This window comes from Hylobates moloch, unplaced genomic scaffold (assembly GCF_009828535.3).
Source record: "Hylobates moloch isolate HMO894 unplaced genomic scaffold, HMol_V3 SCAFFOLD_9, whole genome shotgun sequence".
NCBI lineage: Eukaryota > Metazoa > Chordata > Mammalia > Primates > Hylobatidae > Hylobates > Hylobates moloch.
In genome coordinates, this window is record NW_026652284.1 from 60,798,808 (window position 1) to 60,870,896 (window position 72,089).

The window sequence follows — 72,089 nt, forward strand, 5'->3', positions numbered from 1 at the left end:
CTAATTTTTTGAATTTTTAGTAGAGATGGGGTTGCACCCTGTTGGTCAGGCTGGTCTTGAACTCCAGACCTCATGGTCCGCCCGCCTCGGCCCCCAAAGTGCTGGGATTACAGGCATGAGCCACCGTGCCCAGCAAAATAAAAATTTTTAAGTCCACTTTCATTTCCCATCACCTTGATCCTAGATAAATAATTAGCTTCAGTAACTCTTCCCTCTTTTTATGGGGGTGGAGGCTGTGGTGATTAAAATATAATAAATGTATTTATTTTCAAAATGCCTAGAATGAAAAAAAAAATGCATTAAAAACAGAGCACAAGTATTATTATGGCATTCTTCCATATGTGGTACATATTATATACAGCCTCACTAGGCAGAGTTCTCTTATTTCTTAAGGGTACAAATTAGGTCAAGATCACAGACTCCACTGTCTTAAACTTCCCAGCAACTAAAACAAAGCAGGACAAAACAAACAAACAAACAAAAACACTCAACAACTATACCCACCTGAGGAACTATATCAGAATTTCAAGCTCTTGATCACTGGTGGCCAGGTGACAATATGTTTATTACTGGAAAAATAACTCAAAGCCAAAATCCTCTTGTGGCAGGGTGGTACTGTCATTCTTTATATTAAAATTACATGTAATCAGTAAGATAAAACCAATGTTTTTTGTTTGATATACAACACTGCTCATCAACACAGGTACTAAAAATTACAGTGAATCAAGTGAATGTTGCTTTGAATAAATCTATACAATTAATATGAGTCTGGATGTGGATTCATGTTAGTCCATTTAAAAAATATTAAGAAAAACAGTCTTTTATAATATGTTTGAGAAGACTTGTTTATTTAAATATTTATTTATTTTTAAAAGACTAGTCAAGTGGAAGTGGGGAAAGAGTGGCACAACGGGCAACCAACTGTGAATAACCAATTGAGACAATTCACTACCTTGGGACCAGCCAAAGCTTGCTTTTTAAAGTAACCTTGAAATACATACCATATTCCATATTATACAAAGCTTTACATATTGCTCTTAGTTTTGAAATAGAAAAAGAACTTTTGAAGAGAGTAAGAATCATAAAACTAGAGGATCTAAAAATCGTAACACCTGCTCTTCATAAAACATATATAACTTTATTTACATTAATATATTATTTAGGAGGTTCAAGCCTTTAACATAACCCTTCCCATTAATCTATAACTGTAAAGAGTTCATGTATATTTCTCATTTTCTGCACATATTAATGTAAAAAATTTGTCCTGCCATATTCTTTTTTTAGTCAACAATTATCTTGAGCATTTTATCAGTTCGTGATTCAACTTCTAATACATATGTTGCTTAAGAGTAAAAAGCCCCTCCATAACTTGAAAACAGCTTTTTTTTCTTAACCTGAAATAGGCTTAAATTCTCACGTTGTCAGATGAGTCTTAACACTTTAGTATTTGCTAAATTTAGCATATTAAAATTAAAAAAAAACTCTACTACGATCATAATTGTGGGATTTCATTTCCAGTTCATTCTGTCGGAATCAATCTAAAGTCCATGTAATGTAAACAGTTCGAAAAAAGTGTTAAAAATGAATTGTTGACTTTAAACACACAATCTTCGGAGCCGCTCACAACGTCTGTAGAAGCAGACTCCTCCCCGCTCCTGGGGAAAACCCTGCCTAATATTTATAACGTTATAACATACTGTAATACTCACAAGGTGGTTGTAGAAGTATAAACACGACTGGAGTTATCTGATTGGCTGCTGGTGATGTAACACCCATGTCAATACTTCCCAGTGAACGCACGTGTTCGACCTTTTATTTAAATTTCCATTTCATCACAGCAATAAGACACTCGGGGCGGTGCATTTTCTGTGAAATGATTATTGCCCTGGGCCCGAGGTGCTGCCTCGCACAATGCATCAAAGGAGGTTGTGTCCGTGGTCGTAACCTCTTCGCGTGAAAGGCACCGCCTGGTCCAGTCTTTGTGAAGGAACAAAATAAGTTCACTTCCTTGGGCACCGCCACCCACCCTCAGCAAATGACAAGGCTGGAGCGCAGCTCCCACCGCACAGTTATTTGCAAAGTCCCAGGTGAACTCGTGGCGAGAGAAGGAAAATGCGCGTCCCGGGCGCGGGTAGGTGCGCGTGGGCAGCGGGGAGGCGGCCAGACCCTGACACTCGCCAGCTGTTTGTCCTCCGCGTAGCCCGGCCCCGGCCGCACACGCCCGCACCCTCCCTGAGACCCCCAGCCCGCCGCCCGGCCTTTTGTCCCCCGCCCCTCGGCCGACTTCCTTCCCTGCGGCCGCACCCCCGCCCCCAGGCCAGAGGCGCGGCCCAGCCCCTTTCCCGGTCCCCTGGCGCCCCCACCCCACCCCAGCCCAGCCCCAAGCCCAGCCCCCCTCCCCCAGCCCGGCCCCCACCCTTTCCCCCTCCAGCGGTTACTGCTACCCCGGTGCATTGTGGGCGCACGGTCCGTTGTTCATTTGCCATTCGACCTCCGCCAGGGCCTGGTCGGACGGAAACGCTCCGCCGGCTTTATTGTCGCTTCGTTATGTGGCGGAGCCGAGCAGTTTAGCGTGCCTCTCACCCTCAGCGCCTGCGAAGCCGGCGGCGGCGTCGGGACTCCTCGGCGCGCGGAGGAAGGATATCTGTGTGGAGGGTCGGTGTGTGCGCGCGGCTTTAAAGAGGGGGCAGCGGAGGGTCTCCCCGCACTCCGCTGCTCAACTTCGAAGGCCTCTCTCGTCCCCGGCTCGCTCCTCACCTCTCCGCCGCCCGCCCCCTTCTCCGCGCGGGACGCTGCCCGGAGCGCGGCGGGGCGGGGGTGGAGGACGAGAGAGCGGCCGGAGGCGTCGGCCCGGCAGCGGCAGCGGACGCGTGCAGCAGCCCCGGGAGCGAGCGCAAGCCGGGCTGCCGGGCGAGAGGGCGAGGCCGAGCCCCGCGAGACCGGAACGCCGGGGGCGGGGGCGGGGGCGAGACAGAGGGGGAGCGCGCGGGACGCGGCCGGAGGCCGTGCGCGAGCCGGGGCACCGGGCGGCGGCGGCGGCGGCGGCGCGCGCCATGTCGTTCAGTGAAATGAACCGCAGGACGCTGGCGTTCCGAGGAGGCGGGTTGGTCACCGCTAGCGGCGGCGGCTCCACGAACAATAACGCTGGCGGGGAGGCCTCAGCTTGGCCTCCGCAGCCCCAGCCGAGACAGCCCCCGCCGCCAGCGCCGCCCGCGCTTCAGCCGCCTAATGGGCGGGGGGCCGACGAGGAAGTGGAATTGGAGGGCCTGGAGCCCCAAGACCTGGAGGCCTCCGCTGGGGCTGCCGCCGGCGCCACCGAGGAAACCAAGGAGTTGCTGCTCCCCCAAGACGCGGGCGGCCCCACCTCGCTTGGCGGCGGTGGCGCGGGGGGCCCCCTGTTAGCGGAAAGGAACCGTCGGACTCTGGCCTTCCGAGGCGGCGGCGGCGGGGGTCTCGGCAACAATGGCAGTAGCCGCGGCCGCCCCGAGACCTCGGCGTGGCCCTTGAGGCATTTCAATGGGCGAGGGCCGGCGACTATGGATCTGGAGCTGGACGCGCTGGAGGGGAAGGAGTTGATGCAGGACGGCGCGTCCCTGAGCGACAGCACCGAGGACGAGGAGGAGGGGGCGAGCCTGGGCGACGGCAGCGGGGCGGAAGGCGGCAGCTGCAGCAGCAGCAGGCGGTCGGGCGGCGATGGCGGGGACGAAGTGGAGGGCAGCGGTGTGGGAGCTGGCGAAGGAGAGACTGTCCAGCACTTCCCGCTCGCGCGGCCCAAGTCTCTAATGCAGAAGCTCCAATGCTCCTTCCAGACCTCCTGGCTCAAGGACTTTCCCTGGCTGCGCTATTCCAAGGATACTGGTCTTATGTCTTGCGGCTGGTGCCAAAAGACCCCTGCAGATGGGGGAAGCGTGGACCTTCCCCAAGTGGGGCATGATGAGCTTTCGCGAGGGACCCGCAACTACAAGAAAACCCTCCTCCTGAGACACCACGTCTCTACCGAGCACAAACTCCACGAAGCCAACGCCCAGGTACAGTATATCCTGCTCCTACTTTTTTGAGATCTTTTGGGGAAAGGTTTATCAGCACTCCCTTCACCCCCACCCCCCCCCAAAAAAAAACTCAAAACCATTTTCCTGGGTGAAGACATCGTTCCAGTTGAGAGGTGCGGGAAGCTTATGCGTGGGGGTTTAGAAAGCCTGGGAACAAGTTTTGAAAAGTTACGTATGTGTTGTGGGGGGAAGGGGATGGAATGACAATTGTCTTGTCGTAGCGCTGGATTTTTTTTTTTATGACTCAGATTTCTTATCAGTTTGAATCAAAAAGAAAGTGAGGTTGAAGGTTTTAACCTAAAAGGCTGACTTTGCGGTAAAAAAATTTTATTAGCTGTGATTTTAGAGAAGCTGGTCTATGTTCACAGACGTTTAGTGTGCTGGTCGAAGTCAAATCGGGCAACTCTTTGAATAATGGATTAAACAGTTTACCTTTAAGGCGACCCCTTTCAGGAAAACGTCCAGCCGAAAAAATTCTTTATAAAAAATCAAGATAAGGTGAAGTATGAGAGCAGTATGTAAATGTAGAGAATGCTATTTGGAACTCTCTGCTCTTGTGAATAATTTTACTAAATTAATCTCTGTTGAACTTTCTTACCACGGCCTGGTTTGGGTAAATTATTGTAGTTTTTACTTGTTTACTTTTACTCAGATTTTTGTGCTGAGATTTTTTTTGTACTGTTCCTTTTCAGAAGGATTTTTAAATGCAGTTTACAATTAAGTACTTTAAACTTAGCACTAGAAATGTTTAATGTGTAGCTATTTGTATCAAGTAGTGGATTTGGATTGATAGGGAATTTATTTACCAAACACCGTGAAAGTGCTTACAAAACAAGTAAGCTGTACTTTAGTTCTTAGTCCTTGTTTTAACATTTCCAGTCTAAAGATAGTAAGCTTTACTATTTTGATAATCTGTATTCAAGGCAAACAGATGTTGATCAGTCCTCCCTTTTTGACTTTAAGGCAATCTGTGGTGGTGGATGGAATTCATTCTTTCGTATTGGTCGTTGGTTTTATAAAGTTAGCTCTTAGATAGTAGTCTGTTTATTGGAATGATTTTGCCGTTCAGCACACTTACCTTGGGGTTAATTAGGCGCACCAGTAACCCCACAGACACAGCACCCATGTTTCTCAGAAGTTAGGGCTTTAACTTTAAAGCACAGGGTGATCCCCCGCCCCCGCCCCGGTGGACAGTGTAGTAGGGTTTTTGTTGTTGTTTTGCACACATTTTAGTTGCCTAAGCCCTAGAAGGAAGGTCATTTAAAGATACAAGGCCGAGAAAGGTTAAGTAAATTGTCCTAAGAGTCTGGGGAGACCCAACTGAGACTAGAGCCTGTAAGGAATGTCGTAATGGAAAAAGAATGGATTTGGAGTAAATCTGGGTTCAGATCTCAGCTTTCTGCAATTAACTAGCTTTGTGAGCTTGGGCAATACAGTGAAATGGAACTAACAGTTCCTTGTCTTCCGTGCATATTTATTCTGCAAAGTATTTAATTTTTGTTCCCATTTTACACAAGAGGAATCTAAAGCCTTAAAGGGTTAAGTAACATTCCTGAAGTTATGTAGTAAGATGATGGAGTTGCAGGGGACTTGTGAAAATGAAAGTTTAATTTTCCAAATAGGGCTAGGTTGGTTACTTAGAAAATTTTAAATGGGATGAATTTTCTTAATCTGCTGTGGACCAATTCCTCTATCAGCATAGTCTCTCCCTGTAGGCAAATCTGAATGGGAATGCAAATTATAATTAGCTCCTTTACTGAACCTGAAATCAGAAGAAGGGGCATTAATTGGATAACCTTAACGTAGCCTTAGCTTGGGTGTATTCTCCTCTGGGTTTGTATCTGCGTCTTGGAATTCCTAGGAAAAACCTTTCTAAACTTGAGCTGAAGTACGACTCTCTTCCTCTTCACTCCTTTGAATTCCCCCATCAATGCAATCTGCAGGCCATCTTCTTTCTTTGGGACATTCTATACAATATACATATATTAAGGGCTACAGTTTTAGTAAGTCTTGTGTGTCCTAAGGTTATATATTGGTCTCCTTGATTGGATTTTGGGTATTTTCAATTTGAATTGATCCTAATCGTTTCTTAGTTTCATTATAACTAATCTTGAGGGGATATCTTGTTATCAACCCCAGGTACCACCTATATAAATATCTGTTTGTCTTAACATGAGTGACAGGTTCCTGATCTGTTTTACTCTTTTGGGCAGACCGAATCATTTTTTTTTCTTTCTTCTGCAGTCTCCAGTTACCTGTAGGAGGCAGTATAACACAACGCGTAATGTAAGCGTCTACTTGGGCTTAAGGTCAGAGGACTTTGCTCCTAAATCTCTACTTTTTGGGCAGGCAAATTAGTTAACTTCTAGTTTCCTTATGTATGCAAAGTATATGTGCCAGCACAAAACCACTTAGTGCCGTTATTTATTATCATTATTACCTTTTTGTTTTGTTTTTTTTGAGACAGTGACTCTTGCCTAGGCTGGAGTGCAGTGGTGAGATCAAGGCTCACTGCAGCCTCCTGGGCTCAGGCATCCTCCCGAGTAGCTAGAACTACAGGTGTGTGCCACCATTCCTGGCTAATTTTTAAGTTTTTTGTTGAAACGGGAGTCTTACTATGTTGCCTAGGCCGGTCTCAACCTCGTGGACTCAAGCAATTCTCCCACCTTGACCTCCCCAAAATGCTGGGATTACAGGTGTGAGCCACTGAGCCAGGCCATTATTACTCATTTTGATCACCAATCAGTTCTCCTTTTTATACCTTCAGAGACTTTGTGGCCATCAGGTTCTTTGAACATACTGAGCCTATTTCTCATACATGCAATATTTCTCAGCTTCACAAAGACACTGTTAATGTCTTGTCTTAAAAACATGGAAATGAGAGTTTTAGAATTCTTCAGGCAAGAAATCAGTTTGAGTCTATGAGTACTAAACTCCTATTTTCCTAATTATTTCTCAAAGAGTCCCGTTTCTGAGAGAGATTTGGCCACATCTTAACACAGTCGTGTACTACATGATGTTCTCAAGGATGGACTGCATATATGATAATGGTCCCATAAGATTATAGTGGAGCTGAAAAATTACTATCACCTGGTGATACCGTAAAGTTGTAGTGCACTTTGTTTTGTAATCCCAGCACTTCAGGAGGCCGAGGTGGGTGGATCACTTGAGGTCAGGAGTTCGAGACCAGCCTGACCAACATGGTGAACCCCTGTCTGTACTTAGTGTAGCCTAAGTGTATGGTGCTCATAAAATCTACAGCGGTGTATAGTAATGTCCTAGGCCTTTCATTCAGTCACCACTCACTGACATACCCAGAGCAGCTTCCAGGCATGCCAGCTCTGTTCATGGTGAGTGCCCTATAAGGTGTGCCATATTTTTACTGTACCTTTTTCATGTTTAGATAGATTAGATACACAAATACTATCGTGTTACAATTGCCTAAAGTATTCCTTACAGTAACATAGTGTACAGGTTTGTAGTTTGGGAGCAATAGGCCCGGCCGTATAGCCTAGGTGTGTAGTAGGTTACTAGGTTTGTGTACGCTAAGGCACAGTGACAAAATCGATGCATCTCTCAGATCATATCCCTCTTGTTAAGTGATGCATAACCGTATGTCATGAAAGGTTACTTTCCTTTAAGTAAGAAAAGTATCTTTTTGTTAATCCCTTGGTAGTGACCAAAAAGTTAACCCTTCTGTTAATTGGACCTTGGTTATTGTGGACTGTTCATGGGAGAGTCTTTTAAAACATGCTTTCTGAGTCTGTGTTTTGAGCCTTCTGTTTCTGAGGTGTCCCCTGTATTTATAAGGATATGAGGGACAATTAATAGTTTAATTTTGAGTAACAATGTAACAATTGACTACATCGTCAGAGTCAGGTTTAATGATTAGCTCATTCAGTATCTGACCATTTGGCCCAGAAGACTTTAAAATTCCTTAATAACAGTGATTACCACTTATTCTTGGTTTAGACCACTTTCTACCTAATTGTGAAATTTTCATAGCCTAAATCACACATCCTGTCAACTCTTCCTAGGAGAAATATGCACCCAAATGTATTATTGTTGTAAATTTAGTTAACCTTTACAGAAACTAAGTAATGAATTCAGACCAGCGATCTGATTGAAATTTCCACTTGGAATATATTGATGTCAGTAGCTGAGCAAACAAAGAATGTAAGGCAGATCTATCAGCCTAATTTGTTTTTGGCAGAAATAAGGGCGGAAGGTTGGTTGGTTAGTTGGTTGGTTTTTAACACTTTAGGAAGAAAGTCTGAAAGACCTTTCACTGAGGAAAAATCGATTAGAGTTGAGCCTGTAGCCCATTAAATTCCATTGTTTCTTATTTATATATTTTACATTACTTATAATTTATTGTTTGTGTTTTATTCAGTAACAGCTAGTTCATAGCCCTTATGCTTTTCAAACTTGTTAGCAGTGTCTGACTGTATACCTTACTGTATTCCTAGGGTTAGCTTCCTTCTCCATCTTAAATTTAGCTGTATTAGGTTGATGCAAAGCACTGGAGATAAAAATCTATAAATAAAACAATCATTCTCTCTGCCCTCAAGGAACTTGTAGTTTAGTAAGGAGAGACAAACATGACTGAAAAAAGACGCAGATACCATGGTAGCAGTATATAATCAGGGTACATTGAATTTTTTTTTTTTTTTTTTTTTTTTTGAGACAGGGTCTCACTCTTGTCACCCAGGCTGGAGTGCAGTGGTGTGATCTCGGCTCACTGCAACCTCCGCCTCCTGGGTTCAAGCGTTTCTTCTGCCTCAACCTCCTGATTAGCTGGGACTGCAGGCACACGCCACCATGCTAGGCAGATTTTTGTATTTCTAGTAGAGACGGGGTTTCAGTATGTTGGCCAGGATAGTCTCTATCTCCTGACCTCGTGATCTGCCCACCTCAGCCTCCCAAAGTGCTGGGATTACAGGCGTGAGCCACATGCCTGGCCTGAAGATTCTTAAGGGAGTGATCAGTTCTACCTGCAAAGGTTGGAAGAAGCTTGTACAACTGACTCTTGAATTTTAATTGCATTTAATAGGTGTTGACCAGGGTGGGGAGGGCATTTAGGCAATGCTGTTAGAAACAGCCTGAGGAGGAGCCAGGCGCAGTGGTTCACGCCTGTAATCCCAGCACTTTGGGAGGCCGAGGCGGGTGGATCACTTGAGGTCAAGACTTCGAGACCAGCCTGACCAACATGGTGAAACCCTGTCTCTACTGAAAATACAAAAATAAGCCAGGCGTGGTGGCCAGTGCCGGTAATCCCAGCTACTTGGGAGGCTGAGGCAGGAGAATCGCTTGAACCTAGGAGGCACCCCACTGCACTCCAGCTGGGGCGACAAGCGAGACTGTGCCTCAGAAAACACACACACACACAGCCTGAGGAAAGTGAAGAATGGTATCTTAGAGAAGGGAGAGTTTGGTTGCTGTGCAGGATGAAAAATCAAGTTTGAATAGATAGACTCGAGGTCATGGAGGATCTCCTGTCATGCTGAAAACATTAACTTTTATTCTCTTAACAAATGGGCAACAATAGCAGTTTTAAGCAGGGGAGAATCATTATCAAATGTGTATGTGTTGCAATCTAGAGGCACCTGCATAGTGTGTAATGTGGGTTTAGAGTTTGAGGAGAGAACTGGTTGGCAGGATGTTATAACCTGAATAGGCTGGGCGCGGTGGGCGCGGTGGTTCACGCCTGTAATCCCAGCACTTTGGGAGGCCGAGGGGGGTGGATCACCTGAGGTCGGGAGTTCAAGACCAACCTGACCAACATGGAGAAACCCCGTCTCTAAAAAAAAATTAGCCGGGCGTGGTGGTGCATGCCTATAATCCCAGCTACTCGGGAGGCTGAGGCAGGAGAATCACTTGAACGCAGGAGGCAGAGGTTGCGGTGAGCCGAGATCGCACCCTTGCACTCCAGCTTGGGCAACAAGAGCGAAACGCCGTCTCAAAAATAAAAAATAAAAAGTAACCTGAATAACCATCGTCTGTCTGCTCCCTAACACTTACAGGATTCGAATTTCTGGGGATAGTACTTAAGCTACCAGAGAGGGATGCCATCACTCAAAGATATAGAGGTGATCAGAAAACTGCAAAAGAGACCTTCTTGTCTTTTTCTCTACCAACTATTATAATTTGTCATTGCCACTAGCATGTATTTGTTTGGCATCACACTTGCTATGGCCTTGTTTGTCTTCCTTCTATAAAATGAATTTGTTCTAAAATTTGGAAATAGAAATTGCTGTTTTTGTTCTTCCAGTATATTCCAGTGGGTTGCTGCAGAGTGATAAAGATTTTTATGTTTTCAATGCTTTTAGTTTACACTTAAATGTTTGTGTTGGAAATGTCTTTTCTGCTAATTCAGTTATTGGAAAAGGGCTGTAATTGAGTAAGGTAGTAAATACTAATTGCTTGTTTCTTTAACTGAATAACATTTTCCTATCATTAATGGATTGACTGCAGGTGTGCTGTTTGACTTTCTATTACTTGTAACTGAAGTTAGCTTCTCTTCCTCTACCCCCGCAAAAGTGTAGGAAACTGGGTGATGGTCTTGTATTCTCTACAAGTTGGCCGTGTTGTTTAGGCCCCAAGCTAGAATGCTGATGACCCTATCTATTCTCTTCCTCCACCTCTTACATCTGTTTTATCATGCAAGTTCTGATGATTTTTAGGCTATTTTTCTAGGGCTCTGCTTCACACCTCATTGACATCTATCTTCCCTAATTAAGGTCTTTTTTTCTTGCATGTATGTTGCCCTATTAACAGTAGCTTTCCAGAGGGTACGTGGCTCACACCTGTAAACTTAGCACTTTGGGAGGCCAAAGCAGGAGGATTGCTTGAGCCCAGGAGTTTGAGACCAGCCTGGGCAACACAGGGAGACTCTTATCTCTACAAAAGTTTTAAAAAATAAAATAACTGGGCATGGTGGCACACACCTTATAGTCCCAGCTACTTGGGAGGCTGAGACAGGAGGATCCCTTGAACCCAGGAGGTTGAGGGTACAGTGAGCCATGATCTAACCACTGCACTGCAGCCTGGGTGACAGAGTGACACTGTCTCAAAAAAAAAAAAAAAAAAAAAAAAAGGAAAAATAGCTTTCCAACTGGTCGCAGTATCTGCAGTCTTCATTCCTTGATAATAAATCTCTACCTTGCTGCCATAGTCATCTCTCCTCTTTGCTATTTCAATTATATCACTGCTTCTGAAAACTCTGTAAGGTGCCTATAGCAATGGTTCTAATATTTGGGAGGGGGAAGGGGGTTCAAATCTCTTTTTTTTTTTTTTTTTAAGAGATAGGGTTTTTGCTATGTTGACTGGGCTGGTCTTGAACTCCTGGCTACCAGCCATCCTGTCGCCTTCCAAAGTGCTGAGATTACATGGCCCTCTTTTTTAATCTGGTCAAAATGGATGGACATTTACGTCTGAAATGTGCCCAAGTGCATATTTGCATTCCATAGGGCTTTTTAGAAAATCACATTGAAGTTCTTTTACAAATCTTAACTTTTGAGGATGCTATAGACCATCTTATGTTTTTTTAAAATGCTGGGGTTTTTTTTTTTTTTTTTTAAATGCTGTCTCATTTACTTGAAGTGCTCATCCACCCATCCCACTCTTGGATCCTTTAAAGCTCTGCTCAGGTCTTGTTTCTTCCAAAAAGCATCCCTACACTTTAAAAACAAAAAACAAAACAAAACAAAAAACTGGATTAGATACACCTGCTTTCTGCTCTTATAACACCTTAAGAGTCTTACCCACTAACAGAAACTTCAAATTAGCAACTGAATGATTTTGGTTCTCAGTGTAGACCCTGGCCAAAGTAGGTATTCATTTAATGCTTATTAAATAAATATGTAAAGTTAGGACTTTTCAAGCGTTTTCCTTTGAGTAAAATATTTAATATTTTGTAGCCTATGTTCTGGAAATATTGAACATCTAGATAATAGGTTATAAGGATTTTAACTAACTGGACACTTATCTATGTTTTCTAAATTTTGGAAGACTTGATAATTGACGTCTCATCCGGACTAAAGTTTTACTAAAGGGCATCTTTACAAATAAAAAAATTCAAGGTTTCATATTTAGCTCTGAATGTCTGTTTCTTTAAAATCTCCTTGTTTAGCCAGTTTAGACTAATGTCTGAACTAATCGTTTTTTCCTGTTTGAGAGAGAGGTTAGAAAAGGTTACTACATTTGAAAAGACCAGTTGTGGAAATAGTAATTTTTTTTAACTTATCAGTGATATCTGATGTTATCGGTTTACTAAAAGTGGACATAGAACGTTGAAGGAACCAAAGAGGCAAAGATACCTGGAGTTATTAGGGACCTACTTTAAGATATTGTCTCTGGCACTAAGAATTTATTAATTTATTGAGTTTAGCAAATAATATTGGCAGTTTATTTTAGTGCTTTGTGCTTACTTAGCTCTTTTACCCAAATCCTCTAATAATAATCTCCTTAGAGAGTACACATACTCTTGGAAATAATTCATTTTTTTTGAAGGGCATATTTATGTGGTTTCTTTTTTTTTTTTTTTGAAGGGCATATTTAATAGCTGCTGCAGACATAGAATAGTGCCTTAATCAGTGGTGAACAAGAAATTGCTATTGTTGGTTATAAAAGCAAGGGACATTAATGTTCTTGTTCTTGTACCATAGTAATGAGAAAAAATAGTGGTTGAATAGTGTTTAATTTGTACAGTTTGTGTCAAAGTAGAATGGGCAGATATTTTGGTGGATAGGCTTTTGTCTTAGTTATACAAATTAGGACATTTGGTATGATAAAGGCAGAGAATCTTAACAATTGGCACTGGCCCAGAAAATTCAGGGTGCAGTGACCATAGCGTGTTATGACTGCTACAGTAGGCATAGCCACCTCCTGAAGTGTTTTCAGCTGCTTGATATACGGACTTTAGGCAGTTCTTGACTTGTACATGCTAATTCACTGCTTCCACAAACACTTCATAGATCTATGCTGCCAGATATTCAGTGCTGAAAACTTTTGCTTCTTCCAAATATTCATACAGTATTCATACTTTTACTATAATATGTGGTAGATAGAACATTGAACCAAATGAGCTTGGGTTCAGGTACAGCTTGTGTAACAAAGTTTAGTCTTGAGCCTGCATCAAAGCAAGATTCTTCCCCCTTATTTGTAATTTCTGTAGAGAGCATAGGCAAATTAATAAAATTTACTCAGTCTCAAAGGGGAAACCAAGTAAACAGAATGATGCTTTTGTAGAAGGTTACACTGTCCAAAGTAATTGTTATAGTTGTTTTTAGTATCATTCTTTACATTTTCACACAAGTCCTAAATTGTTCATTCCTCTTTGCTACATGATACGAAATTTCACAGCATACTGGTTTTTTTTTTCTTTTAACCAAATATTTGCAACAATCCAATACAACATACTGGTTTAGTACAAGAGCTTAGGTTAAATAAGTCTCATTATTACCTTACTTCCTTTCTCCAGTTCCCCAAAAACAAAAATAAGGGTATTACTCATGAATGGACTTGTTTTGATTCCTCTATCCATGACTTAACAGTTTTTGCAGAATTGGATGTTTTGGTAGGAGGAGAAAATAGCTAATTTAGAGCATGGAACATTATTATATGGTGGGGGGGCATAGGTGGGAATTTTTTGGTATAAGGGCATTACACACTTGGCACAAGAAGGGTACGGGAAGGTTGCCAAGGATCAGTCGAAAATGAGGAAATTTCTCTACTTTGTGTGCTTCATTCTGTAGTGATCATATACCCCAGATTCACAGAGTTTTTCATACTATTCCGTTTTCACAGTGAAACAGTTGAAGTGTGTCCTGGAATCTTTTTTTTTTTTTTTGAGACAGGGTCTCAGTCTGTTGCCCGGACTGGAGTGCAGTGGCGTGATCTTGGCTCACTGCAACCTCTGCCTCAGCCTCCCAAGTAGCTGAGATTACAGGCATGCCCCACTACTGCCCAGCTAATGTTTGTATTTTTAGTAGAGATGGGGTTTCACCATGTTGGCCAGGCTGGTCTTGAACTCCTGACCTCAAATGATCCACCCACCTCAGCCTCTCAAAGTGCTGGGATTACAGGCGTGAGCCACCACCCTGGCCATGTTCTGGAATATTAATATTTTGGTTCTTTCAGTTGACTTCTCATACCTGGGAGAAGCACTATAATTTTTAGATGGACTGGGTTAGTTTCAGAGAATTGAGATGACAGTGTGTGTGGCCTCCTGTGACATGGACTCAAGTAAAGCTAAAATTTTTATAATTTAGCCATGCACGTGATTGCATTAAGTCATGTTTCGTGATTGTTTAAGAATCCACCATTTAGGATATTGTTTGTGAGACTACTTTTGCAGTCTTGTCATCTCTACACCACTTCCTTTCTTCTAAGCATGTCAGTCCTTTGAGCCTGTTTACACTCTAGTATTTATTTCTCCATGTTTTTCTCCATGCTTGTAAAATCATAGATCCATGTAATGTGTATATATTTTATTATTTTATAGAAATGGTATATGTTTAACTTAATATTTTCTGCCAAAGAATTGACACTTGAATAAGGTCAGTATTTTCAGCTATCTTTTCTACTACAAATGGTCTAAGCAGTTTTTCTTTTGGGAAAGAGATGATTACTTCATTCGTTTAGCAAAGTGTGCCAGGCACTAATCAAAGTGCTGGAGGGATATTCAGCTCTGCCTTGAGGGAGCTTACCCACCTAGTCACTGTATGAGGAAAGTCATAAAGTTTTAATTAACATTTGTAATACTGACTTATAGTTTAAGGAAAAGGCTCAGGGATAGTGACTTTCCAAGGACACCCAGTTAATAGCTGATACAGACAGCATTCTGAATTCTACATCATACTCTTATTCTTATGATTATATCACACAATTTTAATTGTGATGCCAAGTAGAACTATAATGAATACCTGTATGATAAGAAGCAAAATTTATAAACATTTAGAATTTTGAATTCAGGAATTTTAATTTACCTTTCAGTTTATAGTATTTATGACCCAAGAGAGATAAAGCATTTTGAAAGTTGATAGGAAATTATATAACTAGATATTCCTATAGTTGAAGCAAATTTTCCCCTTAGGGTCTTACCTTTATCTCTAGTTAGATTTAATTAACTTCGTTGACCTAAACTGTTTGATTTTAATGTTTGCCAAGACTTAAAATTTACCTTTTTATTAATAGTAGATAGGGTGATATGCCTAGCATAAAATATAACTTGGATATTTTAAGTTCAATCAGGGGAGACTGTTGCTTTCCTATAGAGATAAAGCAAACTCATTTAATTCCTGTAAATGAAAGTTTCTTTCCTTAAGAAAATAATTGCTCTTAATTTTAATTTTAAGAAATTCTCAATTCATGTTCTTAGCTTATATTTGAAACATATAATATGATGAATGTTATTTTTAAAATGAAATCCTGCTGATCTTCAGTCAGATGTGTTTGATTTTTTTTTTTTAATAATAGCTGTGTATTGCACCACCACTGTTCACTCCATTTCTTGATTACTCACAAATTAATATATTTGAGTATCGCTTTTTAAAAACTTGATAATTGTTTTCCTTGGTTTGGGAGTTTTTTAAAAAGTCAATAAAGTTTAATATTAATGTTTTTTATCCAATTACAGGAGTCAGAAATACCATCAGAGGAGGGATACTGTGACTTTAATAGTAGGCCAAATGAGAACTCTTATTGCTATCAACTTCTGCGACAACTAAATGAACAGAGAAAGAAAGGTATTCTTTGTGATGTCAGCATTGTGGTAAGCGGAAAAATCTTCAAAGCTCATAAGAACATCCTGGTTGCAGGCAGCCGTTTCTTTAAGACTTTATATTGCTTTTCAAACAAAGAAAGCCCTAACCAAAACAATACTACCCACTTAGATATTGCTGCAGTTCAAGGTTTTTCAGTCATCTTGGACTTCTTGTATTCTGGTAACCTGGTGCTCACAAGCCAAAATGCCATTGAAGTTATGACAGTGGCCAGCTATCTTCAAATGAGTGAAGTCGTTCAAACTTGCCGAAATTTCATTAAAGATGCCTTAAATATAAGCATTAAATCAGAAGCTCCAGAGTCTGTAGTTGTGGACTATAATAATAGAAAACCAGTTAATAGAGATGGTCTGTCTTCATCACGGGATCAAAAAATTGCCAGTTTTTGGGCAACACGGAATCTTACCAATTTGGCCAGTAATGTAAAGATTGAAAATGATGGTTGTAATGTCGACGAGGGCCAAATAGAAAACTACCAAATGAATGACAGTAGTTGGGTCCAGGACGGATCTCCTGAAATGGCTGAAAATGAATCTGAAGGTCAAACAAAAGTGTTTATTTGGAATAATATGGGCTCCCAGGGAATTCAAGAGACTGGCAAAACAAGGAGGAAAAACCAAACTACAAAAAGATTTATTTATAATATTCCACCTAATAATGAAACGAATTTAGAAGATTGCTCAGTAATGCAGCCACCTGTTGCCTATCCAGAAGAAAATACACTACTCATCAAGGAAGAACCAGGTAAATATTGTATATACAAGGATACTTCCTTGTTCATCCTAATTCTAGTTGGATATAATCTTGAAGTATATTTTTAATTGAATTATTTTAATTATAAAGTAATACTAAAGTTGTTTACAGAAGAAAAGGGGACATCATTCAAACACGTAACATTTGGTATATTTTCTTTGTCTTTTTTTCAACACATACATATGTGGGTTTATCAAAAGATGTATTAATTGCCAGGTATTGCATATATTGTTAAGGAACGTGGACTCTGCTGCATGTACGGGTCTTTGACTTTCCTCATTTTTAGCCTCTGTGCTCACTATTTTATACCCAGTGCTGGGAAAGATAGAATCTTTAGTTGTAATATATGATCACTTTGTCATTTCAGAGACCCCCTTAACCTTTTTTATTTTGTTTTTGGCTGTTAAAATATATTTAAGTGTTTCAGAGAATTTTGCCAATTATGAGATTATGGTATTCTAGTTTGTTTAGGGCTACTGTTCTTCTGTTATTTTTTATTTATTTTTTTGAATTGGAGTCTCGCTCTATAGCCCAGGCTGGAGTCTCACTGCAAACTCCGCCTCCCAGGTTCAAGCGCTTCTTCTGCCTCAGCCTCCTGAGTAGCTGGTACTGCAGGTGCATGCCACCACACCCAGCTAATTTTTGTATTTTTAGTAGAGATGGGGTTTCACCATGTTGTCCAGGCTGGTATCAAACCCCCGACCTCAGGTGATCTGCTTGCCTCGGCCTCCCAGAGTGCTGGGATTACAGACATGAGCCACCACACCTGGCCTAGAGCATCTAGCTACTGTTCTGTTCTCACCATAGAAGCTATTTTGTTTGTCTACTGTAACCTGATTTTCATTCACCTTTGCATTCATTGCAAAGCCTCTGAGGCCTTTCTCTTCCATATGTTTCTCTCCAAAAGTTCTATAGGAATCTTAGAGAATCACATTTATGGTGAGAATTTTTTTAAAAGAAGGAGAAGACCACTGTTTTTAGTTTAATCTGGCTGTGCATATCTTTATTTGAAGAAGCTCAGTGGGTTTGAGGTTTCTTATGCATACCTGAGGCTTGTCCACCACTGTCATACATTATTTAATGCTTGTTTTTTTCACTTCAAAGCACCATAACTGTTCAGTGTCTGATTTATATGATGGTGGTCATCTGAGGATGGAGTATTTTCTGTTAAAGGAATCACTGTTTTTAGTTGCCAGAGGGCAAAATGCCATAGTAATCCTGTGAAATGTTCCTCTGGCTTTTAAGATTCGGGTTAGCTTTCAGTGGTAGGAATTTGTGTGTGTGTGTGTGTGTGTGTGAAATTTTTACTGTGAAAATCAGCAAGTGTGTATATATAATGAATACTATGTATCTTTTTCCTTGTACTTTATATCAAGTTTTAACAATAAAATCCCTGAGACAATTTGGTTAAATGAAGTATTAAGGGTAGATAGACTCCTTAGCTAGCACTTTGTTTTGTCTTAATATAGAAGACCTTGACAAATTTCTCATTAGAGCTACGTTGTCTTTCTGCTGTATGGATTATTTCTATTTAACAGTATGATGGGAACCCTGTAGTGTTTTTAAATATACACACTTTACCTTAAAGGAATAAATAAGATGTTTTGGGTGTAGTGGTTGTTTGATGGTAACTAATCAGCAGTAACCCCATTTAAAAAATTAATGCCACATATAGTTGGAGTGTTTAAAGAAAAGCATTAATAATGAACCACAACACATACTTTCAACAATAACATTACTAGCAATTTTTATCAAGTATCTCCTAGCCATGGTTGTATCAATGGACTAGTTCTATCATGAATTAATTGGTGGTCTAATATGCTTTATCTCTTACATCTGTTTTGTTTTTTGTGTGTTTTTTTGTTTGTTTGTTTTTAAACGGAGTCTCACTGTTGCCCAGGCTGGAGTGCAGTGGCACAGTCTTGGTTAACTGCAACCACTGCCTCCTGTGTTCAAGCGATTCTCCTACCTCAGCCTCCCAAGTAGCTGGGATTACAGGCACATGCCACCACGCCTGGCTAATTTTTTTATTATTACTAGAGACGGGGGTCTCACCATGCTGGCCAAGCTGGTCTCGAACTCCTGACCTCAAGTCCACCCACCTTGGCCTCCCAACATGTTGGGATTACATGCGTGAGCCACCGTGCCCAGCCATCTCTTAAAAAGGATTATTTTCATTTCATTGATAGCAGTTTGGTATCCGAACCTTGCTTAACTCACAAATTTGGTTCTATCCGTGCCACCAATGTTATTTGGTGGAAAAAATAAATGGGTCTCAAAAGAGCATTATGGTTGGGGTATAATATGATATAGAGCCAAGGACTGGCAAATTTTTACTGTAAAGGGCTAAAACAGTAAAAAAAAAAAGACTTACACCTTTGTTGGTCATAAAAATCAGCTCATCAACTCTGCCACTTGTGACATGAAAGCAGTCTTTTGTAATAGGTAAACAAATGAAGGTAGGTGTGTTCCAGTAAAACTTGCCAACCCTTTGTATATAGCAGTGGTTCTTAATCATGGGTATGCACGTTGGGATCACTTGGGAGCATTACATATTTTTTTTATTTTTTATTTTTTTATTTTTTTTTGAGACGGAGTCTCGCTGTTGCCCAGGCTGGAGTGCAGTGGCGCGATCTCCGCTTACTGCAGGCTCCGCCCCCCGGAGTTCACGCCATTCTCCTGCCTCAGGCTCCTGAGTAGCTGGGACTACAGGCGCCTGCCACCTCGTCCGGCTAATTTTTTGTATTTTTAGTAGAGACGGGGTTTCACCGTGTTAGCCAGGATGGTCTCGATCTCCTGACCTCGTGATCCGCCCGCCTTGGCCTCCCAAAGTGCTGGGATTACAGGCGTGAGCCACCGCGCCCGGCTTGGGAGCATTACATACTGTAAAGGGTCTCTATTCTGTGGATTCCAATTTAATTGGTATGGAATGTGGTTTGGATGTGGAATTTTTTTTAAAGTTCTACAGGTAATTTTATGAGTTAAGGTTGAGATCAGCAAATATTACTATATTAGAAGGAGCCTAAATTGAGTCAAACATAATGAATTTAAAATTTAAAAATAAGCTATGCCACCTACCCCCTGTAGTCCATGATCAAATTAAGCTCTTGTCCTCAGTTTCCTCATTAAAATATTGTGTTGATTTTATTAGAATTATTATGAAAATTAAGTGACAAATATGAAGTAACTCTCTTGGTCATGGCAATCCTCCTTAAACTTGGAAAAGACAATTGAGGTTATTCATATCAGTTTTCCGGTGCTGTGTACTTTCTACCAAATGCCAGATAGGTGGTCTTAGCCTCAGCTTGATTTTTTGACTGCTTGTAAAGACTTCCTTAAGCAGCTTCCAGTGTAGGATGACTGATTATTAGGTAGTCATTTTAAATGTAGCCAAAATTTGCTTCTCTATAACTTCCTAATTCTGTCGTTGGGAATAGTATAATTTATAATTCATTAATTAATTAATTTATGTTTTTTGAGAGACAGAGTCTCCCTGTGTCACCAAGGCTGGAGTGCAATTGCATGATTTTGGCTCACTGAAACCTCCGCCTCCCAGATTCAAGCATTCTCCTGCCTCAGCTTCCCAGGTAGCTGGGACTACAGCGTGCACCACTGCACACAGCTAATTTTTGTATTTTGTATTTTTAGTAGAGGGTTTCACTATATGTTGGCCAGTCTGGTCTCAAACTCCTGACCACAAGTGATCTGCCCACTTTGACCTCCCAAAGTGCTGGGAATACAGGCGTGAGCCACTGCGCCCTGCCTGGAATAGTATAATTTAAACCTAACCTCATTCCTCTAATCTACCTGATGACCCTTCAAATGTTAGACATTTAAAAAGTCCTGTTTTTGTAGGCTGTGTGCTCTTCTGCCCACCTTGTGATGAATACACAGAATTTACTCTAACTTTCCAGGCAAGTTCTGATCAATATAGAACACAGTCAGCCTGTGTTTACCAACGTTAAGGCCTTCCCAAGGTCATTCAGCTAGTAAGGGTAGAAAGAGGCAGGTTTCATATTTAGGACTATCCTGCATTAAAACCTTGCAATTAACTACTAAAGTAGTAGATTCCTATCTTTTTAAAAAAATTAGTTCCTTTTGGGGGAAGGAGGGGAGGGATAGCATTAGGAGATATACCTAATGCCAAATGATGAGTTAATGGGTGCAGCACACCAACATGGCACATGTATACATATGTAACAAACCTGCACATTGTGCACATGTACCCTAAAACTTAAAGTATAATAATAATAAAATTTAAAAAATTAGTTCCTTTTAACTTTAAAATATTTTTATGATCCCCAGCATTATTAGTTATGCTTTAATTTCCATTTATTGAGAAAACAGTTTTCCATGAAATAAATGCTTTTAAATGAATTTAAAGTTCTATAGCAAACATCTGAAAAGTCTTAGTGAATTGTTCAATCTGCAAACAATACTTGGCATGTTTGGATTTGGGAGGGTCTCTTCTAGTTACTGTGTCTTCCCCCAGGTCTTCAGCACAGAGCTTGTAAGATACAGCTCTAATAACGCTGTCCTGTATAATGTTGAAGCTTTTGTTTGGGTGCCTTTTAAAGATTGAGATAAGAAGGTGTATCCATATCTGCAGGGTTTTTATTCAGATGGTATTTTTTATCTTGAAATTAACATATTTGTTGTTTGACTCACTACAGAGTCATATTTGTTGTTTGACTTCACTTCAGATCATTTCTTATACACAAGAATATTTGAAGGTAGAACTCAGAAAAAGTTAGAAATTTCTGTTCTAAGAGAATATACACATACTGGGATTATGGAATAATTAAAACTGTCAGCAAAAACTAAAATCTGGGTAATCAAATAAGGGTAAAAATGATGTCATGAGTGAATTGCTCTGATAATGTAGCAATTTCAAAATCCTTGTCTTGCTGATTTACAACCGGGAAACATTAGATTTTAGCCAAATAAAGCAGATAACCTGAGATTAGAAATTGAATTACAGAAGTACAGATAACTAGTGCCTAAATTTGTTTTACAACGTGTATTCACACATGTTGTGTCCCATTTAACTAGAACAAGTCAGGTGTTAATCTCATTTTTTAAAATCACTTTATTCTGTGGGCTCATGGAACATGGTTTTCTGAGCCTAGATTTTTAAATTTATACCTGTCGTACTAGCAACTTCTACCTATTACAAATAATTTTACTCTACTCTGTATGTACGTTGCATGTGTACATACCTTATTTTGAAATGACAAAAGAAACAAATTAGTAAAATAAAGTAAAATTGGCAAAGAAGTTGAGTGCTCATCATGGATATAAATGTGGTTGCCCTAATTAAGCTTTTAATTGGCTCTAAAATACTAAACAGCCTTACTCAACAGAGAAAAACATACCAGTTCTACCAGGATGACAAACTTCCTGGTACTGACTTCTGAAAGGAATTTCTCCAATGTGGTTTTTTATGTAGTTGACACCAAGTAATATAATGGACAGTTTCCTCAGATATTTTCTAGTAAATGCAGCAGTCGATTATTATATGTTTTAATCTTTGCCACAAGCTGATGTAGTTCTATGTAAATGATTTTTTTTTCCTTATGCCATACGAGTACTCAAATGTAAGGTAATTTTAGTTGATTAAAAGATAAAATTTAGAATTCTTTTAAATAACGTGGAAGTTTCTTTAACCTAGACTTCTGATGGAAAAATAGTTTTGCAGCATTTTTAGGTTTGTATTAATCTTTACAAGTAGAGTCGAAATCAGGTTTAAGCTTTGCATTTATTTGTGTAATTGCTTTTTTCGTAAAAAAGCAAACAATTTGGTACCTTGAAAACTATTTTGAGAAAAGAATATCCAAACCAGATAGATTTAAGAAATCGTAATAAGGCATATATTCGAGGCAGAGTCTTGCTCTGTCACCCAGGCTGGAGTACAGTGTCATGATCATGGCTTACAGAAACCTCAACCTCCTGGGCTCAAGTGATTCTCCCGCCTCACTCTCCCCCAATCAGCCCCACACAGTACTTGGGACTACAGGTGGGCGTGCACCACTATGCCTGGCTAATTTTTTTTTTTTTTTTTTTTTTTTAGTAAAGATGAAGTCTTATTTTGTTGCCAAGGAGGCTGGTCTCAGGCTCAAGGGATCCTCCAGCCTGACTTCCCAAAGTGCTGGGATTACAGGCTTGAGCCACTGTGTCCAGTCTAAAATATGTTTCAAAACCATGGGACATGGCTTTGGTGAAGGATACTTGGGCTTTACATTCAGTTTTGCCACAACATTAGCCTTGAGTGTATCCTAGACAGCCTCCCTAATTGGAAAGAAGTAAAATTTCTACCTTTAAATTCTGAAATCTTAAAAGCTCTGAGGACTCAAAGCTTTTTCTTAATCATGTTGGCAACAAATCAGCTATTTATATTTTTTTACTTCCTTAAATGTGAATATTCATGGGGTTTTTTTCTTTTTTTCTTTTTTTTTTGAGACGGAGTCTCGCTCTGTCGCCCAGGCTAGAGTGCAGTGGCGCAATCTCGGCTCACTGCAAGCTCCGCCTCCCGGGTTCACGCCATTCTCCTGCCTCAGCCTCTCCGAGTAGCTGGGACTGCAGGCGCCCGTCACCACGCCCGGCTAATTTTTTTGTATTTTTAGTAGAGACGGGGTTTCACCGTGGTCTCGATCTCCTGACCTCGTGATCCGCCCGCCTCGGCCTCCCAAAGTGCTGGGATTACAAGCGTGAGCCACCGCGCCCGACCTTTTCTTTTTTTTTTTTTTTGAGATGGAGTTTCACTCTTGCTGCCTAGGCTGAAGTGCAATGGTGTGATCTCGGCTCACTGCAACCTCCACCTCGTGGGTTCAAGCAATTCTCCTGCCTCAGCCTCCCGAGTAGCTGAGATTACAGGCATGTGCCGCCATGCCTGGCTAATTTTGTATTTTTAGTAGAGACGAGACAGGGTTTCTCCATGTTGGTCAGGCTGGTCTTGAACTCCTGACCTCAGGTGATCCCTCCCCCTTGGCCTCCCAAAGTGCTGGGATTGCAGGCGTGAGCCAGCACGCCCTGCAAATATTCATGTTTTATTGTATAAATATTAGTGTTTTGTATAAATATTAATGTTTTGATTGTAGGGTACTACTCCAGACCCCACATGGGGTGTTACAGTCATAGCTATAAAATCTGAAAAATTCTGCATTCTAAATCTTACCCCAAGGGTCTCACTTAACAGATTTATGGACCTGGATTAGTTTTTATTCTCTTAGGAGATTCTGAGTGTTTTGCTAAACCTCTTAGGCATCCTATGGAGTATGCTATGAAGGATGAGCTACAAATCAGAATTTAATTTCATTTTTCATTAGTAACTTGGGAGGGGTTCTAATAATTGGGAGGGTGCTGAAGGCCAGATGCTTACTTATGTATTTATTTATTTTATTTTATTAAGAGACAAGATCTCCCTCTGAGGCCGGGTGCGGTGGCTCACGCCTGTAATCCCAGCACTTTGGGAGGCCGAGGCGGGCAGATCATGAGGGCAAGAGATCGAGACCATCCTGGCTAACACGGTGAAACCCCGTGTCTACTAAAAATACAAAAAAAATTAGTCAGGCGTGGTGGCGGGTGCCTGTAGTCCCAGCTACTCAGGAGGCTGAGGCAGGAGATTGGCTTGAACCCGGGAGCAGAGGTTGCAGTGAGCCGAGATTGCGCCACTGCACTCTGGCCTGGGGGACAGAGCGAGACTCCATCTCAAAAAAAAAAAAAAAAAAGGTCTCCCTCTGTTACCCAGGCTGGAGTGCAGTGATCATAGCTCACTGCAGCCTCAAACCCCTGGGCTCAGGTGATCCTCCTGCCTCAGCCTCCTGAGTAGCATGGGCCACCACTCTTGGCTAATTTTTTTTAGATATTTAAGATAGAGACAGGGTCTCCTTATGTTGCCCACACTGGTCTCCAGCTCTTGGGCTCAACTCTCCTCCTGCCTCAGCCTCCCAGAGTCCTGAGGTTGCAGGCATGAGCCACCGTACCCAGCCCTGATGCTTATTTTTAAAAATAAATAATAGCTAATGAGTTATATCATATACTAATGCATAAGAATCTTCAGTATTTAATTTTAAAAGATGGTAGTACGCAACCATATGGTAATGGAAATAGTCTGTCACTTTTTCCCCTTTTGCTCTGCTTACTATTGCTTTCCTTCCCTGTATCATACTTGACCCAAGAAGTGGCTGCTGCACTGGTGATTATTACCTGTAAGTTAGAAACTCTTCAAGTGGTCAGAATAAAGCTGAAGAGCTGTAGAAGTCTTAATGTGGGTCAGTTAAGGCATTTTTGTGACTTCTTCCTGCTAAAGGTGTTAAGTTGTCTAAACCATATAAATGTCAGTCCCTGAAAGTTTTTTATAGAACTGAATTTTTGGTTTCTGATACAGACTTAATATATAGTAGGGTGACCAGATAGTGTAAATTTTCATTCAAAGCTTTACTCTTCAGAAATGTTACAACTTTCTGGGAACTCCAAAATAGCTTTCCACATATAATAGGAAATTTGGAAACGTTTTCATTTAAAATCTAAAGACACTGAGCAATAGGCCACATAATGTCAAGATTGAGGAGTCCCTTATGCGGAACTTATTCACAATAGGGTGACTGTGGGGTAGAAACATACTCAGTGCCATGTGATAAATGTTAAAATTAGATTATTTAAGATGCATGACGGGGTGCAGTGGAACAGTCCTAACTGCCCAGAAGAGTTGGGGAAAGCTTCATAGAGAAGGCAGTGTGAGTGGATCTTTTGTTATGTAGGAGTTTGCTAGGAGGGGAAGAAGAGCATTCATTGACTTGCAAGATGGGAAGAAATTGGAATAAGTGGGTAGAAGAATAGAAAAGGGGTAGTGTTGTGGGGACGTCTCCAATTTCCTGCCACCTTGTCTATAGGTATAACTAGTTATTTTTGTATTGTAATAAATTGTGACTTGTTTTATAGACTGAAGTAGTGAGTGGTTTTTAACTAGAGATTTGATCTGTTTATATTGCATTTAAGACTAAAAAGTTTAAGAGCATTTTTCATGGCTTGGAGGTGGGGCATGTACTGAGGGGACCTGTTAGGGAGAAATAACAGCACTTTGGAATAATGCAAGGAAGAAACAGTTGAATGTAGTCTAAGTAAGATGGGGCAGTCACTTGTCAATGAGTTTGCGAGTGAAAGGGAAGCTGTTTTGAGTTTAAAAGGCCGCTACAGGAACTGTAAAGGGTGGTTTATATAATACATTTGCGACTGAATTTACTCTCCACTGAAAGGAGAAAACTGAAGAGAAAAAATCTGTACCTGTTCGGGGGGTGGGAAAACACCGAACACATTTACTTTTAGTTCTGAAACTGTCACCATAAGGGAAACTTGCGCTAATATGTGTTTATATGAAAATGGAAGTTGAGTAGATCTTAGTCTGAGTTTTCATACAACTTGTTTACCTGTTTCTTAAAACTTCTTTCCCAGGGTCTTGTCTCATATCTTTTCAAGAGTATTTGTGTTCTAAGAAAATCTGGATTAGTCTGCACTTGCCTAATGGCTGGAATATTGAGAACCACAAGCAAATGGTCAGGGAAACCTTCTTTCTAACTCAGTCTTATTTAATTTAGCATTCACAGGCAGGTGCTGTACTACTTACTTCGCACATGATTTGGAAGGGTTGCTAGCCCACCGTGATCTAAGATTCCTGTCATGACCAAGGCACCAAGATTAGTCTTGTCTTTAATGATACCTTGTTTTGTCTTGTACTTTGCTCAATATTTTCATTTACTAATATCATTGGTCATGGGCACATTTTGGGGAGGTAGAGACTGAGATTTAGACCAGTCGACCAGTCTTTTAATCCCATCTCATTCTTTTTCCACTGTTACCAGATTTTCAAAAATCTATGGTAATATTTTCATTTTTTTAGGAGACAGGGTCTTGGTCTTTCACCTATGGAGGGAGTGCAGTGGCGTGATCGTAGCTCGCTGCAGCCTTGAACTCCTCGTGGGCTCAAGCAATCCTCCTACCTTGGCCTCCTCCCAAAGTGCTGGGATTACAGACATGAGCCATTGTACCCGTCCTTCCATGAATAGTACCTCTCATGAAGATATTTTTTAAAATGTAATACATGGTTAATTAGAGAAGTATATAAATGTGAATTCTAAGGAGGAGGTTGCTTTAAAGTAGACAAAAAGTATTACTGTAAAGAGCAATGATAGCTAGTACCTTGGTATCTTTAAGATTTTGGAGAATGTATTGTTAAATAAAGGGAAGGTAATAAAGTGGATGCTGGCTTAACACAGAGTGGAATTAATGTTTATTTTTGTTCATTTCACAAAAAGAGCATATCAAGTATCAGTAGCAAAGTATGTGTGAATATACTTCTGCACTCATGTTCCCAGCATTGCAAATTGTAGTTTTTTGATTGCCTGCTTATGTGCCAGGCCCTGAGGCTTGGTGCTTGTAATAAACTGTCAGGAAGCAATGTAATACAGTTACTAAATAGTGCAGACCTCTGCCACTAGCTTGTTATTTAACCTCCCTCAGCCTTAGTTTACTCATTGATAAAAAGTTGAAAGATTTTACTGCTGTATGCATACAATCCATTTTTGTTATAGGGATTGCTATTATCTGTTCACTGAGAAAAGACATTTTTTAAAATAGAAGAAATCCTACATGGCTTGTCATTTAGCTCTGGTCATTTGAATATTACCTACCACCCATGTACCTGTCACCAGTCAGAAAAATAGCTGTCATCTTGTGAAACCAGTGTGGTGTGTGTGTGTGCGTTTTAGACAAGTGCAGTAGTGAGAAGAAGGGAAAGGAAACTAATGTTTGAATCAGTCTTCAGAAAGGATTTGTGCTGTTTGCAAAGAAATCTTAGCCCTTTTTTTGCTACCTTTAAATGAAGCATAAGATTCCCATAGGAAGATACTGGATATCACAAAAGCAGATGTATTAGAGTTTATTTTGTAATCTTGTAATTTTAGAGAAAAAGATGATGACCAAGAGTTGCTATCGTGCTTCCTAATGAAGCAAAATTCATTCGTGTCAAGTAAATGGTTGGTTGTTTGGCTTCTATTCCATTCATATCAACATCTCTAATAATGAGTTGCTAGGTGGTTTGGCTGGTTTTGAATAAGGTAAGCAGTGACATAATATATTGCTTCCTGAAAGTTAAGCACACTATTGTCAAAAGATTGTCAACTTGGAAGAACTCACCTGTTTTTGAGATTTGTTTTTGATATCAAGAACCAAGTAGTTGATGCCTTTCAAAAGAGACACAAGACAAATATACTTGCTATTTATTTCGTAAGGTTTTGGCCAAGGAGATCTATACTTGTTGTCCATGTAGAATTAGAAATCACAAATTCTAATATAATACTTTAGGGGTAGGGTAGGAGATAGGAAATGCCTCTTAAGAATTGAGGAAAGCCTTCAACAATTCACTATAGAATTTTGCGTAAATAGAAACCTGTATTTGGAAACCCACTTGGCAGAATTGTAAGAAATGTGCTTGAACAGACTGCATTTCAGAAGAATGATTTTTTAAAAAAAGATTGCGAAATCTAGTGAAATTGAATAATTGTACTTTTTATTTTTATTTCAATTTTGTTGAGACAGGGTCTCACTCTTGCCCAGGCTGGAGTATAGTGGTGTGATTGTAGCTCACTGCAGCCTTGGACTCCTGGGCTCAAGCCATCCTCCCGCCTCAGCCTCCTCAGTAGCTAGGACTAGTACATGCCTGGCCAATTTTATTTTTTGATTATTGAAATACAAAATAAAACCACTAAATTTCAATTAAATATTTTCAGTTCATGATAGGTTTTAGTTTAATTGTAGACCAAAAAACCAAATTATTCTTCAGGTACCATGAATTAAAACTAAACTTTGTTTAGTGATACAAGTTGCAAAGGGCAAGACTATTCAAGCCAGCATTTAACTATAATATATATCCCAAAGTGCTGGGATTACAGGCTTGAGCCACCATGCATGGCAAACAAAATTTTTAAAAGCCTTTTATTTATCATGCATTATGATAAATACTGGGAAAATACCTATATAGTATCCTATCTAGCTGTTATCCTAGATACCTAAACAGTATCCCCGTTCTTAAGGAGTGGGCAGAGGAGTTCTGTATCTATTTACTGTTCTTTCCACATTAAATACTTGTTCATTGTTCTGACTTCCAACCCATTTACTCTAAGCAATAATGCTACATTCTACTAATTTCACCCTACAGAGAAAAAAGAAGCCAACAGCCTGGTGGAATATCCTTAAGTTCTGGCTTTAACTTTCTATATACACTGCTTGTCTCTGCTGTCTCTCTTAAGTACCCAGACCTGTGCTCCTGTATCGCAAGACTTCTTAGGAATCTTACACAGTGGATAATTCCTTCTCTTTTCAGCAGTATCTTTAACTTCTCCCTTTGGTGACTCCTTCCTGTCAGTATTTACATATGTAATTTTCAGCTGGGTGCTGTGTTTCATGCCTGTAATCCCAGCATTTTGGGAGGCCAAGGCAGGAGGATTGCTTGAGCCCAGGCATTCAAGACCAGCCTGGGCAACACAGTGAGACCCTGTCTCTACAAAAAAATTACAAAAATTAACCAGGTGTGGTGGTGTGCACCTGTAGTCCCAACTATTTGAGAGGCTGAAGTAGGAGAATCGGTTGAACCTGGGAGGCAGAGGTTGCAGTGAGCTGAGATCCTGCCACTGCACTCCAGCCTGGGGGACAGAGGGAGACCCTGTCTCCAAAAAAATTACCTTTCAATTTCTTAAGAAAAAAATCAATCGTTACCCTATTTCTCACGCTTCCCTTTTATAGCTAAATTTCTCAAAAAGATTGTCAGTATTTTTTCTTAATTGATCATCTTCTTTTCTCTTCAGAACACAGACCACTTTTATTTTTTCTGCTTGCCCCACCTACTCACCAGTATCGCTCAGCAAGATTACCAGTGACATCCTAGGTGCTTATTGAATGAAAGTGATGTCCATTTTTAGCCCTCATCTTGAATTCTAGGGAGCATTGGCAAAGTGGACTACTTTCCCTTAAAAGTCTTTTATATATTTTTTGTAACTCATTAAATGTTAGGATTCTTCAGTATACTTAATCTTTTCTCACTGTCTCATCTGTTTCACTCCCATGGTTTTATTTGCCATCTATATTCTGTATTCTGACAAAAACTTTTTTTTTTTTTGAGTTGGGGTTTCACTCTGTCGCCCCAGGCTGGAGTGCAGGGGTGTGATTTCAGCTCACTGTAGCCTCTGCCTCCCGGGCTCAGGCGGATCCTCCCACCTCAGCCTCCCGAGTAGCTGGGACTACAGGTGTGTGCCACCACACTTGGTTGATTTTTGTATTTTTTTGTAGAGGTGTGATTTTTCCATGTTGACCAGGCTGATATCAAACTCCTGGCCTCAAGTGATCCGCCCACCTCAGCTTCTGAAAGTGCCGGATTATAGGCCTGAGCCACCACTTCCAGCCAAGCAGTCTAGCTTTAATTGGTCTTCTTCACTTCTGAACCAATATGGATGCACCAACAATGTTTTATACATCTAGCACTTACTAGTTAGTACTAGCAGTATTGTTTGAGTGCCAAGTACCATAATTGTAACACTTGGCTTGTTATATTATCCAATTAGATTCCTAGATCACATCTACGATATAGGTGGATGTAAATTAGGGAGAACCTAAGGCACATGGTCACATAGCCTGTAACAGAAATAGGAGTGGCACCTAATTCACCCTGGTTCTACAGCCCATTCCTAACCAGTACACTGTACTCACTGTACATGTCTTAGGCTTCTGTGAGCCTTGTAGTATTGAACACAGATAATTCATTACTTACAGATGGTACTTTTTATTTAAGAAACAGTTCCAAGAAAGAGTGATGTTTTGGGTGGTGGCTATGGTGTGGTTTGTAGATAAATTTTTCTATGTTTCCTTTTCAGATTTAGATGGTGCTCTACTCTCGGGGCCAGATGGTGATAGGAATGTGAATGCAAATTTATTGGCTGAAGCTGGCACTAGTCAAGATGGAGGTGATGCTGGTAGGTACAGTAAGATTTTAGCAACAGTACATTTAAGATTGGGAAGTGTTACATCTTACCTGCAGCCTACTGTAATTTCTCTCCCATAAGGGGGTTCTATTGTATATAACTACTTTCCATCTATGGTAGCTATGTTTATGATGACTGGAAAATTGGTAAATGCAAATTGATGTTTCTGGTTTTGTATGTTTGAGGGAGTCATTAGTTTTAAAAACTCCTACATATAAAAAGTAATTGAGTTAATATGCCTTATGGCTTCCTGCTGGTATATAGATATGGAACGGAAATGGTAATTACAATAATGGTTGATTTTATTTTAATTAGTTTTTATGCAAAATGATGGTGTAGTTAATGGTTATAGAAAATGTTGATTAGTTCTGTGTGATATCAGCAGTGCATTGGAGGAAGCTTGATGAATACAAAAACAAAGAATCCATGAGTATATTATGAATAAAATAGAATAAAAGAAAGTTATTCTTTACAGAAGAATGCCAAGCTGATAGAAGAATGATAGAATTGGAAAAATAGCTATTTTGCAACCCCCACAGGAAATAATTCAAAATCATCAGTGGATGTTAAGCCACTGTTAACGGGCTTGTCCCACTATGATTGGGTGAAAGGTTGTTGGGGAATATCATATTCACATGGTCTCAAATTATTCCCATAGATTCCCATAGATGATTTCCACTTGCAAAGGGGAAAAGGTAAATTTACAATAAAGAGATCTGAGGAAGATTGTCATAACTAAGTGATTAAACTTAGTGTCATTAATAAGAGAACAAACTAAAATTAAGGGCTGGCTGATTTGATGTACCACCTGGCATACAACATTTCCTATGCAGTATTCTTGAGAAACTGTTTAGCTTGTATCTAATGACAAAGGAAAACCCAGACATCGGTGTATACGACAGGTAGTCCAAACTCTAAAATGTTAATGTTATGACAGACAAGTGGGGAAACCACTAGATTGAAGGAGACCAAGGAAGTAAACTGAAGTGCAGCATGGATCTTGATTAGATCATGGGAACAAAAAATGACGAAAGAGGACATTTGGGGGCCAACTGGAAATTAGAATATGTAGTGTGTGTTAAGTGATATTCAATCAATTTTAAATTTCTTATACAGTGGTTATCTAGGAGCATGTTCTAGAAGATGCATTTAGGCTTGAAGTTACGAGCATGCATGTTTCCAAATAGTGCATAGAAAGCATGTATGTGTGTACATAAAAACTTGACAAAACTAGTATTTGTTGAAGATAGATATGAATGTTTATTGCTTGTTTCAATTTTATTAGCTTTGGAATTCTTTTCAAAGTTGGTGAGAAGAGAGACAGTGAGGTACTTGTTACAAAGAGTAGTCATGGGCTCTGAATTCAGTATGTACTGACCAAAATAAAGCCACATTTCTGAAGAAACCGCCTTAAGGTGGTTTCCCCTGACTGTTTAAAAGAATTTACAAAACAAGTTTTGAAATTAGCAGTTTGTACGTCAGATATGTTGAATTTTAAAGATTTTTTGCTTCTACAGAAAATCGCCAACAGCGCAAGAAGATGTTACTGCACTTGCTTTCTCAGTTTTGAAATGTAGTCCAAGAATGGGTTTAATTAGGGGTGTGTGAATTCATATGTAAAATTTTAAATTTGTAAACCTTTGATACAGGATTATTCCTCTTAAAGGGGACATTTTGATTCATTAGTATTTTTGCATCTGAGATCAGCCTTTGCTTGATGATTTTGATGTCAAAAACTTACATTGCTTTTTCCTTAGTTTTCTATTGTGGAATAATGTACCCAGAAGGATATTATTGATCAGTAAGCACCATTTTGAAGAGATCTATAATGACCTTAATGATCCTTAAGTGTATTGAATTACAATGACAGTACCTTTATTTAGGCCACTCTTGTAATTCCTACAAGTATTCTCTGTTGTAAGAATTAGGAGAGATAAAAGAAATTTGGGGCAAGGTTTGCGTAATTTGAATTACCACTTTGTATTCCAGATAGAGTATTCATTCCTTGTTATCATGGATGTTGAATCTTGGATTTTCAGTTTACAAATGGTTTTAGGGATATTCTTCTGTCTCCTTTTTCTTTTGAGATGGGGTCTCGCTCTGTCACCCAGGCTGGCCTGAATCTCATGGGCTCAAGCGATCCTCTCACAGCCTCTCAAATTACTGGGATGACAGGCACGAGCCACTGTGCCTGGCCTATTTCCTTATTATATGTTGTGAATAATATTTAATTGTAGATATTAGAACATCTAACGTGTCTTTTGATGCTAGTTTTCCAAGTATTTTGAGCAAGTCAGAAATACATATTGGCATTTGCTAGATAACGTTTATTCTATAAGTAATTGTAGGGCATATGTCTTAGACAATAGAAAAACCAAGGCAAGTAAGATAGGCACAGGAGTTTGACTTTGTACTGATTTAGACAAGAAATATGGATCATAAAGCTCAAACTTTGTTTAGAAATGTGAAACTAACAGTAGGTTGACCTCCAGGCTACCACCTCTGTCCCATTCTTTATCCCTCACACAGAAATGCTTCACTTTAGGATTCTTACAACTTACTCCCAAATACTAATTAGGTGCAGCTATAATGACTTATAGTTGAATTATATGTAGCTGTGGGTTCAGGGGGCTTTCTTTACATCAAAAACTGGTGAAGGTATTCCAAATACAGCACAGTTTACAGTAATAGTAATGATGTGCAGTTTTAAAATACTTTAGAGACATTTTTACTTTGTTGGGTATTAAGACTTTCACCAAAAAGGAATCTTAAGTTATCTTAATTTTTAAGAGGGACAGCATGTCTGGGAACATATATGGGAAATGATTCTTAGGAGATCCATTTGGGTAAACATTCTTTACTTTTAAAACCATGATGCCCATGGGAGGAAAATGTATTATTGCTGCTTGAGTGAACTGTATCTTGGCAAGGAGTGTTTTAGGCAGAGGAAAGCTTAAGCGCTTTGAATTGGGAGCATGCTTATCATGGACAAGGAACAGAACAGAGGTCGGTATAGTTGGAATAGAGTGACTGAAAGGAAAGGGCAGTTGGAAGCTAGGGCTCCACCAGGTAAAGCTTTGGAGGATATTGAAAGTCTCTAGCTTTTACTGTGAGGGTGGGTAGTCTTTGCAGCCTTGTAAGCTGAGTGGTGACCTGACTTAAGGTAGTGTTTTAAAGAATCTGTGATTTCTCTGCTGAGAACAGACTCTAGGAAGGCAACAGTGGAAGTAGAGAGACAAGTTTTTGGTGGCTACTGAAGACCGGCTAGGGGCTAGAGCTCATGATTGATTGAATCAGGGTGGCAATAGTTGTGGAAGATTCTGGATATATTCCTATTGCCAAAAGGTTCCTGGTCCAAGGAATTACATTAAAGGTGGAATTAAATCCAGTGGATATAATTCCTGTCCTTGCTAATCTGAAGATCCTTAGGCACATGCATTATTCTATTTTGATTCTATCTTCTGCATGTTATTTTATTTAAGGATGGAAAATTTCAGTGAACCCTGAGAGCATTCAGTTACCTTGCCCTAATATGTCTGAAACATCAAGGATCTAGTAATAGAACTTTACATTTTTAATTATCCTGTATATATTCTTTATTCTTAGTCTATTTTTCTATACCAATTAATCTTAAAATTATGTGCCTGTCCTGGATTTGTAATAAGGAGAATATCCCATTTGATAGCTGGGCTTTAGAGTGATACAATCTCAAGTGATAGAGTAGTTAGAAAAAGCAACTATTACGAGTTCTGGTTTGAGTCTACCCATCCTTTAAAAGGGTAATTTCTTGTGACGTCTGCACAATTAAATGATATTGACGTTTTTTTCTCCCCCCCGCCACCTTTTTTTTTTTTTTTTTTTTGAGACATGATCCCACTGTGTGGCCCTGGCGGGAGTGCAGTGGCGCAATCTTCAATCACTGCGACTCCCGGGCTCCAATGATCTTCCCAAGTAGCTGGGACTGCAGGCACACCACCATGGCCAGCTAATTTTTAAAATTTTTTTGTAGAGATGGAGATGGAGTTTCTCCGTGTTGCCCAGGCTGGTTGCAAACTCCTGGGCTCAAGTGATCCTTCTGCCTCAGCCTCCCAAAATGCTGGGATTATATGCATGAGCCACTGTGCCTGGCCCATGATTAATTTTTTTTTAACTGAATTTCTTCTACTATAGTTGAATAGTATTTTGTTTAATTGTGATAATAAAGTAGGAAGACATCTCAATTTTAGACTAAAATACAGTTTTATTTAACTCATATTATGAAATTCTATCATAATGCCCGCAGGATATAAATATATTTTCTGTTTTCTGACTCTGATGAGAGACAGATCTTTATTACCATTATTAATTCAGAATTTTTACTTGTACTAGGTACTTCACATGATTTCAAGTATGGTTTGATGCCTGGTCCTTCAAATGATTTCAAGTATGGTTTGATACCAGGTACTTCAAATGATTTCAAGTATGGATTGATACCAGGTGCTTCAAATGATTTCAAGTATGGATTATTGCCAGAATCTTGGCCCAAACAAGAAACCTGGGAAAATGGCAAGTATTAGTCAACTAAACAAATACAGAATTAATTAAATAATTGTTAACAATTAAGCTTTCATATTCTGCATTTTTTAAAAACCAAGTAGCAGGAGCTCCACGTAATTGCTGTTCTCAGAGATAAAGAAGTTTTGATAGCAAGTTTTCTGTTCAATGTGTAATAAGCACTTTCTCTTTTTTTAATTCTCATAGGTGAATCATCTCTAATCATGAACAAGTTAAAATGCCCTCATTGTAGCTATGTAGCCAAATACAGACGAACACTAAAAAGGCACTTGCTCATTCACACAGGAGTGAGATCATTTAGCTGTGATATTTGTGGAAAACTGTTTACTCGGAGAGAACATGTAAAAAGACATTCCCTGGTAAGTAACTTTAAATACAGCAGATCTTTGAGAGAAACTATATTTATGTCAGTGAAGTTTAAAGGGATTTAAACAGTTAATTGTGAATTTAAGGAAGATTGTCTCCTAAATTGCTTTAAACAAAGAGTTTGACTTTATGAACTGATAGTGAGCTTTTTACAGAGAAACAGTGGTATATTCATTCACTATTAAATGTGTGGTTTAATTTGAGTGGTTCAAATGCATTCTATTATATATAATATCCTTATATTGGATTTTTCCCCCCTTCAATTAGGTGCATAAAAAGGATAAAAAATACAAATGTATGGTGTGTAAGAAGATCTTCATGTTAGCAGCCAGTGTTGGAATAAGACATGGATCTCGACGTTATGGTGTTTGTGTAGACTGTGCAGATAAATCACAACCAGGAGGGCAAGAAGGTGTAGATCAGGGACAGGATACAGAATTCCCTCGGGATGAAGAATACGAGGAGAATGAAGTAGGAGAAGCTGATGAAGAGCTAGTTGATGACGGAGAAGATCAGAATGATCCCTCTCGATGGGATGAATCAGGAGAAGTTTGTATGTCTCTAGATGATTAATTGACCTACTATACTCCTCAAGGATGCTGCATTTGGACCTAATATGAATCGACAATTTGGATTGTTGAACTTGAAGGCTTGCAAAATATGGTACATGCTGGATAGTAGTTATGTTGCTGTGAAAACTGTAGGGTCAAAGCCTTATAGCAAAAAAAATTTTTTTTTTTATATTTGCACAGGACTATACAGCAAACAACCATGTGGTTGGATTATATGGAGTCCCCACATATTCAGTCAGTTATCAAAGTAAAATATTTTTTATTTATAGGATATACAGTAACTATTTGGGTCCTATGAAAATAGTCCTTAAAGAGCTTACATTCATGTACTACTTTAACATGAATGGAGAAAATCCATTTATGGAAGTACAGTGACAATTGACCCAATCACTCTGTCCATCAAACCACTCAGGCTAGTTTGTACTAGTAGAGTTTTGTTTCTATTTTTATTTTTATTAATTTTATTTTTTTTAATACAGATTTTCAGTGAGGGGCTTTTTCAACCCCGTTGGTTCTATTTTCTTGTATTTTTCCATTTAATTTGCTTCATAACTTAAACCAAGTCTCTTCTAGTCTTAGGTATTATTTCTCGATTTTGTGCTGATGGGCATGTTTATAAGAACTGGAGAGGTAATTTATTGGAATGAACTAACTGACTTCCTCCATTCCCCCCTTCCTTTTTGACATGAATTTTACTACACAAATGAAGAATGATGTTATGAAGTTACCGTGGCGAAGTTGACAAATACCACTAAAATGATTATGATTTAGAAGTAACTTTCTTCTGCTGCTCTAATCTGATAAATGGTTACTATATGATATTTTCTGACATGGTATTCGGTTTTGGGTATCTGTTACTTTGGCACTATTCTTGTTTGCCTCATTATTTTTGCCAGTGTACTATACCTCAGTCCTATTTGAAAGACCTAATTGAAAGAAAAATCATAGAAATAAGTAAAATGATTTGTTTTATAATTTATCCACCATGTCCAGTTTGGTTAGCTTGTTATGCAATATAAGTGAAATATCAGGTTTTTACCCGTGTCCCTTTTATCATTAAAATTAACACAAAATGTGCATTCTCTTTTGTTTCATACTTAGTGGGATATTGATTGTTTTGAAATTATGATCAATACTTAATTTATTTTTTTCTGTTCCTTGAAGTCACTACACCTTGATACAGTCTTTCTAATAGTCACCATGATTCAAGTCTCAAAAATCTTACAAATAAAATCCTGAGAAGCTTTATTATTCTGTAAACTAAATTCAGGTACAAAGGGTGACATATTGAGGTGAAATTGTCAGATTTACTTAGCCTGGTGACATGAATTAGCCGATTGTGGAACTCTCAGCAGCATTTCACGTATTGTTAACATGTATGGCATTTATTAGCATATTGTGTATTATATAAGATTGAGGGATGTCATATTTTCAGCTTTCTTTTAAATAAAAATTGAGTATATTTTCCTATTTTATATCAGGTAACTAAATTATGCTAGTTATGTGGAAAAAATTGCAAAGATGCTTTGACAGATATAATCCCTTTGGTGCTCCATCTGATCAAAGTTGAAAAGTTGATGTTTTTTAAGAGACAAGCTTTATCATTGTCTCTGATTTCAGTAGAATAATGGTTTATTAGACAATGATGTTTCTGCTTGGATAAATCAAAGATAAATTACAGTTACATGGTTAGATGCATCTTTTGTCATCTATATTGTAGTTTCTACATAACTGTAAACCTGACAGATAAGAATAGTTTCGGTTTGATTTTTGTTTAAAACAGATGAGTACATCTTAATGTTCTAGACAAATGAGTAAAATGTATTTCTGGTAGAAATTAGTTGGGCAAAGATACTATGAATGAAAAAGTATTTTAAACGTAAAATGTTCTTTGTGAATATGTAAGTATAGTATAAAGATTTCTTTCATCCCATTTATCCCCTTCCTTTAAATAAACTAGTTTACAATTGGTAGATCTGTCTATATATAAATATATATTAAAGAACAAAGATATATATCTAAAAATCACCTAAATCTGCTTTATTAGACTACAGTTCACTTATTGCATAGAAACTGGACTTGGCTTTACATTCTTAATGTACTTTTACTTTTCCTCAAGATATGAACTTACTCTCTTGAAGCTGAATTTTCTTTTACTACTTAAATCATTTATGTATATCTGGTAAATTATGACCAAATTTTTGTTAGATTGCATACAGTAAATTGAAATACACACTTGGTACACTACGGGATTGTTGTGCTTTTGTTTGGTTTTAGTTGGAAATAAGGTTTGATGTAGATGGCTTGTTACTGTTAATTTAAAATATTCTATAATTGTCCATTACTTTTATGTTGTGTTGTGACAGATTTGGCTATATTTTTAGTCAATTGAAATATGATACTTTAAAAGTTTGTTTTTAGGTAATCCAAAGGAAAAGTGTTTATACTCTTGAATATATTAGCCTCAGCCTATATAAAAATTTCTTTGAAGTAAACATTTTACCAGAAACAGAATTGACAGATTTTTCTACTTGCTGACTGCCTAACTTATTTTGTTTCATGATCTCGAGGGACTGCCTTTTCCCATGTAGATCTTTTTAAAAAATAGTTTTAGTACTAAGGTATACTACTGGACATTTCTATTTTTTTAAGTGTATTCTTTTTCTGACTTACAGTAAAATTTCAGGAAGTTGATAGATACTAAGAACTTATGATTGGTCTCAGAGGTAACAATGAAGTACTCATAATTTTGTCTGTGGAACTCTGGCAGAATCATGTTACACATTTGGCGAAGTTGTCTCTTGTAATTTATATTTTAAATGAAAAAGTATTTTAGAGCTTTTAATTTTAATGAAGGGGAAGAGTATAAACTTTCTTTCATATTCACTCTGTAGTTACAGACCGTCTCATAAATCAAGATTGTGCATTATTTCTTAGAGTTCTCAGAGACAGATACTTCCATATGGACCCCTGTTCATTTTTCTTATTTACTAGATATTTTGCTAAATTTAGCACACTAGCAATTAAGAGTTTAAAAAAGAAGAAACGTTATAGGAAAGGGAAACTGAACAGTAATGAGTAGCTTTGAAATTGGGGAAAACACACTAGCTGTGTTAGGTACAGCTATCCTAATGGAAAAGAGTGAGCTAAATGCGTTAATTCATGTAAAGTGCTTAGAACACTGGTACATAATAGGTGCATAACACATCTTAAAGTTGTTTAATAATAGATAAGAACCAAGAGGAAAAAGAAATAAGAAAAGATGGGGGGAAGGAAGGAGAAAATAGGAAATGAAAGGATTAGGACTTGGGCATTTATATTAATACAAAATGGTGTAAACAGCCTGAATATCACTGGAGTAGTATCATACGGGGGAAAGTGTGATGGAAAATAGCTTTTTAAAAATCTTAAATTTTAAAACTTTAGTAAGCTTTATTTATATTTTTTAGGATTTTCTGAACATAGCATGAAGGGTTTAGATTCATTTTTCTGAAAAACGATTCAGTAAACTACCAATTTTTTTTTTTTGAGTGCCCACACTTGCCGTTGTGCTGTATACATGATTTTACCTTAATCCTCTACAAGTTAGGTGCTAATTGTCTCCATTTTATAGATGAGGAAAGGCTCAGAGAAATTCAGAAACTTGGCTAATTTAACACAGCTGTGATAGAGCTCGGATTTGACCACGTCTGATTCTGAAGCCCATACTCTTTCAGGGAGGCTCTGTTGCTGCTTCATTAAACAACTCTTGTAGAATTTCAGCTCTTAATGGAGTCTCTGGATTTATATTTTTCCTATAAGACAGCTGTGTTTAGAATTTTGAGTGTCTTTCCTCCCCCCAACAAATTTCCTTACTACTCTTTCCTCATAAAGCAGTTGTTTTGTCACTTTGACTATATTAAGACACATCAGTGTAGCACTTGCTCTTAACCGGCTGTGGCATTTTAATTTTATAAAAGAATGGTTTTTATCTGAAGAACTAGATAGAAACCCCAGTTTTTGTGCCGTTCAGTCACCCAGATCCTTAAACTTAACTATGGTACATAATATCCACACTTAGAACTAACAGGTGTTTAGTCACTTTAGGACTTAAAATGGAAAGTTTTTTTTTTCCTGCTGTATCCCTGCTTTCAACTGAAGTTAAAGAATTCTAGATAGTTTAAAATGTGTTAGGGATAAGCACACTTCAAAAGATGTTTTCTAGCCCTAAATTTTATGACATTGGGTACTTAAATTTGGAGTACACTAGCTATTGAGAACAATATTTTGGGTTGAGGAGAGATGGTTGAGGCCATTATTTAGTGGGAGCATTGGCATTTTGAACACTGTAAACATAGAAGAACACTTCCGCCTGCTGTTTGTAAAAGCTCTTTGGGAAGATCTTTTACGAAGACCAACTTTTTAAAATGTAAATTACCTACCTAATATAAGTGTCCTAAGACATGTATGTAAACTTCCGAAACTGTTTTGTCTGTGTATTTAGAAAATACACAAGAATCTTTATTCAAACCTAAAAATATAAACTTGTGAGCACTAAACTGCTTCTGGCTTTGTGAATTTTATTGACTGACATTTAATTCAGATTTCTTTGCAAGTGTACTAATTTAGGCTAACTGGGGTAAGGGGAACACCTTAATGAACTTTTGACTTATGTATAATTCAGATATCTTTGTACTTAAGGCTTACAAGTTTGAATTATAGAATACTATAAGGGTTTTTTATTTGTATGTTTTTATATGAAAGTACATAAATGACAGACTACCTCCAAGTAATCCTGCTTTAATTAATAGCAGTGATTTGTAATCAGTGTTATCTTTTAAGATTCTCTACAGGTTTTAGAAAATATTAAAAATTCCCCTGTAATTTACATTTGTGCATAATCTTGGAAATGGGTTGAAAAGCAAAGGTAAACTGCTTCATCCCATGTTGTTGTATATTTGTGGACTGATTGACTACAAGTGATGTGATGTTATAAATTTCAAGTCTTTGAAACTTAATGTAGAGAAAACATAACTAGCTTTTTAGGTTATTTCAAAGTTAGTAATAGAGCAAAGGAAATCAGAACTGGCCAGATATTCAGACTTGACTTAGAAAAATAGGAGTTCGTTGATTTTGTTTGGAGAAGGGCACAATAAAGGGGAGCCCACATAGCATTATAATGCCTAGTACCTTTAAACATGTAAAGAGCTATCATGAGGCAGAAGAATTAAGAAACTTTATATGTTTCTAAGGGGTCATGATTGGGACCATTGGCTCAAGATTGAAAATCGGTTTTTAATTATCCAAAGATGAAATGGGGCTGCTTCAGAAAAAGGTCTACCACTGGAGATAACGCTACGTAAAGTGAAAGAGATTACTTAATCATTTTGGCTAAGGCAGTATTGACCAAACATTTCTATTTCAGAGTTGGATTTGTACTTAGTTTTTTTTTTAGGTGTTGGGACCCTTGTAGTTACTTTTTATTTTGCTTAGTCAACAAATACTAAAATGATAAAGTTTGGTATGTATAAGTACTGGACGAAGGATGTTTTGACACTAAAAAGGACATAATTTAGGAAATTAAGAATTTAGACACCAGGTTTAGCTTAATAGAAAAAGTCACTATCTGAACTTTCTTTTCACCGCAAATCACCACAGACCAGTGTTTGGGAGCAGGTGTAGGAAATTGAATTATTGGATCTATGTTTAGGTAAGAAAAGGTACTTCAGAATTTAGGCTGTGACATAACTGTCTTTCTGAAGTTTAAAGAAAGAAAGTGAACTATAGAAATCTATTCAGCTAATTAAAGTGAATGAAAAATATTACAGATTCCATAACTGCATGGCGCCTTACTGTCAGCCAGATTATTTTTTCCCACCACGGCCAGTCTTAAATTTGGCAATAAGAAAAAGCTAATCTTCCAAGTGTAAGTAGGTATGTGTTAGAATCTTGGTGAAAGCTAAACACAAGACAGTCTTCTTGGCACAGGTCCTAACAGTTGGTGAGATAATACGTAAGATGGTTTCAAGATTATTGTAGAATTACTTAGGTTGAAAGAGACCGTAAGAGACTAATGAAGCATACCCAGAGAGGTTGCCACAGTGACTCCAGTCAGTTTTAGGACCCAGGACTCCTGAACTTCCATTTCAGTATTATTTTTCTGTACCAAACTCATTCAATAAATATTTGAGATTAGGGATAAGTTTGAAGTTAGAAGATTCCAAAGTACACTCAAATAGTATTTGGCACATAGCTTGTTGATCAAAAGTATTTGCTAAGTGAGTGACTAAAGGCACTAGCAACTTTAAGGATTTTGCCTGTTAGTATCATATGGCATGTAGCTATCAAGCCAGTTTCGTTTAGTTACTTTGTATTGCCAAGCATAGGATACATGGTGTCGCACTGAGCCTTTGGGATCCTTTCCCTGGATACATAACCCTAGTAGATAATGTTACTGCAAGATGTAATGACCAAATCCAACCTACTGCAAATGTTACTATGGAAATCTCAATGCAAAAGTAGCCTTTGTGATTTTTTTAAAACTGTCTCCATAACAACATTTAGTGAGAATTATTAGCCATTTGCTGCAAAATATTTGTTTTAAAATGTCTGGCATATACACCACTAACATTTAAACCCCCAACATTCGGTCAATATGTGAAAAAACTAGAAGAAAAGCCCTGTTGGAGTTTTGATGTAGAGTGCAATAATACATCAATAAAGATATTTTAAAGTGACCTGATGTTTTAGTTGCCAACATGATTTTTGTATTTGTAAAGAGGTGTGTTGGGTTTTGGCATTTATATTTTACCATATGAAAGACGTATTCATGTAAAAGGTAATGTGAAGCTTAGCATCTCTGTCAACCTGTCCCCTGTTTTCAAGTAGTCTCCTTGGATATTTGTAGCATCTGGATTCCTAAACTGAAATGGTGGCATTTATGTACAGACATGGGTAATTCTCCAAAGCAGATCTTACCGCACTAATTTTTCAAGTACTTGTCACCTAAATCATTAATAAAATGTGCCAATTCCAAATAATAGCAAATGTAGCATCCCAGAGTACTAGTCCTGAGTCATATCCTCATTAGGCAAAGGAAATTCGAAGAAGTTGTTTTAGGACTTTACCTAAGGTGAGGTCTAGAATTTTACATATGTAGGTATGTTTTTGTTAGTCTTATATTTGCCTAAAAATTATATGTTTTATTATTTCATGGGCGTAAATATGTTTTTATTAAAATCTTACATTAGAAGGCAGTGTTTTGGAGCCAGGAATCATTCTAAACTTTTATCCTGTATTTGCCTTTTAAAGGTAGCTGACTCTTTGACACCCCAGTCTGTGGTGGTCTTTCATTGCTCCGGGTGACTTGTACCACACTCAAATGTGAGCTCCCGTTTCATTCTGTGGACTCTTCCTCTTTGGTCATACATGCATTCCACAGATATACATTGAGCGCCCACTTGTGAGAAAATGGCTAGGCCCTTTGACGAATAAGGAGACCATAGTGTTCTCAATTATTACTATACTGCAAGTCAAGTCAGTTGGGATGGGGAAAGATGAAAACTTAGACAAATGGGAAATTTTACCAAAAAGACCCTTTATCAGCTTTTTTTTTTTTTTGGATGGAGTTTTGCTCTTGTTGCTCAGGCTGGAGTGCAATAGTGCAATCTTGGCTCACCACAACCTCCACCTCCCGGGTTCAAGTGATTCTCCTACCTCAGCCACCCAAGTAGCTGGGATTACAGGCACACGCCACCACACCTGGCCAATTTTGTATTTTTAGTAGCTACGAGTTTCTCCATGTTGGTCAGGCTAGTCTCGAACTCCCGACCTCAGGTGATCCAACTGCCTCAGCCTCCCAAAGTGCTGGGGTTACAGGCATGAGCCACAATGCCCAGACTTGTATCAGCAGTTTTTAAAAGCGGGAGTGTTTGGGAGGGGTAACAGGTTACAGGATGAAGACAGATATAAAATAGTGCAGATTAAGAATGCATACAGACAGCACTTTACATTGTCCCCCTTGAACATAATAAGGGGAAATAATACTTTCACCTTAAAAATGCATTACAGCCTTTTGGGAAAAAGATGTTAACTATTAATTTTGGCATGTTCTTGACATTTTTGTATTAACTGGCATAGACGTTAAAGTTGGTCAGTTACATCTTTTTCTAGAATAGGAATATATTTTTTTAAGTGCTGCTTGTTTCTATCAGCTATATTGGATAAGTCTGTAGAACTAGAAATGCTCTTTTCTCAGAAGACTTGGTATATATACTCAGGGAAACTGACACAATAGAGTCTACCTACCATTTTAGGGGCGTAGATGATGGAGAGGGCTTAAAGACGTAGAGGCCTTTTCCTATCCAATAAAGCAGTTCACTGAAATTGCAGGTATTTAGGTTAATGTTCATTTCACTTTTTGCGGGGTGGTAGAGAAAAAAATCACCTTACAGGATGGAATCATAAGCTTCTGTAAGTATTCTAAAGGAAAGTGATAGCCTAAGTATCTGTATTTCGTTTTAATGTGTTCTTTAAAAAAGCATAGCATATTTACATCCTCCAAAATTTATCAAATGTTTAATAAGTTTAAAATTCCAATTTTCTCATTGGTTGGAATATATCATTCTGGATATATTTCTTATTGCCTATTGTATATGCGGATGTATTTTGCTTTTTAGTCAGGATTATTTGATGTATGTAGGAATCACCAAACTTTCTGTAAGGGACCAGACACTTTGGTTTGGTGAGCCATAAGGTCTTCATCACAACTATTCAACTGCTGTTGTGACATAAAAGCATCCATGAACAATATGTAAGTGAATTGTAAGGCTGTGTTGTGTTTATTTGCAAAATTAGGCAGCAAGCCACAGTTTGCCGATCCCTGATCTATAGGTTCTGCTTCCACACCTTGTCTCTGTAATACATACATTGAAGAATGATGTGCCTTCCTAACATCACGAATTATTCCTTTCCAGAGTTACAAATCTTGAGTAGCAAAGAAACTTAACTTTAATGGCATCGTTTTAGCTGCAAAGGATAAAAACCTTACCATCTCAGCTTTAATTAAACAGCAAGACCTTAATAGGAATACAGTTACAACATATCTCAGTACCCAAGGTGTCCCCCCGACCCCACCCCCAAACACCCTGATTCCTAGATGAAAGAAATAATATATCTGATTCAGAAATAACATTCAGAACTTAATGAGAGGAGACTTTCACTTGCTAATAAAAATAATTTGCTAATTTAGACCCTTTTGTTGCCACATTTATGTTAAAAGAGCCTTTTATTTTCAATCATGCACTGTAACAGACTTTCTGTAGCCTTTAAAATGTTGGGTATCTGATTAATATCTACATTCATAACAAGGTGTCACTAAATTGGACTTGTCAGTCATCTTGGGTATAGCTTGAAAATACTAAGTCTGTGAATCAAAATAGCTGACCTGAAAAATAACTTTTCATCAAGCCCTCAAGTTCCCAAGACTAAAGACTATCAAACTGAATAATAAACCTGTATGTCATTGTTTCAGACACACTGATTCCCCATTGGAAGCCCTAATTGAGGACTTTCTTGTAGTCTTTGTGTTGCCCAGTCTGGTGGAATAGTAGGCTCTCAGTAAGTACATGCCAAATATAACAAATTCAGTGCTGAGCACAACTCTTTGGAGTCAGAAAATTTCTGTTTAAAACACAAGTTGATATAACTTGTTCCAAGAGTTTTCCCATAATATTAAGGCTAATATTAATCAGAAGTTAGTTTGATTCTAAGGGATGTAGAAAAATTTCTATTGTTCTTCCTGTTTAATGACATCCTAACCTATCAGGAGAGTCAGATATCATCAGGGAAGTTATATAAGGGAACTCTAAGGAAAACATAACCACTTAAGATTATGTGGGCATTCCATGCACTGTCCAACCCATAGCAATCTAGATTCTGTCTTCGACATTTTAGTGGAACTACCCTTCAACGGGCCACTAGTGACTGTCAAAGACACACCCCACTCTGCAGCATTTAGCCTTATTAATGACTAGCTTCCTTCAGATAACACTCCTCTTATTTGATCCTGAAAGCATCGATACTCCCCTATTTCTTTGCTAGGCACCCTTTTTTTTTTTTTTTTTGAGATAGGGTCTCACTCTGTCACCCAAGCTGGAATGCAGTGATCTCAGCTCACTGCAGCCTTCACCTCTTAGGCTCAAGTGATCCTCCTGGCTGGGTGCTCTTTCCCATTGTTCTTTCCATTGGTGTTACTCCGTTCCATTGATCGCAGTGGCTTAAACTCTGGTAACTTTTATCCCTGATCTCTTCGGAGTTTGCAAACATGGAATGATACCATGCACTATTGCTTGGTGCATGAAGGATATTCAGTCACAAGCCTAATTTGGGTCACAGTTCTTTAGTTTCTGTTGGATGTCCTCAAGGTCTTTAGATTTACATTTTACTGTACGGAGTCTTACCATGAGCTGATGTTGCATAGTAAAGTCACTTTTAGAAAAATTACAACCTCAGCTTTTCTGAAGATATTTAATGCATGCCAGCCATGTTAACACTGTTTGATGAGGTGGTGTCTAGCTGATTTCATCATGTCTCAACATGTATGTGTCTCTGTTAACTAAGATCAATAGAATCTTAGAGCTGAAGGAATGTTAGAAACAAATACTCTGTACTTTATCCAGCCTCTGCTTGAACTCATGCCGTAAATGTGTACCTCCCACTTACTACCTCATATAACAGGTCATATTATCTTGAGGTCCTATCAGTTCTTCCCTACATTGAGGCAGGTGGAAATCTGCCTCTTTACAACTTCCGCCGGATAATCATTTCATCCCCTGCAGCCACTCAGATTAAGTTTGAGGCTATCACATAATGGTTTATGTAACAGTGGAGACTGGAAGGGAGAGAGGAGTGCTTGGAATCTTAAAATTTTTCTATGCCTAAAAAACAATACTCTAGGTTTTCTTTCTTTCTTTTGAGAGAGGATCTTGCTTTGTTGCCCAGGCTGCAGTGCAGTGGCACAATTGTATTTCACTGTAGCCTTGAACTCTTAAGCTCAAGTGATCCTTCTGCCTCAGCCTCCTGAGTAGCTGGGACTACAGGCATGCTCCACCACTCCCAGCTAATTTTTTTTTTATTTTTTGTAGCAACAAGGTCACACTATGTTGTCCAGGCTGGTCTCCAACTCCTGACCTCATGGAATCCTCCTGCCTCGGCCTCCCCAAGTGCTAGGATTATGGGTGTGAGCCACCATACCCAGCCTCTGTTTTCATTTCTGTAAGAATAATGTGAGAAACCCATGCTGTTTACCCTTTTTCAGTTGAATGTTTTACTTTTCAAGACTAAGAATTGAATATTTGATATGAAAAATTGATGCCCAAAAATACATTTTAAAGAGAGGCATCAAGAATTATTTTTTATAAACTAGGTTGTTAATTTGCTGGCACTGGTATAACACTTATCTTGGAGAAGCAAGTTTAATCTTAAGTTTGCAGTTTGATATCAAAATTTAATTGTTGCTTAATCCCAGGCTTTCAAGAATTTCATAATTAATTGACTTAAGGCAGTGTAATTTTAACATTCATAAATTTATGCAATTCCTCTAGAAAATGTATTACAGGGATGATGAGAGGTTTTTTCTTTAATTGCATTTTAGATTATAGTCTAAAAGAAATGAGGAATATTTCTATTTATTTATTATTAGATTCTTGTAAAACTTCAAGTCCCTCAAGCCCAAGTCATTCGCCTCTTTAGCAGCAGGATAGATACAAAATTATAGCTATTTTGTGATTTTTATACTGTCCTTATTTTGAAGAACATTAAGAGTATATATCTAGTGCATTTATGTCACTAAGATGGAAGAATTTGAATATTCTCACTAGCTAATTTACATCCTAAAAGTTATTAATGCTCATTAGCAATTTTTGAACTTAAAAATATGAGTTAGGAAATTCCCTAATAATAAACACCCAAATGCATTTTCTAAGGCTTATTGTGTGCAGTTTGAAAGCTACCACCATAGATGTCATTGTTGTCTTGGCATAAAATCTACGAATATGAGAGAGCTGAGAATCCTAAGACCATCCTTCCTGTCTAGGTGATTCATTTTATTGCCATTTGCAGCAATTGATTGATATGCGTGACAAAGGGAAGTTTTTACTCTTTAAGCATTTATCACTCAGTAGCATCATGCCAATTTGCTGTTAAGTTTTATGTTTAATGTAAGCCATTTCCTTATAGTATCAGTGTGACTCTAGACTTCTAAATGTTGGGAAACTGAGTGCAAATGATACAGACATGCAGTATTTTTTGCAAGCAGAAAATTGATAAATATGCATTAGCTGTAGTGGTAAATATGCATTTACCACTGTAGAAGTTTGTTTTCTGCATTTATGATGTAAATAACTTGAAAAATCAGATTTGAGAATGTTTCCAGTATATTATACTGTAATTAATGTCCTTTCTAGTGGCATATTTTTAAAAATAGTACCTCCTTTATCACTATAATTCATTGTTGGAGATGACTAATGAGGTAATTGCAAAGGCAGAATGTAGCATTTATATATGCTAAAGAAAGAGACTGAGTTTATTTTTTAACCACATGCACTCACAGAAAGAAAACCTAATCGTACCATTAAAGAAAATTCACAAGCAATTGAAGCTAAAGATTGATGTACTATGTAATTGAGTCCCATCATAATAATTTAAGTATGTTTAAAGCATTTTTATTGTGGAATTAATAATTAGAACATGACATATATTTAAGGCCTTTATATTTCAATTTCAGAGATGAAAGCTTTTAAAGACTTCTGAGAAGCGTAATTATAGCTCATGAACAGGACTCTATCATGGACATTGGAGAGGGAATGTAGGAGATTCTTATGAGGCACAATAGATGGAAAATATTCCTCAAGCAAAAATTGTCATGATTTGTAGATGTGATTTAGAAAGGTTTCAGAATAAACTACAGCTTCATATGAACTGGCTTTACTTCTTTGAGCAGGAAAAGTTGGTGAATAATTGGATAATTTTTTTCTTTAATATGTCCAGAACATTTGGTATATTCCATCACTATTGGTATCACTTAGATCATGTATATTTATTTAGCTCTATTAGAAACCTTTTGTTTTTTCTTTAGTAGAGAGTGATCTAAATAATCTCGTTTAATTATTTATAACGTGAATTTTAAAAGTGATTGAGCTTTTTATTTTCCCTTTTTGCGTTTGTGCTTGATGAGTGTTCCATACATTCTTTGCCTTCATCTCTGACTTCCTACTTAGTCCTTTGCTTACTTTCTTCTGATCTTTAGCTAACTCTTGGGAGTTATTTTTCTAGCTAAATTCTTTTAACTAAATCTAGCCATGTTTTAGATATAAAGACAAAGCTAAAGACTCACTGTATCTTCAAGATAACCTAAAATAAATTGGAATCCTATTTTATTTGCTAAAAATAATCTCGATGTTTAAATTTTATTCTAATGTTAACCATGTAAATTTACTGCTGGATTTTGAATACTTCCATGAATAGTTTCTTCATAGTGTATTTTCCTCTGCCTTAAATTTGGCCATTTTGCCCTGACTATGACCTTTCTTGTTTAACCCTAACTGGCTAACAAATGCAGAGCGAACCTCAAAAGAGCATTGTTTTCACTTTTAAATAACCTTCTTCAGGGATTTTCAAACTGTGCTCTGGGGTCCTAGGGGCTCTTTGAAGATGCCTCTCTGGCCTGTCCGGGAAGGACACAGCAGAGTAGGTGGGGCCCTGGGCCTTCAGCTAAACCTCAACTACAGCAGCTTCACTTTTATCTTACTTCTTAGGCTTTCAGCATTTCATGCTTAAAAAAAATTTAACCATTAACTTAATTTAAAAACACTCATGGATGATAATAATAATAGTAGCTTTTGTTTATAGAGTGCATATCTTGTCCCAGACCACGCTTTAAATATTTTCAAATATTTAAAACCCTCTAAAATGTGCTTTCAACATCCCTGTTTTACAAATTAAGAAACTGAGACTTAAGGAAATAAGCAATTTACCCACAGCGTCATAGCTACTAAGTGACAGATTCTGAATTCAAATTTGAGTGCATCAATTAATGTATTAGTTTAAGCCAGGAATGACAAATACAGGGTAAGTGTGCCCTCACCCCATATTCCCACACCTGAGGCAGACAGGACTAATGGATGAAAACAGTCTTTTTTGCTAATCACCAACACAGCCTTAGAATCTTTCTCAGCAAGGTGCTATGGGCCGTCAGTCCAAATCTATTGGTGTTGGCATTAAATGAGGTCTATTTACTTCCCCTACTTTAAGGTGAGATATTTGTGGCCCCACACTTCAGCATAGGAAGTCTCTTCAGCCCTAAAAGTGTTTGCCAGTTGATTGTTTTGATATTAATAGAAAAACACCAAATTATCTTTGATCCTAAATGTACTTTATCATAATGAAGGTATTCTGTGGACTAAAATCCCTAACTGTATCATCTTCATTCTGACCAACTTCTAATACAGAAGTTTTGTTTCTGTATTTATATATTTGTAATCTGTATAATTTATATGTTGATAATTATAAACACCATACTGTCCTCATAATCAGGATCATTACCGCTTTTTAAAAAACAAAAAACAAAAAAAAATTCACTTTGAGTAGCCTAGTGGAATAAAGACTTAAAGTAATTTATATTCTAAGACCTAATATTTTAGCTGTGGGGTAGAGGTGGTGAGGGAGAGGGTGGAGAACTCATGCTTGGGGTAAGTCAGCCAGTTTCCATATAGCTGAGAATTTAGTGGTTTGAATAACCTTCACTGTTTCCACTACCAGCATGCCCTGCCCAAGAATGTCATAGCCACAGGGCTGGGTGAATGCCCAAACATTTTAAAAAAGGAGTATACACAACCAACCCCCAGCTGATTTTTTCAACTGCTCTTGCCAGGAGGGAACCAGTAGTTCCTGGGCTGTACCCATTCTTACCAGGGAGAGCTGGGTGCAATTAAAGTTTTTCCTGTTAGGTGCAAGACTTTTTGAATGACTCATCATAGTTCCTGCTCAGGACGTGTCAAAGAGGCCCAAGGCTATATTTAGGAACTTACTATGAAATTGCCTGTCAGTTCCAACCAATTTTTCCAATATAGTATATATGGAGAGTTAGTAGCAAGTAACTTTAAATACATGAAAAGGTTTTTGTTGTCATTTTTTGTTGTTGCTGTGAACTGGTATTGAAGATTTTCTTAAATGGATGGACATTCCTTTCATTGTGAAATGATTTAACACCCATTCAGCATACACATGACTATACTGGAATGACCCTCATATGACCATTATCATGGAACCCATTAAACTCTTGTTTAAAAAAAATTTGAGTATGTCTTAAAATGTTTTCTATACGAATAAAAAGGATCTTCCTAAAAGCTCTTTCTGATGCACTTTTTTTTCTTTTTTTTTTTTGAGACGGAATTTCGCTCTTGTTACCCAGGCTGGAATGTAGTGGCACAATCTCGGCTCACTGCAACCTCTACCTCCTAGGTTCAAGCGATTCTCCTGCCTCAGCCTCCCGAGCAGCTGGGATTACAGGCATGCGCCACCATGCCTGACTAATTTTGTATTTTTAGTAGAGACGGGGTTTCTCCATGTTGGTCAGGCTGGTCTCAAACTCCCGACCTCAGGTGATCCGCCTGCCTCAGCCTCCCGAAGTGCTGGGATTACAGGCTTGAGCCACCACACCCAGCCTCTGATGCACTCTGGAGTATTTTTGTAAAACTAGAGATTGTTGGACAGTGCTAAGGAGAATGAATCATAGTGATTGGGTCCAGTGACACTTGGATAGTGCTACTAAGTATGAAATTCTTTTAAGAGAGCTTAAAGAATGACCTCCTGCTGATGAGAGTGTTGGAAAGTTCTGTGGTTGCTGTGTAAGGTCAGCTACACACGCCTCCTGGTTTTTGCTTTTGTTGAGTAAGAGAAAAGAGTTGCCAATTTTAAGTGGTCATATTCCTAGTTGATCAGGGCTTGTTAAAAAAAAGACAATCAAAGCCATTGAGTCAATTACCATATGTGTAAGAGTTTTAACTAGGATTAGTAGCCCACATGAAATAGAAAGGCCAACCAAAGAACTAGTGATTCTAAGGTAAAATTTCCAGAAATGTAGAAAAGAATACAAGATTGGAGATTATACCAGTTTTATATAAATGGTGATCGATAGCTGTTAAGGTTTGATGAGACAGGTTCACTTATGTCTGTTTCTTTCAAAAGTTTGTTCCCCTGATATTTCTTTCTTTCTTTCTTTCTTTCTTTTTTTTTTTTTTTTCTGAGACAGTCTCGCTGTGTCACCCAGGCTAGGGTGCAGTGGCACAATCTCGGCTCACTGCAACCTCCACCTCCTGGGTTCAAGGGATTCTCCTGCCTCAGCCTCCCAAGTAGCTGGGACTACAGGCGCCCACCACCATGCCCAGCTAATTTTTGTATTTTTAGTAGAGACGAGGTTTCACTATGTTGGCCAGGCTGGTCTTGAACTCCTGACCTCATGATCTGCCTGCCTCAATTACAGGCGTGAGCCACTGCACCCGGCCGGTTCCCCTGATATTTCTAAGTCACTGTTTATTAAAGCATGTAAGCCTAAGCATAAAAGTTAATTTTTTTTTAAAAGAGACAGGGTCTTGCTCTGTCCCCTAGACTATAGTGCAGTGGCGCCATCACAGCTCACTGCAGCCTCAAACTCCTGAGCTCAAGCGATCCTCCAGCCTTAGCCTCTGAGTAGCTGGAACTATAGGCACACACCATCATGTCCAGCTAAGTTTTTTTAGTTTTTTAGGGGTTTTTGTGTGTGTGTGCTTTTTTGTTTCATTTTGTTTTGAGACAGGGTCTCCCTCTGTCCCTCAGGCTGGAGTGCATTGGCATGATTGCAGCTCACTGCAGCCTCAACCTCCCAGGCTCAATCAATCCTCCCACCACAGCCTTCCGAGTAGCTAGGACTACAGGTGTGCACTACCACACCTGACTAACTTTTGTATTTTTAGTAGAGACAGGTTTTCGCCACGTGGCCCCGGCTGGTCTTGGACTCCTGGGCTCAACCTATCCACTGGCCTCGGCCTCCTAAAGTGCTGGGATTACAGATGTGAGCCACCGTGCCTGGCCAAAGTTATTATTATTTTTTTAAAGTACACATGTACTGCAGTTACCTGATGCTACCATATATTAACTGCATGAAAAATATTCCATAGAAGTGACTGTGAACTTACAAACATGTGAATGGAAAGTATCATGAGCTACAAATTGAATATAATTATTTTTTTCTTAATGACTTTGCAGAAGGGATCTGATACAAGCTTAATATGAATACTAAAAACTGCCACTTTTAGCAACTGAAGCTAAAATATTGTAAGATCAGAATACTCCCATCTTGTGGACTGATAGAAGGCTATTTATTACAATTTTGGGGAAAAAAATTTCTCATTTTTTAATGTCTTGAGTCAATTTGAAAAAGGGTTGGTTTTAAAAAAAAAAAAAATTTTTTTTTTTTTTTTTTTTTGAGACGGAGTCTCGCCCTGTCGCCCAGGCTGGAGCGCAGTGGCGCTATCTCGGCTCACTGCAAGCTCCGCCCACTGGGTTCACGCGGTTCTCCTGCCTCAGCCTCCCGAGTAGCTGGGAATACAGCCGCCCGCCACCACGCCTGGCTAATTTTTTGTATATTTAGTAGAGACGGGGTGAACCGTGTTAGCCAGGATGGTCTCGATCTCCTGACCTCGTGATCCACCCGCCTCGGCCTCCCAAAGTGCTGGGATTATAGGCATGAGCCACCGCGCCCGGCTTAAAAAAAAATGTTAATAGAAATAAAAGTCATAAAGTTTTTCCTTAAAAACGTATTGTTATTAAAATTTCTGGCCTGTAATTGATTTGTTGGATAATAGTCATTAGTATAGTGCTATTATAGCATTTGCCATCAAAATGCCATTTATGTGGCCAATACACATAAAAATTATTCAATGAAACTATTTCTCAAATATAAATTAAAACTAGAAAATGGATGATTTTTAAAACTATACTACTATCGGTTTGCAACTGTAAGACTGGATAAGATTTGACATTATTGGGAGAGCCTCTCTGGAAGCAATTTGGTAATACATTTCAAGAGTCATTAAAAAACGGTCATAACCAGGTATGGTAATGCACACCTGTAGTGCCAGCTACTGGGTAGGTTGAGGCAAGAGAATCACTTGAGCCTCAGAGTTCGAATCCAGCCTGGGCAATATAGTGAGACCCTGTCTCAAAAAAATAAATAAAAGTTTAAAAACTTGATGCCTTAAAAATGTACTCCTAGAAAACTATCCCAAAGCAGAGATGACTTTCATAAAAGGATGTTTTTCAAAAGGTAATTTATAAGCCAGAAAAAAAAAACGCTTGTTTCCAATATATATATTGGAAGAAATATGGGAAGAAATAAGTTATGATAGATCCTCATATTATAATTAGGTACCTATTGATGATAATATTTTCAAAGAAAGATAATATATTATCTTGTTTGAATATTAAGGAAAAACTAGTCAAACGCCATAGTATGCTTTCAATTTTGTATAAAAGATAAAAGAAACCCATCAGGGCCAGGCATGGTGGCTCAAGCCTGTAATCCCAGCACTTTGGGAGGCTGAGGCGGGCAGATCACTTGAGGTTAGGAGTTTGAGACCAACCTGGCTAACATGGTGAAACCCTGTCTCTACTAAAAATACAAAAATCAGCCGGGCCTGGTGGCGCACGCCTGCTGGTGGGTGCCTGTAATCCCAGCTACTTGGGAGGCTGAGGCAGTAGAATCACCTGAACCCGGGAGGCAGAGGTTGCAGTGAGCCGAGATCATGCCACTGTACTCTAGCGTGGGCAACATGGGACTCTGTCTCAAAAATAAAAAAAAGAGAACAAAACAAAAGAAAAGAAGCATATGAAAATATAGAAAGGTATGATTAAATAAAGAAGAAAAGTGAAAAAATCACCCACAATCGCACCACTTAGAGATAGTAATTGTTAACATTTTGTTGTGTATTCTCCCAAATAATTTTTATGCATATGTAGCTCTATGCAGGACTGGTTTTCAAGCATGCTAATAAATAGCCATGTCAGGTATTTATTTTTATTTTTTATTTTTATGGTTTTTTTGAGACAGAGTCTCACTCTGTTGCCTAGGCTGGAGTGCACTGGTGGGATCTCTGCTCACTGCTACCTCTGCCTCCTGGGTTCAAGCAATTCTCCTGCCTCAGCCTCCCAAGTAGCTGGGATTATAGGCACCCACCAGCATGCCCAGCTAATTTTTGTATTTTTAGTAGAGATGGGGTTTCACCATGTTGGCCAGGCTAGTCTCAAACTCGTGACCTCAGGTGATCCACCCACTTCGGCCTCCCAAAGTGCTGGGATTACAGGTGTGAGCCACCATGCCCGGCCATGTCAAGTATTTATAATCAGCAACTGTTCTGGTTGTTTATTGTCCTTGCCTACTGGTGGTAAGATATGTTAACTATCACCCTTTTCCTATCAACATATTAATCAATCTATTTTTATACTTTTAAAAATGTGACCATTAGCCAGGTGTGGTGGCTCACACCTGTAATCCCAGCACTTTGGGAGGCCAAGGTGGGCGGATCATGAGATCAGGAGTTCAAGACCAGCCTGGCCAACATGGTGAAACCCCATCTCCACTAAAAATACAAAAAATTCGCAGGGCGTGGTAGTGGGTGCCTGTAATTCCAGCTACTGGGGAGGCTGAGGCAGGAGAATCGCTTGAACCTGGGAGGCAGAGATTGCAGTGAGCCCAGACCGTGCCACTGTACTCCAGCCTGGGCAACACAGCAACACTCCACCTCAAAAAAAAAAAAAAAAAAAGTGACCACATACTATATTATCTGTCCTATAATCTGCCCTTTTTATATTTAACAATGTAGTAACATCTTTTGATGTTAATAAATACGAGTCTACTCCATTTTTAATAACTGCATTGAATTTCTGTGCTTAGGAAAGCCGTCTTCATTTTAAAATTACTAAAATAGTTGAATATATTACTTTCCAGTTAAGGTTAACTCTAACTCAGTGGTCGTCAGCAAACTTATTCTGTAAAGGGCCAGACGGTACATATTTTTGGCTTTGTGGGCCATACAGTCTCCATCACAACTAATCAATTCTGCCATTGTAGTAGGAAGCAGCCATAGGCAGCCAATACCTAAACAATCCTTAAACTTAACTTCTGCACGCTGAAATCTGAATTTCATACAATTTTACATGTTATGAAGTATTTTTTAATTTTTTTTCCATTTGAAAGTATAAAATCATTTTCCCCTTTCTTTGCTCACCAGTCATACAAAAACAGGTGGCAGATTGCACTTGGCCCTCAGGCCAGAGTTTGCTGACCCCTCTAGCAGAATGCCTTCCTTCAAAGCTTTCATCTCCTGCTATGAAGTCTCTCAGTGTCACACCTAAGTTTCCTTCAGTTAGATGCTAACCTTCTTGGAATATGTTCTTTTGATGGTACAGAGATGCCTTGGGTTGTAAAGCAAAAAATCACACCTCTGACTTAGCTTGTGTTTTTGTCACACGTTTCTGATCCAAAACATAAAATGATAAAATTCAGAGGTTGGAAAAACAACTTCATTTCTATTTTAGAAAACACAGTCATTTGAACATGTTTACTGAAAGCACTGATATATTTTATAAATTCAGTTTTTCCTTTCTTTTCTTGTAAAAGTTTCTCATTGCTTTTATACCTTTACTAAGAAAAAATTGCCTTAATATTGAAGAGGGAGACTTCCCTTACTGTTATCCTGTAAAAGCCATGTTTCCCAAGCTGCATTATATACTGTCTTTTATTATTGTTATTATTTTTTGGAGATGGAGTTGACTCGCTCAGTCACCCAGGCTGGAGTGCAATGGCACGATCTCGGCTCACTGCAACCTCCGACTTCCGAGTTCAAGTGATTCTCCCTCCTCAGCCTCCCGAGTAGCTGGGATTACAGGCACCCACCATCATGCCTGGCTAATTTGTATTTTTGTAGAGACAGGGTTTCATCTTGTTGGCCAGGCTGGTCTTGAACTCCTGACCTCAGGTGATCCGCCTGCCTCAGCCTCCCAAAGTGCTGGGATTACAGGTGTGAGCCACCGCGCCTGGCCTATGTACTCCTTTTTTAAAAAATAATTTGTACTGCTTAAGTACTGCAGATTCTTTTCTTAATTGACTGCCACCAAGGAATATTGAATATCAAATATTCTTCTAAGGGCTCAATGTGCATTATCTCATGCAGTTATCCTTGTGTCACGTGTCAGCCTTGTGTGGTAGGTACTTATATTTATTTTAGTTTATAAAAAAAAAAAAATGAGTCAGAAAGGTACATAACCTGCCTAAGATCACTCAGCTAGCAAGTGCAGGATGGAATGTTTAATTTTTTCTTTTTGAGATGGAGTTTTGCTGTGTCATTCATGCTGGAGTGCAGTGGCACGATCTCGGCTCACTGCAACCTCCGCCTCCAGGGTTCAAGTAATTCTCCTGCCTCAGACTCGCCAGTAGCTAGGATTACAGGTGCCCACCACCACACCTGGCTAATTTTTGTATATTTAGTAGAAACGGGTTTTCACCATGTTAGCCAGGCTGGTCTCGAATTCCTGACCTCAAGTGATCCGCCCACCTTGGCCTCCCAAAGTGCTAGGATTAACAGGCATAAGCCACCCCTCGCGCTCGGCCTAGGATGGAAATTCAAACCTAGATTTGTGAATCTTCAAAGATCACCAATGCTCTTGAGCAGTGCTAGCCTGCATCTCTGTGATTTGCCATTCTGAGGAAGTGCAATTTTTGGTATTCAGTAAGAACCTTGTGAAATGTTATTTTGATGTAATTGCAAAGGCTTGTCTCGACAATATCCATTTCCCATCCAAAAACAAATTACAAATTGGTTGGCCAGCATGATTAAAGGCTCAGAATGAATTAAGCCCCAAAACCTAATTATGTTCAAAAAACCCTGCAGTAGACAGAGGCATGTCTTTTTATCTACTTACTTTCTGCTGTATAGGTTATTTTTTTACATAGTCAAATCATTTTTGTTTTCTTCATAATTTCTGCTTTTGGTGTCTTTTATAGAAAGGACTTCCCCAATCCAAAATTATTAAAGTGATCATCTGTTTTCCTTTCAGTATTTCCCTTGAAGTAAACCAATCTCCAAGCTGTTCGTAAGATTGGCAATTTATTTAGAAGAAATCCATGTCAGAGGATCCAAATTTAATATGCTTTTGCTTTGATTTCAGTACCAAAAAGTTAGATAATTTTGCTGTGACATTATCTTCTCCCTTACAAGTTTTGATATCTGAATTTATAATGTTCAAACTTAACCCCACTTTTCAACAGATTCAGTTACCTTTGAAACTGTGTATCATGTTTATTAATTGAAGAGAAGCCCATGAGCTGTAGAAGAAAGCTCCTATTCCTAGGGATTAGTTCGGTATTACTATCTAAATAACTAGCTCACCATCATAAATGATTTCTTAAATGGTCTCATTAATTCCCCATGAGAGAGATAATTTAATTCAGAAATTGCCTGTTGCATAGCCTATCTGCGCACTTGTGACCCACAAATGGATGATCCATATGTTGCTTTGTGGAACAACTGGATAAAATTTCAATCTCCTAAAAGACTCACTAAATAAATTTTTTATCTGGTCATATAATTGAGATTTATAGTCCACCAAATGAGCTCTATTGGTTTACAGCTGGGAATTGGCCATAAAAACTTCATAATATCTTTTAAAAAAATATTTTCTATCTGATTCCACAGAGATATTTTGGTCTGCAGCCTTTATTTTCTGCTCCTTTCTTTTCTGCTTTTCTACTGAGTAGCTTGTGAATTTACTTTCACTTACATTTCTTGCTATGCATTTTTCTGATTAGAAATGTAAAGCCATGAGATTTTAAAGGTAAGCGGTTAGAAAAAGCAGTGTACAAAATTGACAGAGGTTATAAATGTTGTGAACAAGAATAAAACTATATATTCACAGAAAGAAATCTGGACAGATCATAATGTTTGCAGTGATTATTCCTGAGTGGTGGGAGCATGGATGATTTTCAGTTTCTTTGTATTTTGGTTATTGTCAAATGTTCCAACAATGAGCTCAATTACTTTTACATAATTACAGAATATTTGGGGTCAAACATTCACCTATTTCCCTTTTACTAAAACTTATTGGAATTAACATCATTTGATATAGTAACTATTTCTGAGTTAAGAAAACATAATTAAGACCGCAAAATTACAATAATTATTAAGCCACTGGCTTATTCCATAGCACTGTATAAGCACAACATAGAATAAGAAGATGAAGATCCCAGAATGTGGAAACAGAAAGCTGACAAGTGATTGAGGAATGGTGAGAAGACACAGGTTCTGAGGACTGCTGGACAGCCTTTCCTGTTTTTAAAGAAAAGCTGTCTTAGAATGAGAGAAGAGTCATGAAAACCAAAAGGTTTCTGCATTTAATTCATTATTTAGAGGGCTGAATTTACTCTTTGACTTACTCTTTGATTACAAGCACTGGTGGTTATATTTTATCTATTTTGTGGAAATGAGTTAGCACATGTAGAAAACTGCTCTGAAAGGGGCTGAAATGAAGCCATTAAGACCGAAGTGTACTTTTTAAAAATCCAAACGTCATGATTTTGGTCTTGATCTTGGTGATACTTATATGGGTGTGTTCACTTTGTAAACATTCATCAAACTCTATACTTACCACTTGTGTACTTTTCTGTACGTGTGTTATACTTCAATTAAAAAGTTTACTTGAAAGAAAAAATCCCATCACAGCTGTGCTTCTGTCTTTTTGCAATGCACGGTGGTAGCCACGGTGTTTGGTTCCCCAGAACATTTCCTCCCTACGCCCACCTTTGGATCTGGCCAATCGCAGCAGCTCATCTCCTGCGCTCCAGATTGGTGGGTACGTATCTGAAGCAGGGCCAATCAGCGTCCTTTCCTGGATCCCTTTGGGTGAAAGGAGGCGAGAATCAAGGTGGTGGAGTTGGTGTTGGTGTGTTAATCCCTGCACAGTATTGTGAGAAGGAAGGACAGAGGTTGAGGTGTTTCTCCCAGCTGGTAAAGAGAAGCCACAAGCTTTGCACAGGTTGACCTGTGATCTCTAAGTTGGATTTCTGAGTTCCTTGACACATGAGTCAGTTGCGGCAGCTAAACAAGGTGAATGTCTTTTTTTCCTCTGGATTAAATGACAGCTAAATTGAATTACTCAAAACCAGTGATTTTCAAAGAGTGCATCAGCATCACCTGAAACTTATTAGAAATGCACATCTTTGGGCCACACCCAGACCTACTGGACCCACTGGTGATGGGTCAGGGGCGGGGCCCCAGCAGTCTGTTGCAGTAGGCCCTCCATAGGATTCCAATGTGCTCAAGTCTAAGAGCCGCTGCCCTAAGCTTGCAACACACACCTCTTATATCGCTATACCACACATAATATCTCTACCATAAATTGAGCTGTTGAGAATTTTTTTTTTTTTTTTTTTTTGGAGCTCCAACCATGTATGCAGAATCCTAGGTGGAGAAAAGACATACAAGAAACCAAGGAAGGTTCTTCTTACCTTCAGGTGCGGGTAAAAGTAACAACAGGAAATTTAGTTAGTAGTTAAAGCATTGCAAGACAAGAATTCATCATGCTTTTAATTGTAAGACTATGATTAATTCCTGATTAATTACCAAGTAAATGATGTGGAGGAAGAGGGAGATAAGCTTTGTAGTTAAACAGGACTGCAGAATCCTTTGTCCCTGGCCTCAGGCTTGCTGGAAGCTATTCTAGAAAGCTGAAGAAGCTTCTTCAGGGTTTATGCACCTCTTCCTCACTTTGTCATAGTGTGGGCAAGTAATTGATATATGTGGATTCTTTAATAACTTGCCAGTGCCCATTTACTAGTATTTCTACAGAATATGTATGTTCACAGAGGGAGTGCTTGCAATGTTGGACCTAAACAATGGCTGATGCTTTTTTTTTTTTTCATCTGAGACTTTAGAAAGTGAGAATCAAAAAAAAAAAAAGAAAGGCTGGCATGGTGGCTCATGCCTGTAATCCCAGCACTTTGGGAGGCCGAGGCAGGCAGAGCACCTGAGGCCAGTCTGGAGTTCGAGACCAGCCTGGCCAACGTGGTGAAACCCCATTTCTACTAAAAATACAAAAATCTCAGGGCATGATGGCACACGCCTGTAAATCCAGCTACTCAGGAGGCCGAGGCCTAAGAATCACTTGAACCTGGGAGGTGGAGGTTGCAGTGAGCCAAGATCGTCCCACTGCACTCCAGCCTGGGCAACAGAGCAAGACTCTGCCTCAAAATAAATAAATAATAATAATAAAATAAAAAGTGAGAATCACTGTCATTATCTTCTATACTTTGACCCCCATGCAGTTTTCCCTGGACTGAGATGCCTCTGTTTTTTGGCCTGAACCTCTCCAGATAGAACGAGTAAAGAGGGGGCTTCAGGCTCTGCATAACACCTAAGACTCTAGAGAAGGGGAAAGTGAGCAGAGGGAAGCTGGGGGAAGGGAGGTGGTGAGGATCCAAGCAAAGGAGTGGAAATTGGGCCTGGCAACTTGCTTTCCACCTTTCCTCCCCTGCCCTTTCTACCAGGTCAGATCCTCCTCCTGCTTACTGTAGCATTGACATGTCAATAAAAATACTGCATCATGTAATATATAATGCATTTCAAGTGCCTGCTACAGTGCCTGGTATGTGACAGGTGCTTATTATTCTTAGCATTATTATTTTACAGTAATAGTTATATATTTTCTTTTCCTTTTCATCTATCTTTTTTTTCTACTATTTAGTTATCTGCATGGCAGACTCTCACTCAGAAGCCCTTTCTATCCCTCACACCAGTAGGACTATATATATATATATATATATATATATTTTTTTTTTTTTTTTTTTTTGAGATGGAGTCTCGCTCTGTCACCCAGGCTGGAGTGCAGTGGCGCGATCTCGGCTCACTGCAAGCTTTGCCTTCCGTGTTCACGCCATTCTCCTGCCTCAGCCTCCCGAGTAGCTGGGACTACAGGCGCCCGCCACCACACCCAGCTAATTTTTTGTATTTTCAGTAGAGATGGGGTTTCACCGTGTTAGCCAGGATGGGCTCAATCTCCTGATCTCGTGATCCACCCACCTCGGCCTCCCAAAGTGCTGGCATTACAGGCCTGAGCCACCGCGCCGGCCTTTTATAGTTTTTTTTGTTTGTTTTTTGTTTTTTACCAGTAGGACACTATTAATCACACTCTTCTTCTGTGTGGCCACTTATATTACATTATGTTATGTTACATTATATTTTGTTGTGTCTGCATTTCCTTCTTAACTGTGAACTCCTTAAATGACAGGGCCTAGGTTTCGTTTTACACATGTTCGCATCTTCAGGGCAAGCACAGCACCTGGTACTTATTAAATGTGTGTTAAATTAATATTGGATAAATTGAGTCACAAAGAGAAAAGGGGACATCTGAAAACCACATGCTTTACTTTGAGACTGCTATCTATTGACATAGTATATGCCCACCTATTGCCCCGTCCTTGGGTTTCCACAAGCTGCCTCTTATGTATTATCTTTCATAGATTTCACTGTCCTACTTATTGCTTCTGAATTTTTAGCAACTATTTCCTTTCGTGAAATATCTTGAGTTGCAATTTATTCCAATGCTGTCAGCTTTGCCACATTATCCATTAAGAGCATTTTTCTTTCATGTTGGAATCTAAATCATTGTTAGCTATCATTTATTGAGCCCTTGCTATTTATTAAACAAATGTGTATTGAGTATCTACTATGCCAAGTACTATTCTAGGTACGTTATGAAATAAAAGAGACAAAAAGCTGTGCTCCATGTCTGGCGATAGGCCGTGTGTTTTCTATGTGTGTCATCTCATTAAATCACATGTTGTGAAAATGAAATTTTTCAACTCTCATGGCAAGCCTCAATCTAGAGAACTGGGAAATATTTCTAATTTATGTTCATTAATCTCTTTTATCTAAGTGACAAAAGAGACCATCAGAGTATCACTAACTATGCCATATTCTATATTTTATAAAATTTACCAAGTTTCCTTTGCAGCTCAAAGCCCATTATTGTTTAATATTGAGCATTAAAATTGCATCCTAACCCATGGGCTACGTGCATCTCTGGATGTTTATTAGGTGAGGTTAATAATTGTGCTTTGTACCCAGGCAACTTGGATAAGACCATTAAACTCCTGTGTGCCTGGGTTCTTATAATTATTACTATTATTAGGATGAACCACATGGCCCAGAAATTTGAAACACTCAGTTTGATTTGTAATCCCTGTTGCAACTAGGGAGTATTGAAGAGTAATTAAGAGATAGTTTATCTAGCTTTCTTGCTGATTTTTCAAAACACACAAAATTGTTTTACCGTGGTTAAAAAAAACACATAACCTAAAATTTACCATCTTAACCATTTTTAAGCGTGCAGTTTAGTAATGTTAATTATATTCACATTGCCGAGAAACAGATCTCCAGAACTTTTTCTTCCTGTGAATCTGAAACTTTGTCCCTATTGAACAACGACTTCCTTTTACCACCTCCTTGAAAAAGCCCTATCTTTACAGGGCTTCCATGGACAATGTTCGCAGAGTTCAATCCTTTTTCTCGAAGAGGTCTCTGAAAGCACAAGAAGAAAATAGGCCAAAAAGAATTGGTTTCTGTGTTTTCCTTGAGGCATTTTACCCTATCCCGCTGTCAAAATTGCTGGCTGTCAGGAAGCTCCCTGAGTAGCATCAGGTCTTTTTTTTTCTTTTCTTTTTTTTTTTTTTTTTGAGACGGAGTCTCGCTCTGTCGCCCAGGCTGGAGTGCAGTGGCGCAATCTCGGCTCACTGCAAGCTCCGCCTCCCGGGTTCACGCCATTCTCCTGCCTCAGCCTCTCCGAGTAGCTGGGACTACAGGCGCCCACCACCACGCCCGGCTAATTTTTTTTGTATTTTTAATAGAGACGGGGTTTCACCGTGGTCTCGATCTCCTGACCTCGTGATCTGCCCGCCTCGGCCTCCCAAAGTGCTGGGATTACAAGCGTGAGCCACCGCGCCCGGCCAGCATCAGGTCTTTAACAGGTGACTCTGGCCCTGAGTGGTGCCAGGGAGTCAGAATGTATCTTAGTCTGCTTTGTGCTGTATACCAGAGACTGGATAATTTATAAAGAAAAGAAATGTGTTTCTCACAGTTCTGGAGGTTGAGAAGTTCAAGGTCGAGTGGCCAGCATCTAGGGAGGGCCTTCTGCATCATAGCACGTCAGAGGGCATCACAAGTTGAGAGAGAGCAGGGGGGGTCGAACTGGCTTTTATTATAAGCCCCTCTTTTGATAACAAGCCACTCCTGTGATGGCAACATTCATCCATTCATGAGGCCAGAGTTCTCCTGGCCTAATCACTTCTTTCTTTTTTTTTTTTTTTTCTTCTTCTTTGAGCTAAAGTCTCGCTCTGTTGCCCAGGCTGGAGTGCAGTGGCAGCTATCTCAGCTCACTGCAACCTCCGCCTCCTGGGTTCCAGCAATTCTCCTGCCTCAGCCTCCCGAGTAGCTGGGATTACAGGCGTGTGCCACTGCACCTGGCTAATTTTTGTATTTTTAGTAGAGACGTGGTTTCGCCACATTGGCCAGGCTAGTCTCAAATTCCTGACCTCAAGTGATCCGCCCACCTCGGCCTCCCAAAGTGCTGGGATTACAGGCATGAGCCACTGCACCCAGCCTGTAATCACCTCTTAAGTGGCCCCCATCTCAACACTGTTGCACTGGGGATTAAGTTTCCAACACATGAACTTTGGGGGACACATTCAACCCATAGCAGAATGCCTTTTGCTTATTTGTTCTGGGAGGACTTCTAGAAATGGGTTCTAGGAGATAAAAAGGCCATACAGCTGTGGGCTTCTCCTCCACCCCCAGCGCTGGCATTCTCCCACTCACAGCTCAGATAATGATCACGTGGCCTGCACTTAAATACCTCCAATGATGGGCCTCTCACTGCACCTGAGGCCAATGTTCCCTCATCTTCCCTTTATGATTACTACAGGTTGTGAGAAAACTTCACAAAACTGGCCTCTTAGGTACTTGAAAGTATTTAGAGTTACCTTTCTGGTCTGGTTGCTTGTCTTTTCTGCTTCAAGCTGCTTTCTTTCTTCTTCTTTTAGGAGATGGGGTCTCTGTCGCCCTGGCTGGAGTGCATTGATAGGATCATGGCTCACTGCAGCCTTGAACTCCTGGGCTCAAGCGATCCTCCCCACTCAGCCTCCAGAGTAACTGGGACTATAGGTGTGCACCACCAAGCCCAGCTAATCTTTTTATTTATTCTGTACAGATGGGGGTCTTGCTATGTTGCTCAGGCTGGTCTCGAACTCCTGGACTCAAACAGCTTGCTGTAAGACAGAGCCCGAAAGCCAGGAGACCTACTAGGGAGATACCTTTGTTTTTTTGCTTTTTTTTTTTTTTTCAAGATCTCTTTGATGTCATCCTTCCTCCCATTCTAACCCACCCCTGCCTTTACAGGCAAGCATGTCATCCAGGAATGTTCAGAGTACACTCTGCCCCTACCTTGGTGATGATGTAATCCCTCAGCTCTAGCTAGGGCTCTGGGAATTGCCTCTTGCCAGATACGGTGTCCAGAGCAAGATCCAATAGCAAGTTCTATAACTTTAAGCTAAAGGGTAGCATGGTCAAAGAAAATCAAAGTGAACTGATCATAATAAAGGTAACCCACTCAATTTGATTGGAAATAAGGCTATGAAATTAGATATATAACATAAAAACAGGCTGGGCCGGCTGGTCACAGTGGCTCACGCTTTTAATCCCAGCACTTTGGGAGGCCAAGGCAGGTGGATCACCCAAGGTCAGGAGTTCGAGACCAGCCTGGCCAAAATGGTGAAACCTGTCTCTACTCAAATACAAAAATTAGCCAGGCTTGGTGACAGGCACCTGTAATCCCAGCTACTCAGGAGGCGGGAGAATCTCTTGAACCCAGGAGGCGGAGGTTGCAGTGAGCCGACGTTGCACCGCTGCATTCTAGCCTGGGTGACAGAGCAAAAAACGATTGGCCTGGTGGCTCACCCTGTAACCACACTTTGGGGAGGCCAAGGTAGGCATACTGCTGAGGCCAAGACTTGAGACCACCTGGCCAAAAAAAAATTAGCCAGGTGTGGTGGCGCACACCTGTAATCCCAGCTACTCAGGAGGCTGAGGCAGGGGAATCGCTTGAACTCAGGAGGTGGAGGTTGCAGTGAGCAGAGATGGCGCCACTGCACTCCAGCCTGGGTGACAGAGCAAGACTCTGCCTCAAGAAAAAGAAAAGAAAAGAAACTTTAAAAATAAAATAAAATAAAAATACAAACCAGTGCTATTTCATTAAGAAACTGAAGAAACTGCTAATGAATTAAGAAAATGTAAAGGCAGACCCAACCCTGAGAAACATGTTGAAAGAACTAAGAAACAAGTAAAAATATTGTGAAACTTTATCAAATTCCATGTATATGTTTCTGAAATATATTAAAACTCAATTTTTTGACAAAGAGAAAGAAATAGTGCATGCTATTTCTGCACTGAGCCCTGTAAAGTGTGCTTTTGCGACAATTGGTACTGTAATAAATTCTAGACAGATAATTTATCTTCCACTATTTCAAGAAAGATTTCTGGACATTTCAAAGTGAACTATGCCTTTGAGTTGAAGATTAACTTGTTTAGAAGACTTTGTGCTGCCAAAAATACCAAAAGATAACAAAAAATAATAAAGAAATAAGCAGCTCAAACTTTGCTGATCTTTATGATAAGCTAATTCTCTCCTGGTTATCTGCCCTTTGAAGCTCCATTAACTCTATCCTTCACAGACTACTAGGGCAGTAGCTTACCAGTTTTTTGACCCTGATACACATAAGAAATATTGCAAATAGAAATCTAGAACAGGCATTCTGTATGTGTGTATCCATATAACTAAGAAAAAGTTGTGTTAAATATTTCCCTTACCACTTGCAATTTACTGATATTTTCTTTCCTTTTTCATTCCATTTTTCTGTCTGAAATCCTATTATATTCTTCTGTGTGTTTTGTTTTATCCTATTTCTTTTTTTATATTTAACATTTATTTATTTATTTATTTATTTATTTATTTATTTATTTATTTATTATTTATTTATTTATTTATTTATTTATTTATTTATTTATTTATTTATTGAGACAGGGTCTTGCTCTGTTGCCCAGGCTGGAGTCCAGTGGCACAATTTTGGCTCACTGCAGCCCCGAATTCCTGAGCTCAAATGATCTTCCCACCTCAGCTTCCTTGAGCAACTGAGACCACAGGTGTTTGCCACCACACCTGGGTTTGCTTTTTTTTTGGCAAGGGCAGGGGGAGTCTGGTCTCCATACGTTGCCCAGGCTAGGCTCAAGCAATCCTCCTACTTCGACCTCCCTCAGTGCTGGGGTTACAGGCGTGAGCTACCGTATTCCATTTTTAAATCTCAATTGTGACTCACAAAATTGTTTTTTCCACTTACTAATTAGTCTTAATGAGTAGTTTGAAAAACATTGCTCTAAAGTGTGGCAAAAGGTGAAAGCTAGAAATGTCCTCTCTGCACCAGCCCAAGAAGCTTTGCTAATCTACTTCATATTCACTTTCTACACTTCTTTTTCACTAATTCATTCATTCCTCATTTCACTTATTAGAGGAATACCTATGAAGCATCTGCCATGAGTCAAGCACTTGGCCAGTTACTGGGAATACATTGGTGAGCAGGAGAAATGTGGTTTCTACTTGTCCAGAGTTTAGAGGACTAACCCACTTGTTTAAAGTTACCAAACTTCCTCCCCTGTTGGGTGCGCAGCAGTGGGCTGTCTTAGGGAACCTGAATCAGAAGAGACCTAAACACCAAGGGAGATAGTGGTGGAGTGAGGAAGGAGGCAAGTGTGCTCTTCCTTTTTTTTTTTTTTTTTTTTCGAAATGGAATTTCACTCTTATTGCCCAGGCTGGAGTGCAATGGCACAATCTCAGCTCACTGCAACTTCTGCCTCCCGGGTTCAAGTGATTGTCCTGCCTCAGCCTCCTGAGTAGCTGGGATGACAGGTGCCTGCCACCACGCCCGGCTAATTTTGGTATTTTTAGTAGAGACGGGTTTCACCATGTTGGCCAGGCTGTTCTTGAACTCGTGACCTCAGGTGATCCACCCGTCTCAGCCTCCCACAGTGCTGGGATTACAGGCATGAGCCACCATGCCTGGCCACAAGTGTGTTCTTATATCACGGCACTGGGGGTGCCGTGATATAAGAAACTCTTTACTCAAGAATTTCCTAGTGGTAACAATAAATGCAGTCTTCAGAAAGAAAGGCATTTTACTTGGTTTGATAATATGATGATGAATAGCCTCTTTCCTGCTTCCAGTCTGATGGTGTGGGTGTGGGTAACACATACATAATTACAATACAATTAAATAATGTAATAGACCAACATAATATTTTTGAGTTGCATGCAGTTAAGGGATAGTTGAAAGGAGAGGAAATGAAAGGAAATTAGGGTAAATGTTTGGGAAGGAGCCTGGTTGTGGGGAGGAATTTTCTGGGATAGGAAGAGATTTGAATATTTTTACAGGTTGAGAGAAAAGAACCAGTGGAGAGGCAGAGACAGGGCATCATTAATTAATACATTAAGGTGTTGGTAGACAAAGGTTTCCAGGATTGACCTGGAAAAGAAAGTCACTAGCATGGTGACCACTTTATGGATAAAATAAAGGAATAATGGACAAAGCCTGCAATATTATTATATTTATTAAAAGCAAAAGATATTTGATATGGTGGAAATTTTGCCATTAGCTGCTTTTTCTCATTTTCTTGAATGGTAGGGTGATAGCATTTTGTCCTGAAACTACTCCCTAAATTACAAGTCCCCTTGCTTCATCCCTTTATTGCATGGATTTCTTTGGGCCCACCAAAACTACAGCATCTTTTGTGCCATGGTCCCTTGTTTGTTTGTTTGTTTGTTTGTTTTCTAACTTGTAAGGGAAGAATAACATATACATTAAAAAATGCAAGCATCAAACTTGTACAGTTTGATGAATTTTCATAAATTGAGCACATCTGTATGTAAATTCTACATGTACATACAGAAACAGAACATTACTAGCATCCTGGAAGCCCATCATTCCCAGGAACCCTTTCCCCACCCAAAGGTAACTACTGTGCTGACTTCTAACAAAGTGTGCGCTTTTAAAAGAGAAAATGAGCTTTCCAGTAGATAAACTCACAAGCAAGAAGGTATTTCTTTAAAAGCTATCCAAATAAGGAAGGCATTTTCAACTTGTTCTTAGTTGTTTACCCAAAATATTTCTGTCACTCCTATATTGTTTGCCCAGTTGGAGTAAAAGCAGAGTAAAGAGTAGGCCAATCAGGAGGCTTCTGTCTGGATGACTCCCCTTAGAAACAAACATTTTGAAATGGGAAGTAGAATTAAAACCAAATGTAAACCAACTTATATAATAAGTAACATGTTTCTGGCTATCTTATGCATCTGATGCATTGATATCTTTTTATTTATTTATTTATTTATTTATTTTGAGACAGAGTTCTGCTCTGTCGCCCAGGCTGGAGTGTAGTGGCACGATCTCGGCTCACTGCAATCTCCGCCTCCCATTTTCAAGCGATTCTCCCTGCCTCAGCCTCACGAGTAGCTGGGATTACAGGTGCCCGCCACCATGCCTGGCTAATTTTTGTACTTTTTATAGAGACAGGGTTTCGCCATGTTGGCCAAGCTGGTCTTGAACTCCTGATCTCAGGTGATCTGCTTGCCTCAGCCTCCTAAAGTGCTGGGATTACAGGTGTGAGCCACCGTGCCCAGCCTGATGTATTGATATCTTTTTAAAAACCAGAATCTATTTTTCATATTACTTACAAAATAAAATTTTGGAAAATATAGAAAAGTCAAAACAACTCAGTTCATCACCCAGCAACATTATTGTTAATATTACTGTTTATTTCGTTTTTGTATTTCTTATTGATTAGATTATTTATTGAATGCATATGCATGGTCCCTGTGGCATCATTTGTAAGAGTGAAAAAATGGGCCGGGCACGGTGGCTCACGCTTATAATCCCAGCACTTTGGGAGGTGGAGGCGGGCAGATCACGAGGTCAGGAGATCGAGACCACGGTGAAACCCCATCTCTACTAAAAATACAAAAAAATTAGCCAGGCGTGGTGGCGGGCGCCTGTTGTCCCAGCTCCTCGGAGAGACTGAGGCAGGAGAATGGGGTGAACCCGGGAGGCGGAGCTTGCAGTGAGCCGAGATTGCGCCACTGCACTCCAGCCTGGGCGACAGAGCGAGACTCTGTCTCAAAAAAAAAAAAAAAAAAAAAAAAGTGAAAAAATGGAAACGTTTTAACATCCATAAATAGAGAATGGTTGGATTATGGTACAAACATAGCATCATGACATGTTAAAAAGGATCAAGTGGAACTATGTGAACTGACATGGGAAGATATCCATCATCAATTTGTAAGTAAAAAAGATTCAGAGCAATATTTATAAAATGATCTCATCTATGTTTAAAACACATAGATGAGGCCAGGCATGGTGGCTCACACCTGTAATCCCAGCACTTTGGGAGGCCGAGGTGGGCAGATCACCTGAGGTCGGGAGTTCGCGACCAGCCAGACCAACATGGAAAAATCCTGTCTCTACTAAAAATACAAAATTAGCCGGTCATGGTGGTGCATGCCTGTAATCCCAGCTACTCGGGAGGCTGAGGCAAGAGAATCAGTTGAACCTGGGAGGCAGAGGTTGAGGTGAGCTGATAACAAGCCATTGCACTCCAGCCTGGGCAACAAGAGTGAAACTCCGTCTCAAAAAAAAAAAAAAAAAAAAAAGATGAAAAAAGATTTGGATGTTTACTTTTTATCCAGAAACACCTCTTTTGGTCTTACATAGATATGGCTTAAGTTTGTTTTAGGAGTAATTAAGAAACACTTTGCGGCCGGGCTCGGTGGTTCACACCTGTAATCTCAGCATTTTGGGAGGCCGAAGCGGGCGGATCACAAGGTCAGGAGATTGAGACCATCCTGGCTAACACGGTGAAACCCCCTCTCTTCTAAGAACACAAAAAAATAGCCGGGCATGGTGGTGGGCGCCTGTAGTGCCAGCTACTAGGGAGGCTGGGGCAGGAGAATGGTGTGAACCCGGGAGGCAGAGCTTGCAGTGAGCGGAGATCGCGCCACTGCACTCCAGCCTGGGCGACAGAGCAAGACTCCGTCTCAGAAAAAAAAAAAAAAAAAAGAATACTTTGTATTCAAGAGCCAATGCATTTTGAGAACAATGGCAAATAACCATTCAATACATATTTATTGGTAAATAATTGTTTGGAAACCAATAGCCAATTGTCTCTTGGAAATCTGTCAGGTATTTAGAGTTATCATGTTTATATTTCCTATTACATACTAATTTATTATTTTTAATGAGTGATTCTCTTTTGTGAGACATTAAAGCGTCGCTAAATCAGGCATGACTTACTGAGATACATCAGAATTTGAACTCAATATGCAACCAGAATATTCCAAGTGCAAGGTCGTTTATTTCCAATTGCCTTGAAGTTGGTGCCTACGTTAGAAATATGGCTGTGGAAGTACCCCGTTCCTACAATATAAATGATTTCCCCCCTTTTTTATTACCAGAATTTGAAAGAGCCAGCATAAAGGAGTCCTCCTCTATGAAGGCATCTATGTTTCACTCAGACAGAATGAGATGCAGTGTTCTTTTCATATATATGTCAATATTTATCTACATTATTGCATTTATCAAGTACAATTTTTTTATTTTTTTTATTTTTTGAGACTGATTCTTGTTCTGTCGCCCAGGCTGGAGTTAAGTGGCAAAATCTTGGCTCACTGCAACCTCTGCCTCCTGTATTCAAGAGATTCTCCTGTCTCAGCTCCCAAGTAGCTGGGATTACAGGGGTGCGCCACCACGCCCGGCTAATTTTTTAAATTTTT

At 39.2% G+C, this 72,089-nt stretch overlaps 1 protein-coding gene across 2 annotated transcripts; it reads left to right on the top strand.

Moving 5' to 3' along the window:
• Positions 1 to 1,913: 1,913 nt before the first annotated feature.
• Positions 1,914 to 40,642, top strand: ZBTB10 (zinc finger and BTB domain containing 10). 2 transcript variants are annotated; one of them, XM_032759912.2, is made up of 6 exons: positions 1,914 to 2,131; positions 15,688 to 16,576; positions 30,505 to 30,603; positions 34,981 to 35,157; positions 35,353 to 35,525; positions 35,800 to 40,642. In XM_032759912.2, exons 1-6 carry the CDS (start codon positions 2,036 to 2,038, stop codon positions 36,103 to 36,105), a joined length of 1,740 nt encoding a protein of 579 aa, XP_032615803.1. In that variant the 5' UTR covers positions 1,914 to 2,035; the 3' UTR covers positions 36,106 to 40,642. The 2 variants fall into 2 exon arrangements, with proteins under 2 accessions (XP_032615803.1, XP_032615802.1); XM_032759911.2 differs by lacking the exon at positions 1,914 to 2,131 and adding an exon at positions 2,410 to 4,028.
• The last annotated feature ends 31,447 nt before the right edge of the window (positions 40,643 to 72,089 follow it).

Bases quoted from the DNA above. Each gene is read 5' to 3' on its own strand.
- ZBTB10 (XM_032759911.2), top strand. From the start codon at position 3,054: ATGTCGTTCAGTGAAATGAACCGCAGGACGCTGGCGTTCCGAGGAGGC. The intron at 30,604-34,980 runs GTAGGTACAGTA...TACTTGTACTAG, and splicing joins TCAAGATGGAGGTGATGCTG to GTACTTCACATGATTTCAAG. The intron at 35,158-35,352 runs GCAAGTATTAGT...TAATTCTCATAG, and splicing joins ACAAGAAACCTGGGAAAATG to GTGAATCATCTCTAATCATG.